General features: G+C 45.5%; 4 protein-coding genes and 1 pseudogene across 4 annotated transcripts; 1 reads left to right on the forward strand and 4 right to left on the reverse strand.

Annotated features, from left to right (window-relative positions):
- Positions 1-6,673: 6,673 nt before the first annotated feature.
- Positions 6,674-18,969, reverse strand: LOC125516962 (uncharacterized). Its single transcript, XM_087530817.1, has 5 exons — positions 18,892-18,969; positions 18,643-18,801; positions 16,918-17,068; positions 7,500-7,786; positions 6,674-7,147 (listed from the first exon to the last, which is right to left on the reverse strand). Exons 1-5 carry the CDS (start codon positions 18,967-18,969, stop codon positions 6,674-6,676), a joined length of 1,149 nt encoding a protein of 382 aa, XP_087386943.1.
- Positions 18,970-24,535: 5,566 nt separating this feature from the next.
- Positions 24,536-27,123, reverse strand: LOC147966394 (uncharacterized). Its single transcript, XM_087530818.1, has 7 exons — positions 27,071-27,123; positions 26,657-26,996; positions 26,148-26,561; positions 25,766-26,061; positions 25,412-25,676; positions 25,096-25,212; positions 24,536-24,697 (listed from the first exon to the last, which is right to left on the reverse strand). The coding sequence occupies exons 3-7, from the start codon at positions 26,337-26,339 to the stop codon at positions 24,536-24,538; spliced, it is 1,032 nt and encodes a 343-aa protein (XP_087386944.1). The 5' UTR covers positions 26,340-26,561; positions 26,657-26,996; positions 27,071-27,123.
- Positions 26,391-32,013, reverse strand: LOC125516964 (uncharacterized; annotated as a pseudogene).
- A 1,823-nt stretch (positions 32,014-33,836) lies between these two features.
- LOC125515117 (bHLH transcription factor RHL1-like) lies at positions 33,837-37,723 on the forward strand. The gene is made up of 6 exons (XM_048680544.2): positions 33,837-34,433; positions 34,533-34,643; positions 34,948-35,013; positions 35,992-36,057; positions 36,187-36,255; positions 37,101-37,723. The coding sequence occupies exons 1-6, from the start codon at positions 34,017-34,019 to the stop codon at positions 37,443-37,445; spliced, it is 1,074 nt and encodes a 357-aa protein (XP_048536501.2). The 5' UTR covers positions 33,837-34,016; the 3' UTR covers positions 37,446-37,723.
- A 673-nt stretch (positions 37,724-38,396) lies between these two features.
- On the reverse strand, positions 38,397-42,542 carry RH1 (RNA helicase 1). Its single transcript, XM_048680538.2, has 9 exons — positions 42,036-42,542; positions 41,475-41,709; positions 41,010-41,264; positions 40,352-40,503; positions 40,074-40,251; positions 39,769-39,956; positions 39,296-39,500; positions 38,820-38,925; positions 38,397-38,695 (listed from the first exon to the last, which is right to left on the reverse strand). Exons 1-9 carry the CDS (start codon positions 42,173-42,175, stop codon positions 38,574-38,576), a joined length of 1,581 nt encoding a protein of 526 aa, XP_048536495.2. The 5' UTR covers positions 42,176-42,542; the 3' UTR covers positions 38,397-38,573.
- Positions 42,543-71,315: the final 28,773 nt, after the last annotated feature.

A 71,315-nucleotide genomic window follows, 5' to 3' on the forward strand; every position in this document is an offset into this window, starting at 1 on the left:
CTGCCACAGATACCATGCTCTGCTTGTCCTTGGGAAGGATATATCCTTGAATTATGTGTTTAAAACACATTTTCCTTTCCATTGTTCTGTTTAATCTGATGATCACCTTTTCCTTTCCATTGTTTTGTTTAGCCTTACTGGTGATCAATATGATCTAAGCAGTAATATTCTCATGCCTTTGTAAACACCTTGGTGTACAACCGTGTCGGTAAGACCCTGTTGCTTTTGTTGACGGCATTCCGGTAACCATCGATGGATGAGAACTTTGCCTATTGGTCCGCCTCATTTCAACGAGCAGGAAAATCGTTCTCTTCATCCCTCACCCTTGGTACCGATGTTGTTGCCGACATAACTGACATGTTATTCTCTGACGTGCCTTGCTATCATAACCGTGCAAGATGTCACTGCTCTTTCTACTTTTAACCCACATGGTGGGCCCATAACCCACAGCTCCACAGGATCGAAACCTGACTCTCCTGTACACCCCCTGTTCCCAAAGATACTCCTCGCGCGTGTCCTCGTAGGTAATTCACGAGCCACCTTCCGAGAAATCGTCAATTCTGGTATCAGACACAAAACTAATTCTCGTTGCTCTGAACCCCTTTCACGCGTTGTTTCAGGCAACGACGATTGTCTATCCGCTTGAAACTTTTTATGGTACCTTCTTACTTTGCTCTCGATGTGTTTCATTTGTTCAACTCGAGAGATACTCCTGTGTTCATTCTTGGGATACCCCCCAGATGATTTTCCCTTATAACATTCTATCGTTGTACGATGGAGTTCCCGAAGAAAGGATGCCGGCGTCATCATGATGACCTCAAGCTGAAGTATGAAGACATCAGCATTATGGATCTACCTCTTCGAGAAGAGCAACTAAGACCGGGAAGACTCGTTAGAATTTCGTAACCTAGTCTTCCCCCTTGCTCCCCTCTTAAATCTCGGGACGAGATTTCTTGTAGTGGAGGAGAATTGTGACGCCCGGATAATTAAGCTACAGTAAAAGTTTGCTAATGATGACACGTCACCTCGGTTACTGTTGATAATCTCGCGATAGTTCAAAATCGGTTAAAAATTTAAATTTAAAATAAAGTTAAAATTTAAAGTTTTCAAATATCAAAAACTAAATTGTTCAAAATGTGCCAAATAATCAGTTTTTTATATTGGTGGTGGACCAACATTTTTATAAAGTGTTTTAAATGTCCTAGAATAATTAAAACAGTGGCCTAAGCAACTAATTAAATACCTTTAAAAAATACTAACTAACTTATTTAAGTGCCAAACTTAAATGTGACAGAAGCCTAACTTGTGACACTAATTTAGATGCAAGGATTGTATTTTATAAAACTAAAACTATCTGAAAAGAAATTAGAAAAGATAAAAATTTAGAAAGAAAAACAAAATCCCAAAAACAAAAGAAAAAGGGCCACACCCCCCTGCCCACCTCGGCCTCAGCCTTCGGCCCAGCTCGCAGGCCGGCCAGCCCACCCCTGCTTCCCTTATTCCCCCGTAACCCTAGCCCACCTCCCGCAACAACTCCCACTCCCCCCACTTCTTCCCCCACCACGATCCACCTCCCTCTCCTCTGCCTCCCCCGATTGGATCGGGGGGATCAACCCCTATGCCGCCGTCTGGCAACACGCCGCTGGACCAGGTCGCCGTCGCCCGGAACGCCGCCTCGACCCCTCCGCCTCGACCATGCCTCCCTCGCCGGACTGCCTCCCCTGCATGCGTCGTCCCTGTCCTCCCACCTCGAGCACCACTGCCTTGTCCCGTACGACCCGCCATGAGGACCCCCTCCTCTCCCCATTTTCCTCTGTCGCCGGCGCCATTCGCAACGCCCCGGCCTCCTCTACCGCCCGCACGCACGCGCCACGCCCGTCGCGGCCCTCTGCTCGTCGCTTCGCTCGGAGCCGCGCCTCGCGCCTCGCCCTTCCCCCATCTCCGTCGCGCTCCAGTGCCCGCTCGTGGCCGCCGCCGCCCTTCGTCGTCCCGCACCCGAGCGCCACGCGCGCGCTCGGCCGCGCTCACCACTGCATCCGCTACGCCCCCGCGCACTCCCCGCCGCGTCGAGCCCGCGCATGCCCCGCTCGCTCCCTTTGCCTACTGCTGCTGGTCACGCCAATCCCGCCACCGCGCGCTCACCGCAGCACCCTGCAGCTCCTCCGCCGCCTGGCACCCGCTGTTGCGGCCTCGCTGGCCCGCACGCTCGCAGCCGCCTCCGCTCGTGCTCGCCGCTTGCCATTGTCGCTCGCCCCATTCCTGCCCAGGTTGCGCCTGTCGTTCCCGCACACGGCTGCAGCCCTTCGCACGCACGCGCCCTCGACGCTGCTCGCGCGCGCTCCCGCTGGCCGTTGCTCACGCCGGCCAAACGCCACCGCGCCTTGGTGACCTCGCGCTCGGCTTCACGCCCTCCCCCGCTTGCCTCCCGTCGTCGCTTGCTGCTGCGCGTCGGCCCGCGCCCTCCGCTGTTCTCCCGCTGGCGTCCCGCTCCGGCGAACGCCCGCGCCGTGCCGCCGACCACGCGCCCGGCTCCGGTGCCTAGTTGCGCCGCTCGGCCCTCTCCTGTGTCGGGCGCCCGCAGCGCCCAGCGCCAAACCCACTATGGCCCAGGGGCCTATGACATGGGGGCCCCACACCCCTAGAACGTTTTTTTAAAGAATTAAAATAATAAATAATAAAAATAATCAATCAATTAATTAAACTAGATAATTAATTAAACTAATTAATCATAATTAGATTAGTCTAATAACTAATTAAACTAACTACTGTTAGTTAATTAATCAATCAATGAGAGTGGGGCCCACCCCTAATAAATCCTGGTTAGATTAATTAAAACTGGTTAATTAAAATGTGTCACTGACCAGTGGGACCCACTGGTCAGGTTGACCAGTCAACACCTCTGTTGACTGCTGATGTCAGCATGCACTATTCTGGATAATGTTAAATTAAAATAATTAAATAAATGCTAACAATGATTTAAATCTTTTAAAATCAATATAAAATAAATCGTAGCTCGGATGGAAAAACGTTGTACATGAAAGTTGCTCAGAACGACGAGACGAATCCGGATATGCAGCCCATTCGTCCGCCACATATCCCTAGCATAGCGACCATGCAACTTTCCCCCTCCAGTTCATCTGTCCGAAAACGCGAAACACCGGGGATATTTTCCTGAATGTTTCCCCCCTTCACCGGTATCACCTCATACCGCGTTAGGGCACCCCTAGCACCGATACTTGTCATGTCATGCATCGCTATGCATCTGTTTGCATTATATTCATTGTTTCTTCCCCCTCTTATCTCCGATAGATTACGAGACTAACGCCGCTGCTGGTGCCCCGATCGACTACACTGTTGACGACCCCTCTTTCTTGCCAGAGCAACCAGGCAAGCCCCCCCCCTTGATCACCAGATATCGCCTATTCTTCTCTCTACTGCTTGCATTAGAGTAGTGTAGCATGTTACTGCTTTCCGTTAATCCTATCCTGATGCATAGCCTGTCATTGTTGTTACAGTTATTGATACCTTACTTGCAATCCTAAATGCTTAGTATAGGTTGCTAGTTTATCATCAGTGGCCCTACATTCTTGTCCGTCTGCCATGCTATACTATCGGGCCGTGATCACGTCGGGTGTTGATCGCGGGTATATACTATACATATTATATGATACCTGTGATGACTAAAGTCGGGTCGGCTCGTAGAGTACCCGCGAGTGATTCACGGATTGGGTCCGAAAGGACGTTTGTCCCGACGGCCCTCTGAGTGGATCTTTGTGGCAGAGCGACAGGGTAGGTTGAGACCACCTAGGAGAGAGGTGGGCCTGGCCCTAGTCGGCGTCCACGGTTATTTCAAAATAACACGCTTAACGAGATCTGCGTATTTGATCTGAGTCCAGCTACTGGCCTATACGCACTAACCAACTACACGGGAATAGTTATGGGCACTCGACGTCGTGGTATCAGCCGAAGCCTTCGTGACGTCAGCGACTGAGCGGCGCGCGCCGGGTTGTACTGGAACGCCTGCTCTTGTATAAGGGAGGCTAGGTCTACTCGCCGGCTGCATACGCAACGTGCAGGTGTGCAATGGGCGATGGGCCCAGACCCCTGCGCCATAGGATTTAGACCGGCGTGCTGACCTCTCTGTTGTGCCTAGGTAGCTGTGACATGTTGATCTTCCGAGGTCGGGCATGACCCAGATAAGTGTGTCCGGACAAAGGGGATCGAGCGTGTTGGGAAATGTGGTGCACCCCTGCAGGGAAGTTGATCTATTCGAATAGCCGTGTCCCTCGGTAAAAGGACCACCCAGAGTTGTAACTTGACCTTATGACAACTAGAACCGGATACTTAATAAAGCACACCCTTCCAAGTGCTAGATACAACCGGTGATCGCTCTCTCACAGGGCAACGAGGGGAGGATCACCGGGATTATGCTATGCGATGATACTTGGTTAACTTACCATCTACTCTCTCCTTCTGCTGCAAGATGGAGGTTACGAGAAGCATAGTCTTCGATAGGACTAGCTATCCCCCTCTTATTCTGGCATTCTGCAGTTCAGTCCACATATGCTATCCCTTTTCCATTTGATACCAATGCATGCATATGTAGTGTAGCTCCTTGCTTGCGAGTACTTTGGATGAGTACTCACGGTTGCTTTGCTCCCCCTTTTCCCCCCTTCTATACCCAATTGCTGCGACCAGACGATGGAGTCCAGGAGCCAGACGCCACCGTCGATGATGACTGCTACTACTCGGGAGGTGTCTGCTACTACGTGCAGGCCGCTGACGACGACCAGGAATAGTTTAGGAGAATCCCAGGCAGGAGGCATGCGCCTCTTTCGATCTGTATCCCAGTTTGTGCTAGCCATCTTATAGCAACTTGTTTAACTTATGTCTATACTCAGATATTGTTGCTTCCGCTGACTCGTCTATGATCGAGCTCTTGTATTCGAGCCCTCGAGGCCCCTGGCTTGTAATATGATGCTTGTATGACTTATTTTATTTGTAGAGTTGTGTTGGGATATCTTCCCGTGAGTCCCTGATATTGATCGTAAATGTTTGCGTGTATGATTAGTGTACGTTCAAACCGGGGGCGTCACACTCTCATCGTCAATGATCATGTTGTGCAAGATGATGCAACATGTCATGATTTTTCATAGTACATGTGGCTTCCACTACTCGGTAGGGCCACGAATAATGCCAAAACACTTTTGAGGCACACTGAAAGCTCTCTCTTCATGCCAACTCTTTATGTTGTAAGGTGGGCCCATTTTTTTAGGATAAAGGTGGGCCCATTTGTTGACTTGAGGATGCTTGTCTTCCATGTTGAATTTGATTGCAACAAAGTAAAATACAATGAAAAGGGCAAAATATACATACCTAGGCAATTTCAACAACCTAAAGTCTGATGCCAAGCAAAACCGACCGAAATAAAATACACAACTGTTCAGATGATTCCAAAGCACGATATGGTTGCATCTGAGCAATTTTTAAAATAGCAGGCAACACAAGTAAGGGAATTATCTAGCCATACAAGCATAAACAATTTGGATGACAGTGCGGAGAACTAATGTCCTCCAACAAGGGCACATTACAACAATTCAGAATTCTATGGGGCACACTTGAAGGCATCACAGTAGTAAACCCAGGGGGCATAGATGGCATTACGATTTTACGTTCATGTAGAGTAGTAGTAGTAGGTTTGAGGCAATGATGGTACTGAACCAAGTATTCCAATCAAGATTCATCGTGTACTACCATCAAAGTTGCAAAGAGATCGGGTGAAGGATCGAAGAGGAGGGAGGCAATCTGGCAATTACCTTCAAAGTACATGAAGACACCATCCTTTTAGTGGCACAGCTTGCGCTGGCGGATGATGATGGCGGGCACAATCTTCTTACGCAGATCGTACTTCCCCTTCTTGACGGTGGCCATGACCATGTCGGCAATGCAGATGGAAGGGAAACAGTTGAGGTGACCCTTGATGCCCCTCACGGAGATGATGTAGAGGTTATTCACGCCAGTGTTGTCGGCGCAATTCACCATTGCCGCCACCAGCAGACCCAGCGACATCCATGACTTGTTCCCTGCGAAACCCCACTCCCTGGACCACATCAAACATCACAAAGAACAACTTAGCGTGATGTATGCAATGGTTGTGTTTGTAGAAGCGTACTATCTGCAGAATTGTGTCATTGTCACCATAGAAGCCTTATTGTATTGGAAGTTGGAGAAATTTCTCTTAAATTGCAATGCCATAACAAAAAAAACTGATGTATAATCACAAATATCTAATCAAATTTTGGTTTTGTCCTCAGAAAGGTGCCACAGGGCACAAACGATTGCAATGCATCTATCATTTTTTACTGCATCAAGATGAGGTGAGTACATCAACTTATTCCAATGTATCAAGCATTTCGTTTTAACCTCAAAAAGGTGCCACAGATATACTTTTCTACTTAATAAATATTTCCTCAATAGTACAAGCTTTGATTCATGGGAAACCAAGAGTACACACTTGGTAACTATAGAATCATAGAGTTCAGGAACTCCTTCCGACTACATGAGAGGACAGGTGATTTTTCCAACTACATACAAGAATATCATGCAAATCATTTTTCAATTAGGACCGGAAGTGAAGCACAGCACGCAAAGCCAAACCCAGCCCCTCGGTTATCTACTTCCTCTCCTCGGCTGTTTGTGGATATCTTGATGGACAAATCCTGTTCTTGATCTCAGGATCCAAGTCACCACAGCGCCCACACACCTTCCTGTCATACAAAGATATCTCTGTTATATTAATCCCATGTTCCACGACACACCTGATGTATCGCATAAAATCATCGCCGGGCTGGAAGCCGTAAATGGTGAGCTTGGCCAGATTCTTGTGCTTGAAATCAGGGGCATATGGCTTCCACTTGACGTCTGCCTTTTCGCAGAAACAATATTTCTTCCGCAACTCTTTGTTTCTTATCATTACGCACCAATGATCCCATACTGTGATGTAGAGCTCTTTTAGAGAAGGTGCAGCTTCAAGAATAAACATTGTCCAAGCTAAATCACATCCTTGAGGAAGATGCTCCAGATTCACATCCTGTAGATTGTTGAGCACTCGCGTGAGTAGTTTTGGGCATTCTGCCAGGATCCAAATCTAGGATAGAAAAAAATTAATAGTATTACTATTGTCACATATAACCATCATAGAGTGAGAATGGACACATATGATTCAAATGACTAATAAGTACTCCTTCCGTTTCTTTTTACTCCGCATATAAGATTTGGTCAAAGTCAAACTGCACAAAGTTTAACCAAATTTATATAAAAAATATGAACATCTACAATACTAAAACTATATAGTATGAACATATGTTTCATGGTGCATCGGATAATATTGATTTCATATTGTGAATGTTTATATTTTTTAATATAAAGTTAGTCAAACTCTATAAATCTTGACTTTGACCAAACCTTATATGCGGACTAAAAAGAAACGGAGGGAGTACCCTTTCACTTCCAAAATCCAGACGCAGATCGCCTATGGAAGGAACATTAGCAAGCAGTTGAGTTAACTTGAGAGTCTTGTCCGAATGGGTGGCAGTTTTAATAAGGCTCAGCTTTGAAAGTTGTGGTACAAAACCAAAATACATCGTATCCTCAGAAGGGAACCAATTATTATAGGTCAACCGTTGGAGTTTTGGTAGACATATCAGCTCAACTCTCTGAAATTTCCCCTGGTCAATCTCGAGCTCAACAAGTTGAGTGTGTTCTACTTGCAGCACAGAATGGATCCCTGAGTAGCATACAAGGAAGCATTGCCGGAAAAAAAGAAGATCGTGCGGATCTATCCCCTCGGCCACAGGCGACACCCCTTCGGCAACCCCCTCCCCTGGCCACGGAATCAACTGGGCGGCCGTTTGGGAGTCCACGGCCACGGAATTTGTTGGGGATATTACTACCAGTATGACCCGCCCGGGAGGGGCCGGGTCAGCCCTAATGGCGGGTTACATAAGAAGCCCGATAAACATTCAAGATGATAGTTTACTAAACGTATAGAAGGCCCAAAGGCCTGGGGCCGGCTTAAGGCCTGATACTGTAAACCGCCGTATGTAAGGAAAGACTTGTAAAGAAAGGCATGTAAAGGAAGTCACCGAGTTGGACACGATTATGAGCCGGCCGGGACTCTGTAGGCCACCAGGCGTCAACCCGTGTATATAAGGGGACGACCCGGTGGCAGTTTAGCAACAAGAAACAACCAAGTCGATAACCAAGCCAGCGAGTTGAGCCTCTTGGAGATCGAAACCTCAGCAATACCAATCCCAACTAGAAGTAGGATTTTACCTTCATTGTAAGGGGCCGAACTAGTATAAAAACTCCCCCGTGTGTCCTTTGTCTCGATTAACCCCTTTAAGCTTCCTAGTGCGATGGCTCTACGACTAAGTCCTTGCTCTAGGACATCTGCCGTGTCAATTCCACGACAGTTGGCGCCCACCATGGGGCCAGCGCACGGTGGCTTTGAGTTCTTGAAGGGCAACTTCGAAGGACTCAAGGGATACGCTGTGGGCCGGATGACCAAGAGTCGTCACGGAAAACTCTACATCAACGACGAAGGCTGGGGCCCCAAGGCCAGCTCGATCGAGTACGGGTACCGAGTCCCCTTCGGCAGAATTCACGTCTTCATCGGCCGGATCGACGAGTCAGGCCCTGAGCCGGATGTCCACATCAACCTCATCGAAACGGCTCAGTGCGCCAGGTCCGCCCATGTTCAATCTGTCGTGAATCATGCCTTTGTAGGCTGCATCCATGGCGGTGAATACTCCGAAGGATCGATGGAAGGCCGGGAGATGGCCATCTGCTCTGATACTGCATCATCAACAGGTGAGACGGACTCATTGTATCAACTGCAAGACGACATGCTCGGGGGTTGTTCCGATGGCAGCAGTATTCCGGACCCCCTTGAGCCGCCGAATTGGGTCGGAGTCTTCATGGCAGGGACGCAGCCCGGGCAGAACTCCACAGCAGCGGCAGCCGCAGCTACCGGGTCGGCAGCAGCCGGGTCAGGAGACCCCGAGCGCCCCCCGGCTCAGGTTCTAATGGACCTCATGGATAAGCTGACGACTCTGTTAACCGCTATGGTAGAACCAGCGGATAAAGCCCAGCACGACGTAGAAGTGGCACACGTGCGGGAGGAGATGGTGCAAGCTAAAGAAAATCTAGCCGCGGAGGAAACCCGGATGGCAGCAGAACGAGCAACTCTGGATGCTCGTGCGCAGCAGCTTCAAGCAGAAACTTTCCGGCTCTCGGTGGATCTTAATGCGTCAAACGAGGTCATGAGGAGGAGGCATCAAAAAACTCAGTCACGTCTGCCTCTAACGCTGGATCCAAGGAACATGTTCCATACACCCGGGGATGGGGGGAGCAACCCGCCAGAGGCAAACCGGGTCACGACACCCGGTGCACCAGTTCAGCCACGCACCATGGAGCCGCCTCGCATGAATACATCTCCTCCTCGTTATGTATCAACACCTCCGGGTCACTTCTCCAACCCTATGGAAAATCTCATCGCAGCGTTGGCTCGTTTGGCAGCTCTCCCAATGGAAGGCGACTCGCCAGCAGCAATTGAAACCCGGAGGGTAAGAGAACTGCTTCAGACAGCTTTGGCCCAGCAGAATGCATACTCCTATAGTCGAGACAGGATTCATTCAACTCCTCGCCCAAGCCGGAGCCCGAGTTACAGTAGGCACATGGAGTCCGCAGAGATGTCAACTAGTGCTCAACGCCACAACCGGCCATATAGGCATGAGCCGGTGCGGGCTGGAGCCCTTAACTTGGCGGATCAGGAGAGGATTCGTCAAGAAGCGGAACGGGCAGCTCAGATAGCGGCAGAGCAGGCGGCTCACCAAGCCTTTCCGGCTTATCCAGCAACCTCGGTTGAGGCAGGAGTGGCCACAAGAACCAGAGGCGTACCTTGCCTGGTCCCAGCCATACGCAATGAGCGGTTGACTAAGGATTTCAAGGGGCCTCGTAAGGTGCCTAATTACACGACTGATCTACAGCCGGGGGCTTGGATTGAGAGTTATGAGATGGCTATGGAGCTTTTGGAGGTTAGCGATGCTGCAATGCCCAAGTATTTTACCATGATGTTGGATGGAACGGCTCGGACCTGGTTGAAGGGATTGCCACCCAATTCTATCGGATCATGGACGGAGTTGAAAGCACGGTTCATCCAGAACTTCAAGGACATGTGTAAGCAGCCAATGTCGATTGTGGACCTGACCAATTGCAAGCAAGAGTATGGTGAATCTACAACCCATTGGGTGCGCCGGGTCAAGGAGATAATACATTCATCTGATAAGATGGATGCCGGCTCAGCAGTTTTGATGTTGGAGAAAAATTGCCGCTTTGAACCTCTGAAGCAGAAGTTGGGGCGGATTAAACGTGACTGTAATGACATGGGAACATTGATGGAAGCTCTTGCCAAGTATGCCGACTCTGATACCACCAAGGACCCGGTGTCTGACGAAGAAAAGGCAACAAAGGAAAAGAAGAATGGCAATGGCAAGGGTCACCAGCATAACCCGACGAATCAGGGAGGTAATAAACGTAAGGCTGATGAGTTTGTTGCTAATACTAATGCGCAGGGTGGTAATCAGCGGTGCAAGGGCAGAAAACTCCCTCGATCGGGCGGGTCAGGCCCCACCCTTGAGCAGTTGTTCAATGAACCTTGTCCAAAACACAGCACCTGGGAGAAACCAGCCACCCTCTTATGGAAGGATTGCACGATCATGAAGGCATTTAAAAATTCAAATGCATTTGATGGGGGTCACGGCCCAGGTGGCGGCTTAGGTGGAGGCGGCTTTCAGGGCCCGAGCGCCGGTTCAAGCGGAGGAGGTTTTCACGGTCAGGGTTATCCTGGTCACCAAGGAGGATATAATCAGCAACACGGCCAAGGGAATCAGCAGCAGCAGCAATCCGGCTATCAGAGCAACTCGAAGCAGTTGAGTAGCGGATAGTGTCATGTATTTACTACCAGTTTATGTAAGAGGGACCAAAAACTCCACAAGAGGGTCGTCAATACTGTTGAGCCGGCAATTCCACGTTATCTACATTGGTCGGAGCAGCCTATTGTGTGGAGCAGAGAGGATCACCTGCCCCGGGTTGATAATCCAGGTCACTTGGCTTTGGTAGTGGCACCTCAGGTTGGTGGGTACAAGTTTACTAAGGTACTCATGGACGGAGGCAGCAGCATCAACATCCTCTACTATGAGACGTTTCGCCGGATGGGATTAACGGATAAAAATCTTAAACAATCCAACACTGTTTTTCACGGTGTGGTACCTGGTAAATCGGCATACCCAGTTGGGAAGATTGAGCTGGAGGTAGCCTTTGGGGATGAGTATGACTCCAGAGTAGAAAAATTAACCTTTGAAGTGGTTAAGATCAAAAGCCCGTATCATGCTCTATTTGGGCGGCCGGCTTATGCCAAGTTCCTGGCTCAGCCGTGTTACGTATATTTGCAGCTCAAGATGCCGGGTCATAAAGGCACCATTACGGTACATGGGAGCCGGAAGATAGCCTTGGAATGTGAAGAAGGTGATGCCACCTATGCTGAATCTGTTTGTGCAACAGAGGAGTTAAAATTCTACAAGGATCATGTTGACCCGGCAGACATGATGTCATTAAAGAAACCAACAACAGAGCATGAGCCGGAGTTGAAATTCAAATCAGCTGATGACACTAAGATGGTTGACTTTGTACCTGGTGACTCATCCAAACAGTTCATCATCAGCACAAACTTGGATCCGAAATAGGAAAGCGCGCTCATCGAGTTCATCCGTGAGGACCGGGACATCTTTGCATGGAAACCTTCAGACATGCCGGGTGTCCCGAGGGAAGTCGCTGAGCACACTCTTAATATCGATCCAAAGTTCAAACCTGTCAGACAGTTTCTCCGACGGTTCAATGAAGAAAGGTGCAAGGCCATCGGAGAAGAGGTGTCCCAGATCTTGGCAGCCGGGTTCATTGTGGAGGTCTTTCACCCCGAATGGCTAGCTAACCCGGTGCTTGTACTCAAAAAGAATGACACATGGCGCATGTGTGTGGATTACACAGATTTGAACAAGGCTTGTCCAGCTGATCCTTTTGCTCTCCCCCGTATTGATCAGATCATTGATGCTACGGCGGGTTGCGCACAGTTGAGTTCCTTAGATGCTTATTCCGGTTATCATCAGATTAAGATGGCAGTCAAGGATCAAGAGAAGATAGCTTTTATAACTCCTTTTGGAGCTTTCTGCTATGTGTCTATGCCTTTTGGGCTTAAGAGTGCCCAGGCGACTTACCAGCAGTGCGTGCAAAATTGTCTTCACGATCAAATTGGGCGCAATGTTCATGCTTATGTGGATGGTATAGTGGTGAAATCCAAGGAAGAGGAAACCTTGGTCACAGACCTGAAAGAGACTTTTGATAATCTTCGGGTTTACAAGATGATGCTTAACCCGACCAAGTGTGTTTTTGGAGTGCCGGCCGGCAAGCTCTTGGTTTTTTTGGTGTCTAACCAAGGTATTGAAGCTAACCCAGAGAAAATCAAGGCAATCACATCTCTAGCCAAACCAACCTGCGTTAATGATGTTCAGCGACTGGCGGGTCGTGTGGCTGCCTTGAGCTGGTTCATAAGCCGGTTAGGGGAAAAGGCTATGCCTCTGTATCAGTTGATGAAGAAAACAGATGTTTTTGTTTGGAGCGATGCTGCGAACGCTGCTTTTGAGGATCTGAAGGCACAACTGGCTGAGCCGCCGGTCCTGGCTGCTCCAATTGAGAAAGAGCCGCTGTTGTTATACGTAGCTGCCAACTCACGGCTGTTGGTGTGGCTATTGTGGTAGAGTGCCAGGAGGCTGGCAAAGAGCATCCGGTTCAGCGGCCGGTTTATTATGTCAGTGAAGTGCTAATTGAGTCTAAACAACGATATCCACATTGGCAGAAGCTTGTTGATGGGGTGTTCATGGCGAGCCGGAAGCTTAAACATTACTTTCATGGACATCCAATCACTGTGGTTAGCTCTGCTCCTTTGGGAGACATTATTCAAAACAAAGAAGCCACGGGGCGAGTCGCCAAGTGGGCAATTGATCTTGGGTCTCATGGGTTGAAGTATGTTCCACGTACTGCCATTAAGTCTCAAGCCCTGGTTGACTTCATCAATGACTGGACAGAGATGCAGATGCCGGAAGAGAAGCCGGACAACACATATTGGACTATTCATTTTGATGGATCCAGGAAATTGGAAGGCTCGGGGGCTAGAGTCGTGTTAACTTCGCCACGAGGTGATAAATTTTGTTATCTGTTGCGGTTGATGTTTCCATGCACTAACAACGCAGCAGAGTATGAAGCCTTGCTCCATGGTCTTCGAGTGGCAAAGGAGATGAGCTTGAGCCGGGTCAGATGTCTTGGTGACTCAGATCTAGTGGCTCAACAGGTATCTGGCAAGTGGGATTCCAAAGACCCTCTCATGGCGGCTTATCGCCGAGAGGTCGATGCTATTGCAGGATATTTTAAAGGTTATCAGGTGGAACATATTGACCATCGAAAGAACGAAGCGGCTGATGCTTTAAGCCGACTAGGGTCTCAGCGTAAGCCGGTGCCACCCAACACCTTTTTGGATGTTTTGCATAACCCCTCTGTCAAGTTGCCCACAGAAGAAGATTTAGTTATTCCTGACCCGGAGGCGCAGTTGGTAGCGGCTCTTCATGTCATCCCAGATTGGACAGTGCCGTTCTTGGCTTACATGATCCGGGGAGAGTTGCCAGCAGATGAGACCCTGGCTCGGCAGATAACCCGGCGATCTAAGTCCATGATGATTTCGGATGGAGAGTTATTTCATCGTAGTGTTTCCGGAGTGTTTCAAAGGTGTGTTTCCCCTGAAGAAGGTCAAGAAATCCTTCGTGAGATCCATGAAGGCAATTGCGGTCATCACGCCGGGTCAAAATCTTTAGTGGCCAAGGCGTTTCGTCACGGTTTTTACTGGTTGACGGCTCACGCTGATGTAGAAGATCTGGTTAGTAGATGTGATGGATGTCAAAAATTTGCACGACAAGCGCATGTGCCGGCTCAAGAGCTCCGGATGATTCCAATCACTTGGCCGTTTGCGGTCTGGGGGCTTGACATGGTGGGACCTTTCAAAAGGTCTAAGGATAAAAAGACACATCTCTTGGTGGCAGTTGATAAGTTTAATAAGTGGGTTGAGGCAGAGCCTGTGAGTAAGTGTGATGCAGCCATGGCGGTTCAGTTCATGAAAAAAAGTAATCTTCCGTTTCGGTTTTCCACACAGTATTATCACAGACAATGGCACTAATCTGTCTCAAGGGGCTATGGAAGAGTTTTGTCAGCGAGAGCACATCCGGCTTGATGTTTCTTCTGTAGCTCATCCTCAATCCAACGGTCAAGCTGAGAGAGCCAATCAGGAAATTCTGAAAGGGCTAAAACCCCGGCTTATGGTTCCTTTACAGCAAACGTCGAGTTGTTGGGTAGAGGAGTTACCCTCAGTGTTATGGAGCATCAATACTACGCCCAACAGGTCTACGGGTTACACACCCTTCTTCATGGTTTATGGAGCAGAGGCAGTGTTGCCTAGTGACATCCGTCATGACTCGCCCCATGTGGCGGCTTATGTTGAAGCTAACAATGAAAAAGCCAGATAGGATGCGCTTGACTTGTTGGATGAAGAAAGAGACTTAGCAGCGGCGCGGTCAGCAATTTATCAACAGGACCTGCGTCGTTATCATAGCCGCCGGGTTAAGTCCAGGACTTTTCAGGAAGGCGACTTGGTGCTCCGGCTCATCCAGGATCTTTCAGATGCACACAAGTTATCCCCGCCTTGGGAAGGACCCTTTGTGGTCAGTAAAAATTTACACAATGGGTCATACTACCTTATTGACGTTCAAGAGCATGCAGACTCACGTAAGTCGGAAGAGGAGACCCGCCAGCCATGGAATATTTCTCAACTTCAGCCGTATTACACCTGAGCCACCGGCTCTCAACATGTACATACATTCACGTTGTATATACTATGATAAGCAATAAAGTAAGACCATCGGTCTCTTTTCTTTTCACAGACTATACATCTTTATTATTTATTACTTACAAATGACTATTAAGGAGCTGATCATATTTGAATCAAGTTTAACCTTTTTGGTCCAGCTTATGATCGTATCCGAATCTAGCTGCAAATCTCATGGTCATTTGGGGGCTTCCTGTTCAAACATAGGTCGTATGCGAACCAAAGAGAACATAGCTGTCGTAACCCTCTTGATCGACTCAAGGCCAAACTCACTTGGGGGCTTCTTGATCATATCTGAATCATAGCTTAACCCCTTTTGAGTTTGACTTGGATCGTATTTGAATCAGGGTCGTTAAAAACCTCTCAAGGTCATTTGGGGGCTTCCTGTTCAAACATAGGTCGTATTCGAACCAAAGAGAACCTAGTTGTCGGTACCCTCTTGATCGGCGCAACGCCAAAGCCGCTGGGGGCTATATGGTCGTATTCGAACCTTAGCTTAACCCCTTTGGTCCGGTTTACTGATCGTATTCGAATCAGAAACCCTCAGCCTCTTGAATACAGATTTAAAATTATGTTTATTATCTGTTGTTTGCCTTTTAGCTTTTATTGTTTCAATATTACAAATAAGCTAGCTTGGTTTTCTTCACCGGCTCAATTATTGGACAACATAACCGCCCGGGTTATTCAAGCCGGTGGCTCAAGTATCCAAAGGTACGAGCTACTAAGATATGATGATCATTGAGTATTCAAGAAGTATTAACTTTTCATACATATTGAATTATCAAGTTCACCACCCGGATTATTAAACCGGTGATCTAAGGATCAACAAGGACAAGGTATGATTCTTACTTATACGCGCTTACCCACTGCGTTAACTCAAGAATTTGTATTAACCCTTATCCTTTCTTTATATTTGTCTTTTTTATTGAGATAAATATATTGGCTATAAATTAGGGTGTTTAAGCCCGTTTGGTTCTAAACCGCCTTGCCAGTCTTTCTCTTGTATTCACAGGAACAGAGTTCAAATATCGCAGAGACAAACATTAAACGATGCATACATTGACATCTGGAAGCAGATTCACATAGAAGTATTTTATGCACGACGGCATAAGCAAACATGCGGTGTTTTAGCAACTAAGTTATTACAAGGCTTTATAAGCCTATGAAGATGATCATCGTCCCTCCCTCGCCGGTTCACCACCTTCTGTTTGCTGGAAGTTGGATTTTGACCAATCAAAGCCATTCATGGCGACAAATTCGGCTTCGTCATCAATCAGGCCGGCCGGGTCAATTTCTGAGGCAAAGGTATCTTATCTCACTAGTGGGATCAGATCTGCTACTTTGTATGAAGGAGTGGCCATCTTCTTATTTTCACTATCAAAACCCGGCTGGTACTTGTCAACATTGGTGTCATCTCCAAGACTAGTCGCCTGAGGCCGGACTTCACGTACACACGCTATGAAATCATCCTGATCAAATGGAGACCCGTCCTCCTTCACAGTAGGGTAACCTCTTGCTATGTCCGCCGGGTCTAGGTCTGGCACCCAAGCCTTGGAGCGGCTTAGGGCAGTCAAAGCTCCGGCTCGTGCGCAGGAGCGTTTTACTTCTTGGAATCTAGCAGGAAGGATGGACAGCTTCTTCAGGAAATCGCTAAGTCGGTTGGGTCCTTGATTTGCAGGAGAGATAGCGGCCAGAGCCCGTTGTGCACCAATATACAATTGTTCAACCAAGGTGTATACTGCCTTCAGTTTAATCAACGGGTCTTGGCTTAGATTTTTACTTCGCGGACCTGCATATATTTTTAACAGAGTAAGTTGGCGGATCATATTCCGGTTTGGCAAAAATTATACGAAAGGTCAAATCAGGCAGCTTACCAAAGATAGCAGCGACCATCTGAGACACCCGGCCCTTCAAACTATTCAGCTTTGTTGAAATTTCTTTCAGAGCTCTTTCGGCTGTCTCAGCTCGTCGGGTCAGGAGTGTTTTCTCATTTTCCCAAGCCTTCTCCTTGGTAGCAAAGCTGGTCTTCAAATTTTCCGTTGCAGAAAGGCTCATTTGCAGTTTGGAAGTGGAAGATTTGATTTCGGACTCTTGACTTGCTAGCCGGGTCTTTGCGTCCGACAATTGAGAGTTCAATTCCGACAAGGCATTCTGTGAAACGTCCGGATAAGTCAAGACTTGGTTTCAAATTCAAATATCCAAATTCAAGATTCAAGTCTCAAAGTACTTTACGAGTAAACCACTTGACACTTGGGGGCTAATGTATGCCAAATCAAATTTTTACGACTCTACAAACATATTTAAAGTCCCAAGTCCCTTACAAAGTAATAGCACTTGGCACTTGGGGGCTAATGTACGCAGTTCAGCAAATTTATCAAGGTTAAACCGGAGGATTAAGTATTTTGAAGACGATTTTAAATTCTAAAGTACTGATTCATTGATGGTCAAAATAAACCGGTCCTTGGGGACTATAGGTGAAGTTTTTGTTTCTATCAATATCAGGCAAAGATTCAGAGGTAAAAGTCTCGGACTATACTTTAAGCCTACATGTTATTCTGTTTCTCTCATAATCTGAAGACTTGGGGGCTGAAGGAATATTAGTAAACCGGAAACAACATACCTCATACTTCAACTAAAGCTGCTTGACCATCTCGATCTCAGACTCATGACTGGAGTGTACATGACTGAGATAGCCGGATAAGATATCACTGGCATTGAGACGGTCATAATTGGCAACATCAAATTGAACCTTCTGCCTCTCCAATGCTTCTTGCTTTGCTGTGCACCGAGCCAACACCGTTGGGTTCCCCGGCTCAACAAAGCGGCTCCCAGTAATTTGAACATCTTGAACAGGTGGAGACGGCGGGTCGGTTGAGCTTGACGGTCCAGCTGTAGAAGGATTCATAGTGGCTTTGTCAAGGGACAGCTCCGGAGGATTTGCTTCATTGACAATAGGTGGGTCTTCTGGGGCGTCAGTTAATGGAGAAGGTGGCTTAGCCGGGTCAGATGCTAGTATTGGCGGGTCTTCCGCCGGTTTTGCTGCCTTCGCCTTCTTGGATTTAGCCTGGCCGCTAAGGAAAAAATATTGCAGGATAATCAGCATCAAGATACAATTGATCAACCCGGAAGAAAAGAGGATTTCTGATTACCCAGGAGCAGTCTTGAAAGCTGGAAATTGTGTTTGTGATGAGTCGCCTAAGGAACGAGACACCTCCTGAAAAGGTAAAAGAAAGGAGTTAAAAGAAATACAAGGAGCAGGATTCATTAAAACAAGTTAAGGACAGTAATAAGTAAACCTCGGTCGGGCATTTTCGAGGGGTCTGTTGAAGGACGACAGCCGGTTCATCTTCAATCTCAACTTCACGGCGGCTTTCATGTTGCTGCTTTTTCAAATGAAAGTTGGGATCCAAGTGAGCTAAGGGTTTAGAAAACCTTACTTTATGGATCACTCGTCGAACTTTGTGTCTTGGTAAGGGCTCTGAGTCGGAGGAAATGATAGTTACCTCTGCTTCCCCGGCCTGACTGGCCCCAGTGTCATCCTGGTAAGGATCGGTGTCAATAAGATTGTTAAAAATTTGGCCAAGGGAATCAAGGCCTACCTCCGGGTCAGACGTGTCATCAAGTTTCATTAAATCTTCAACAGTGGGTTTCTTCTTCTTCTTTGTTCTCCGGGTCGATTTCTTGGTGTTCATGGCGGCAAGTTTCGCCTTCCTGGCAGCTTCGTGATCATATTTCACTTTCCAAAAGTCAGAGTTGGCCTACAAAGACAAGAGGAAGGATCAGTGATAAACAATACGGCTGGACAAAATACAAAGGAAAAAAGATCAGAATATCCTTACTTCTGGTACCGGGTTAAATTTACAGAAGGGATTTAACCCAACAACACTGCAATCTTCATACTTCACATTCACCAGAACATTTGACATTGCGACAACGTCCTCCTCAGTTAGTTGAACCGGGGTATGACGGAGAGAGTCGTCCGGGTCTCCACCATATTCATACATCAACTTTGAACGACGGCTTAATGGAATAATCCGCCATGAGATCCAGCAGCAGGTTAGATCGACTCCGGTTAAGCCATTCCCCAACAAACCATTGATTCTTCTGATAGATGGAAGCAGCTTCTTGCGTTCAGCAACGGTAAGTTTATCTGGCAGGGCGAACTTGGTGTCAAGACGATCGGGGCGGTAACCCGGCAGTGGCTTCTCGTTGGCGGGTGAGATGTCCTGACAATAAAACCAAGTTTGGTTCCAGTCCTTTGGGTGACTTGGTAAAACTATGAGAGGGAAAACCACACCCTATCGGTGCTGAATTGAGATGCCTCCAAGTTCTAAGCTAAGGCCATTGGTGCACTCATTCTGCTAGTTCAGATAGAAGTACTCTCTAAATAGTTCCATAGTCGGCTCTTGCTGAAGATATACCTCACAGAGCACTTGGAAGTTACAAATATTGGATATCGAATTGGGCCCAATATCCTAAGGATGGAGTTTGAAAAAGTCAAGAACTTCTCTGAAAATTTTTGAGCCGGGCGGTGAGAAGCCCCGGTTCATGTGATCAGTAAAGACGATCACTTCGCCGTCTTTTGGATTGGGTCGTTCTTCTTCCGGGTCAGGAGCACGATAAGACATGATGTTTCTTGAGGGCAGAAATCCAATGAGGAAGAACTCTTTTAGATGCTCACCAGTTATGGTTGAGGGGACCCAATTGCAGATGGTGGGTGTCTTTGACGGCATGATGTGCAAGGGACTGGAAAAGGAACAACAACATGCCGTTTCAATTTACGGCAAAAGGTTGAAGTTGTAAAACAAGTAACGGCGGCTTAAACTAAGGGCTAATGACATATAAGGAAAAGAAAGCCGAAGTGGTAAGCCGCCACGACTACAGATTTTCTCAGAAAGTAGATTCAGCTAAGTGTTGGCATAAACAAGTTTCACCAAGCTATCATTACTATTTTGGATCAAATGGCTGTCCCAAAAAGAAAATATTCTAGACCTAAAAATCCAGTACAAATGAGTTTATCAGCTAACAAAGCATCTATACAGGAGAAAGAGATCTACTGCTATCAAAAATGAATGCCAAACAGCTACCGCAACAGTTCTACACTATCAGATGATCAGGAAAGGGCATCGGAGGTGAAATCTACCAAGATTCTGTGATGAACACCGATGAACACCGACGAACTTGAGAAGCCGAAATACAGATCTAAGGCAGAGAAGGAAAGGGACTTATAGATGCAGGGCTACTACGGAGGTTCGTCGCGTTTTCTCTGGTCAAATCAGGTTGATGCAGCGGCCTGAGGTGAAGAAGACGAGGGGATCTGCGGCGGCGGCGGTGGCAGAGCTCGAGCGGCAGCGAAACAGCGAGAGGAGGAAGACAACCGAAGGGGGAGAATGAAAAGGACCTAGGTCGTGCCTATTTATAAGGGAGTACGCGAACAGGCGGGCGCGAAAATCAAGGAGACCCGAATAATGATTATCCAACTAAACGGACGCCTCGATTCTCGGAAGGCATTAAAAAATAAAAGATCCGTTGGAAGATGACATCATGAAAGTTTTTTGTGTTTTCAGAAGATGACGTCACGGCGGGTTACAGAAGTTTTTAGACAGAGGATGAATTCCATCTAAGTATTGAAGATTGACAAAGAACAAAGTTCAAAGTCAACCTAGGGCCTAATGTTGGGGATATTACTACCAGTATGACCCACCCAGGAGGGGCCGGGTCAGCCCTAATGGCGGGTTACATAAGAAGCCCGATAAACATTCAAGATGATAGTTTACTAAACGTATAGAAGGCCCAAAGGCCTGGGGCCGGCTTAAGGCCTGATACTGTAAACCGCCGTATGTAAGGAAAGACTTGTAAAGAAAGGCATGTAAAGGAAGTCACCGAGCCGGACACGATTATGAGTCGGCCGGGACTCTGTAGGCCACCAGGCGTCAACCCGTGTATATAAGGGGATGACCCGGTGGCGGTTTAGCAACAAGAAACAACCAAGTCGATAACCAAGCCGGCGAGTTGAGCCTCTTGGAGATCGAAACCTCAGCAACACCAATCCCAACTAGACGTAGGCTTTTACCTTCATCGTAAGGGGCCGAACTAGTATAAAAACTCTCCCGTGTGTCCTTTGTCCCGATTAACCCCTTTAAGCTTCCTAGTGCGATGGCCCTACGGCTAAGTCCTTGCTCTAGGACATCTGCCGTGTCAATTCCACGACAGAATTACATCTCAACTGGACGGCCGTTTGGGAGTCCACGGCCACGGAATCATGTACAGGCTTGTAGTGATGGACCGACTTAGCAGGCTAAACGGCTGCGGAAGTGAACATTTGCGGGACCGGCTTGGCAGGCTAAACGGCTGCAGAAGTGAACGTTGGCGGGATGTCAGTATTTAATTGGGGTGAGGTGGGGCACAGTGGACATGCTCGTTGCTATTTCATACTCCCTCCGTTTCTTTTTAGTTTGCATATAAAGTTTGGTCAAAGTCAAATTTTATTAACTTTGACTAAGTTTATAGAAAATAATATCGAGATTCATAGTAAGATGAGGCAGGGGAGGTATGCCTAACAAATAGAGGAGTGAAACCTCCAACCGAGAAGAACCAGCAAAACCTCCAACATCGAAAACATCATAGAAGATGCATGTGAACTCCGTTTTCGATGAACTCGAGCTTGTCATCAAGATGACCAAAAGATCTAAGACTCACAAAGAGAACCAAACAAGAACCAAGAAAGATGATGCAAGGATGCAATGGTTTGAGCTCTCTACGAACGATACGATCAAGCTACTCATCGAGAGCCCCCCTTGATAGTACGGCAATCGATCCTATAACTCGGTCTCCCAAATACCATCATGAGACCGGTAAAATAGAAAACCTATTGAGGGCAAACCTTTGCCTTGCACATGGTCCACTTGAGCTAGATGATGACGATCTTGACTCCCTCAAGTTGGACCACCTTTCTTGATTGTGTTTGACTCGATGAAGACTAGTTGATTGCTCCCCCATACTCCACTATGGGTGAGCCACTCTTCCGCACATCTTCACAAGTCCATTGTCACCACAAAGGACGGCAAGCTTCAAGCATTTGATCTCTTCGTGATGCTCCACTTGAACTTGCACACCGCAACCTAACCCCACCAAGAACTCTCACAAAGACCATGGGTTAGTACACAAAGCGTAATTGGCAATGCTTACCATACCATGGGATCACTTGACCCCTCTAGGTACATCTTCTACGCTTTGTGGGTTGATCAACTTGATTCACTCTTTGACTTAGTCTTGATCAACCTCTCACAAGACCAATCTTTAGGTAATTCCTTGAATAGCACCTTGGTCGACACAAACTCTCCTTGAAACCAACACATGTACTCCAAGAAAAGCCTATGGACAAAACCTTCAAATATAACTCAAGGCAACCATTAGTCCATAGAGATTGTCATCAATTACCAAAACCAAACATGGGGGCACCGGCTCCATTTATTCAAAGGAATTTCGTAGGAATTTTGGAGGATTTGGATCCTTATGAGTTTTTCCTATGCTGGTTGTTTGACTCACATCATTAGAATCCTTAGGAAGTTCTACTTGGGATTCAATTGTACTATGTTTTGGAGGAAATATTTCATTCACCCAAACCTCTGGGTAGAGTAGCTTTGTTTTTCCTATGTATCAAACACTTTTTCATCTAAAAACTTGTAGTTGTCTAATCCTATAGGATTCAAGAGGACATGACATTACAATCATATTTTCCTATTACTGTGTTTTGAGAATCATGCGAATCAAAGAATCCCATATAAGTAGGAAAGAATAGCGGAGGGTTAGAATTCTTAAGATTTTCTTACTTTGGTTGACTCATACGATTGAATCATATAAGATCTTTTTCCTACAATTTTGCTAAAGCACATCCAGATGTGCCTTAAGTATTGCACATCTAAGTCATATGCTATTGCTTTTATGTTAAGATTCTTGCGGGTATTTTCTTTTTCTTTTTCTTTTTCTCTTTTACGTTTGATTGAATCACTCAGTTGTGAAATAAGTAGGGCACATCTAGGTGCGCCCTAGATATAACTTTTTTCCTAAGGAAACTATTGTACTACTTTCAAAGGAAAATGCATCCACTCCAACCTCATGTGAATAAATTCGGTTTTCCTATGATGCAATCAAACACACTTTCGAGCCTCTTTGATTCGCTAATTTTTTTAAATAATACATTTTTTTATTAATTTGCATGAATATTACGCCCAAAAAATAATTTTCAAAAATAATACACTGTCGGCCCGCAGCAGGTCGAGTGGACCTAGTCAGCCCACATTAGGCCGACTGAGGTCCTATCGGTTTGCTGCTGGCCGATTGGCCTGTCGGCCACCAGTTCAGGTCCAGTCGGCCAGCAGTGGGCCGACAAGGACTAATTGGTCTATAGTTGGCCGACAGGGACTAATTGGCCTGCTGTGGGCCGACTAGTGCATGCCACCATTTTTGTCCCGAAGGATCCCCAGATTTTTTATAAACTATGACGTATTTCGCGCAACCCTTTCCCCGCAATATTTTCCGGCCACCCGTTTCCCACCATATGTTCCTGCCAGCTCTTTCCCGCCATATGTTCGCGCTAACTCTTTCCCGCCACCCGTTTCCCGCCAACCCTTTCCCGCCATACCGCAGTCGTTCTTTCCCGCCATTTTCTCATCCCTACCTATAAAACCACCTTCAGACAGAGGAGGATAAGCATTCCAGTGTAGTGTAGTTGAGATGTCCCATTATCCTTTCGATCGTAGTTTTCACCCTGAGATGAGCAGGACTCTGCTGAGGCTAGCTACCGATTTCAGGATGGACAATAGGATAGTTCCATGGGACGAACTCACCGGTAGTGACACCATAATGAATGAGTTGGCTCATGAATTACGTATGTCTGGGTGGCCTGAAAGGACCTATGAGGAGGTACATATAGAACTTCTTAGGTTGCATGCAAGGTGGAAGAAGGTAGTCGAGCCGAAGAGTGAAACTTTCAGAAGGACTGCAGAAAAGCATCCATTTTTATGGAGTGAGGAGAGCGAGGACGGAGATGATATCTTCATGCCGCCGCTTCCGGTTCTGCATCGTCAAAGAGCAAGAGTTTTGCATCGTCCAAGGGCAAGAGTACTGCATCCTCGAAGGGCAAGAGTTCTGCATCGTCCAAGGGTAAGAGTTTTGCATCCTCGAAGGGCAAGAGTTCTGCATCGACGGATGATGATGATGATGACTTCATGTAGTTTTTATGATGTATGTTGTAAGTTTAGTCGCACGTACCGTTAATTTAGATGTAGTTATATCTAGTTGTTTATACTGTCTTGTTGTACGAGCATTATGTTCTATCTAAATACGATGTTGTAGTTCGGATAACAGAGTACTAAAATAGAGTAGGCATATGTCTCATACATAAGTACATAGTCATTTGTTTCATACATAGAATAGACATAAGTCTCATACAGAAGTAGATGGTCATGTCTCTACTGATAGATGGAAGCGTCAGTGACGATGTCTGGCCTGGCGGGGAGGCGGATCTGGAAGCGGCGTCCATCCCAACATGTTTGGTGGCCTAATGTTACGAGGAGGAATTTCATACTCTCCCTGGTCATGATGTGTATCCTGTGTGGGGCCTGGTGGAGGAGTTGAATACATGTTCATCCACTGTGTGTTGCGACATCTGAGTCTGTATGTTCTCCTCGGGATGTTGATCACTCCCCCACGTATCATGTGATGCCGACATAGATGCATGATATCCGTAGGCTCCTGCACGATGGAACGTTTAGTCATGAAGAATGAGGTCGCCTCAATTAATATTGAAAACAATAAATATGAAGACACTTACCTGCTGGTTGTGACGGCTGCTCTGGCTCAAACACGAAGCTCGACGAGGGACCGTGCTGCTGTGGCTGTGAAGAAAACATGAAGCTCGACGAGGGACCGTGCCGTTGTGGCTGTGGAGAAAACACGAAGCTCGACGTGGGACCATAGTGATGTGGTTGCTGCCACGTTGAACTGCCAGGTTGGTGAGGACGGGGTGGCCTGGTTGTCGTGTGATGTGCTAGACGTGGACATGGTTGATGTCGGTGCATGGAGTGACGCGGCTGCTGCTGGCGGTGCTGAACAACGTCGGCTCTCCGAGTGCACGTGATAGCCTCGTACACAGTCCGTGTCTTGTTCTGAATTCATTCCAAGAAGGGCTGTAGCACTGGACGGTGTTGAAGAAGAGGTCCAGACGACAGTGAGCGTCCAAAGGTGGTCACGTCCTCGTAGAGTTCGTGTGTCAAGGTAGCTTGTAAATTTCCATGACGATTAATAATGTCTATCTCTTGCATGTCAAAGTATGTGACAACGTTACTTAAAGAAAATATATCTTACCGCGTACTGCCTAGAGCCCGAAGTGTCATAGCTCGGGTACATATCCGATGGAGTAGGATCTGGTATCTCCTCTGGGTGGGAGTGCTCAACGATGCGTAACCGTGTTCCGGTCATGTAGCGTCGCAAATAGAGATTGAATTCATTGAGACCAAAATTGTGATTCTCATGCCATAGATGTGTGTTTGCTGTCTCCCATTCTATAACATACGGCTCTAGTCTAACTAGCCAGTCAGCAGTTGTCCTGGTCATGCCCTTCCTTGTCGTCCTAAAATTGTGGTGTGTGTTCAACAATTACCTAAAGCTTCGAATGGAGTACTATGAAAGATAATGCAACATTGAAAAACTGGTTAATACCTGTGGATGTGTGCTGGCACTGGGTTCTCTATAGGGGGAGGCAGCTCCAACTGCAGAAGACCAAAATGCCTCATAACCCTCTGTTGTGCCATCTCCTCGACGAAGACATCGAAGATGATCTTTGATTTTGTCATCCAGTAATCTCGGTCCCTTGTGCATAGCACAGACATGCCACCAGGGTATCTCGCTTGTATGGCTGCTTCTGTGTAGGGCTGCCAGATGACCCCAGTGTACGCATCGAACTGCTCGTTCAATGTTGTGTATGCCTTCCTGGTCTGATCACTAGCAAAGTGTCTCTGCAGAAAACAAAAGTTAGTAGCCGCTAGCATCGAACTATCTCTTGTGCGGAAAAAAGTTGCATTAAACTTAACACGGTGCATACCTCGCGACGTATCCAACACAGACCGAAAGTAGGCATGTCGATGCCGTCAACATCAAACATGGCGTCTATAGGCTCAGGAACACATACATCTGGTCGCCCTATAGAGAATCTCTCCCACGACCATAGCTGTAGGAATAGAGGGCATCCAAGAAGGGCTGGCTTTCTCGATGTAAGCTGGCAACCGTTGCACATACCTTGGTATGTAGCCGCTAAGACCGCCGAACCCCAACTCCTCTGTATGATCTAATCCGCCGTCTGAGCGCTCGCTATCTCGAGTGCCATAGGGATGTAGAGCACGCTAATAGTGGTGACATGGTTCTCTGTGAACATCACCTTGCCGAAAAGCCACATTGAGTAGGCCTCCAGGCTCCGAGTGATCTGCTCTGTAGTCAACGGCGCCCGGAAGTTCTGGATCTGCATTAAGCAAAGAGAAAGTTTTAGTAAGCCGCAGCTATTTTCTGTAAAATCGTATGCACGATAACTTGAAGATAAGAGGTAGGGGAAATTACCCGGAAATTGAGCAACCACTCATACTTAGGTCTGTGATGCTCCCATACCGAATCCGGAGCATCCGAAAAAACACCATGAAAACGTTGTGTAAGAGCTCGCTCCCAACCAGCCGGTGCATCCAATGGTCCTATGGCATGACCTGCCAACGGTAGTCTGAGCAAAAATGACACATCCTCCAGTGTAGGAGCCATCTCTCCCCATCGGAAGTGAAACATGTGGGTCTCTGGCATCCAACGGTCCACTAAGCAGCTCAGCAAGGACCCGTCGATGGCGATGCGTTTCTCACCCGGGATAGACTCAACCAGACGTGCGAAAGGTAAAAGGCCATCCCATTTCAACCTTCATCAGAGAACATTTTAGTTAGTGTCTCCCATTAACATGCATATCGGTGTGCAAATTAATAAAGCACGTGCCGCTGAAGCCATCCTGGGTGTATCATCCAGTTTTCCTTAGGAGTGCGAGTGACCAGAGGCTCAAACTTGCGCTCATACCATATCGCACCATGATGACCCCTATCAATGTCCCCATTCAGCAACCACATTCCCGACATTCCTGCACATAAAAAATTCAGAACATAGCGCCACACTAAATACAAATTCATAACATAGTGTCACACTTAATAAAAATTCAGAACATAGTGCCACACTTAATAAAAATTCATAGCATAGTGTCACACTTAATAAAAATTCAGAACATAGTGCCACACTTAATACAAATTCATAACATAGTGTCACACTTAATACAAATTCAGAACATAGTGTCACACTTAATACAAATTCAGAACATAGTGGCACACTTAATAAAAATTCAGAACATAGTGCCACACTTAATACAAATTCAGAACATACTACTGCTAGCTTAGCTTCTTCCTCTCGCCCTTACTCCTCTACTGCCTCTACCTCCTCTTCTTCCCCGGTTACCTCGTCCACGCCCAATGACGAAAGTGGGACAATTAGTGTCCCTATGGCCAAATTCACTGCATAGAATGCATTGCCTAGTCGAACCTCCTGCTTCAGATTCATCCATATCATTCCGGATGCGCTGACACTACCGTCTGCCTCTACTTGTACGCATATGCTCTGGGTTTGGAATGTAACGCCTTTCAGCGGGGTTGACGCTGTTGAAATTACCCATTGATCGAAAACCCATCAGCTCACTTGTCCAGGTATCACTACTAGGGAAAAGCCTAGCAGCAGCGCTGGTTTTGGGCCTATTAGCAGCGCGGGGGCCGGCGCTACTAATAAGGCGCTACAGCTAACGTATAGCAGCAGCGCGGGTGCCACCCGCGCTACTACTACGTCCGTTAGTAGTAGCGTGGGTAAAAACCCGCGCTACTACTAACCCGCGGAATTTTTTTTCGAATTCTTTGCGTGAATTTTCAAATTTCTGAATTATTTTAATCTCTAATCTCTAATCACCCTCATCGCTGCTCAATTTAATCTCTAATCACTCCTCATCATTCCAAATCATCTAACTTCCCGGACGGTCACCCATCCTCTCACTACTCCAGCCTGAGCACGCTTAACTTCCGGGTTCTATTCTCCCTCGATTCCAAGTCTGCACTTGTTGTTTTCCTGACAATAGTAAGATGTCAATCCTATTAACCCTCGGGAGTTTAGCTTGAGCATGAAGTCACACATTTCACTGTTTGAGTTTAAAACTATTGTTCTAAAAAACAATAATTATTTAGTAACACTAATATTTCTTGAATAAGGAGTTTGACCACATTTTGACCAAAGTTTGACCACAGTTTAACCAGATTTGACCAAAATTCCAAAAAACTGAAATAATTATTTAGTAACACTAATATTCTTGAATAATTATTTAGTAACACTAATGCTTCTTGAATAAGTAGTTTGACCACAGTTTGACCAGATTTGACCAAAATTAAAAAAAACTGAAATTTGAGCATAACTTTTTTTCCTTTTAGAATTTGAGGATTCTAAAAATTTGCAAACAGGTCATAGGCAATCTACATTGTATGCGGATTTTCGTGCTGAACATTTTGATATATTATACGTTTTTTTCTGACATCGTATGCAAAAGTTATAGCCATTTTACATTTTCCCTACACTTTTTACAAAACATGTCCAAATTTAAGTTTTTAAATTTTCCTAACTAGTAGATGTAGTAACATAACTACATCTCGAAGGATTTTAATTTTTGAAACGTTTTGATATATTATACGTTTTTTTCTAACATCGTATGCAAAAGTTATAGCTGTTTTACATTTTCCCTACACCTTTTGCAAAACATGTCCAAATTTAAGTTTTTAAATTTTCCTAACTAGTAGATGTAGTAACATAACTACATCTCGAAGGATTTTAATTTTTGAAGTTTTTATCATTTTCTTTTGCTTTTTACAAAACTGAAAAGGCGATCCACGAGGGGGGGTAGAGTTTCAAAATGGGACCTTTAGTAGTAGCGAGGGATTTTACCCCTCGCTACTACTATGGCATGTCCTGGAGGGGCATGGTTGAGACCTCTTAGTAGTAGCGAGGGGTAAAAACTTAGTAGTAGCGCGGGTTTATAACCCTCGCTACTACTATGGCATGGCCCAGGGGCACGGTAGAGACCGCTTAGTAGTAGCGAGGGGTAAAAACCAGCGCTACTGCTATCAACTTAGTAGTAGCGAGGGTTAAAAACCCGCGCTACTACTATGGCATGTCCCGGGGGGCACGGTAGAGACCGCTTAGTAGTAGCGAGGGTAAAAAACCAGCGCTACTGCTATCAACTTAGTAGTAGCGAGGGTTAAAAACCCGCGCTACTGCTACTTAGTAGCAGCGCCTGATTTTAAAGCGCGCTGCTGGTAAGATCCTGTGTATAGGCTTTTCCCTAGTAGTGTATCGAGGACAGACTCTTTTAGAAAAAATGGAGACACAAACGATATTGCGTCCATTTCAAGCTGCCCGCAAGCAGCAAGTACATGTGAGCAAGGTAGGTGAAGCAATTTCGGTTTGTTGCATGTGCACTCACACGTTGGCCAGGCTTCATTACCAATTTTCACCTCATGCGTCCTCAACTCATTTGCACATCCGAATTTGTTGTTGGCTAAGCCGACCTCAAACCTTCTTTCTTGATTACCGATGGCGACTACAGTGTGTGACCTAGCTTTTTGCATCTTGTTGTCCATGTACTTCGTGACTCTTTCACAGTACCATGTATTCGGGTTTTTGAAGATATGCTGCTCTGCTTTTTGACGTCTATCTCTGAAATACTTCACGGTGCCATAGAAAATACCCTCAACGATGGTTGTAAGTGGCAATGCCCGGTTTCCTCTGAGGACAAAGTTGTATGTTTCCGCGAGGTTCGTTGTCATGACACCGTACCTTGCTCCATGTGTGTCATGTAGCAAAGACCACCTCCCCAGAGGCTCATGCTCTATCCACTGCTCAAAGGTTTTAATCGACCTCCCAAGCCTTCTCCTAGTACCAGGTGGGTCAAAGCCTGGCAGGTCACATAGCCCAACAGGCTCCTCCTCCACGGCTGTTGTTCCTGTTGCCAACTGTGCAGCTACTGCTTCAACATGTGCCCTCACTGCTGCATCTCTTGCAGCTTTCCTGTCCCTCACGTGTCTCTGCGTGCACACATTAAGTCTGTCGCGTATCAAATTGTACTTCCATAACTGGTTCTGCTTGCAGAGTTTTTTGAACAGATTCATCGGGTTCTTATTTCTAAACTACGAGAAAAAATTAGCCCCCAGATGGCGCATGCACCAACGGCTCTGCAAGTCCTGCCATGGAACTTGTTCCTCAGGGCCTGGGTTTGTCAGTGTCCTTATCGCACTGAGTATACCTGCATGCCTGTCATGAAGGATGCACACATTGGGCTTCTCCTTCACAACTGATATTTTCAACTGCCTGAAGAACCATGTCCAACTTTCAATGTTCCCACTCTCCACAAAAGCAAATGCGAGTGGGACGACTTGATTTTGGCCGTATTGACCTATGGCTGTCAGGATCTGACCCTTGTACTTGCCTGTGAGAAAAGTACCGTCAAAACATATCACCGGTCGGCAATGCCTGAAAGCTTCGATGCATACACCGGAAGAGAAGAAGAGACGATGCAGCACCCTCACAGTTGGGAACTCTGGCATGAACATGTCTTGGATATCGATATAGGTGCCTAAATTCCGCTACTGCAGGGTGTGGAGGAGCTGGACAACAGAGTCATATGCATCAAAATAAGAACCAAATATCCTCTCAAGCGTCGCATGCTTAGCCCTCCAAGCCTTGCCATAAGAAATTATGTACTTGAACCTGGCGAAGACTTTTGTCTGGACTACCTTCACTTCCATAGCTTTGCCCTTCACTATCTCATCGTAAAACAACCGAGCAATAAGCGTCGATGAAAGGTTGGCATGATCCTGAGGGATGCAGGGAATAAGACAACTGTGATTAACTAAGTCACTTATCACCCAACTTGTGCCATACTTAGGGAGAAAGCCATGCACCCTGGCGGGACAATCTACGTTCTTGCATACCATTGTCAGGAATTTCTGACTGGATACCTGAGCTGTGAAAACCCTTTGCGTGGACATTGCCCAATTAATTATTGCATCCTTCAGGGCTTGCTTGTTCGGATACATAGCACCCGTCGAAATATTGTTCTGGTGATATTGCCAGGTTGAATCATGTCCATCATTCACGGTCATTGCAGATGAGAAGTCATGATTCCACGATGCAGGATTCGGGACCTCCTCTGCATTTTCTTCTTCATCTGACTCTTCAGAATCATCGGCATGACCCCTTTCAACATCGGTGTCTTCTTATTCCATCTGGTCCTGCATGTGCCCATCTACCTCGTCAGCATCCACCTCGCCATTGTAATCACCATCGGCATTTCCTCCTTCAGCCTGACTACTCTGCCCTGTTTGATAACCATAAGCATTTCCTCCTTCTACCTGACTGCTCTGTCCTTGTTCGTAACCATCATCTCCAGCATTTGACATAGATAACTGCCTCCCTACACTGCTATGACCAGGATCGTAGCCACCCCTGCCTTCATGTGCAGTGACCTCCTTCACGACGGGAAGCACTAAAGCAATAGGATTGCATCCCCTTCGTTCACAACCTTGTAACCACCGTACCCAATCGGAGTCTCGGTCTATTGGCCTCAAATACAAGTAAATTATTGAACTTGACCATGTCCACAATGCATGAACACCGACGGTGTGTGTTTCAGTATCAAGACCTAAACTTGCCGCAGTCCATTCTTTCAACTGACTGACAGACCATGTTTGAGGTGCGCTCATTGGCACATCTATGTGAGTAAATTCACTCAGATCTGCTCCCATCTCAGTTGTTTGGACAGTACCAGGACCATAGCAAAATCTGAACTTCACTACATCGGACATCTCGGCTCACCTATTTTTTTTCCAACAACGAAATACAAGTATTAAGCAACAACTTAAAATACCCCCACTAACAAATATTAGACATGTCTATATATTAGCTAGCTATATATTACAGAATATTAACGGAGCAACTAATACAATTCACACACCTACAAGTATATTACGAATATTTGCCGGAGCAACTACAAATATTGACAGATTAATATATTTGACTAGACTGCCTATATTACGGACCTTTTTTTTGGAGCTACTACAAATACTGACACTCCTAAATACTTGACATCCACATATAGTACGGAATATTACCGGAGCAACTACACATTTTTACTCAACTAATTAGTTGACATCTAAATATATTTACGTATACTACCGGAGCAAATAACAATAATTGCACACATAATTTATTCCATATCGAAACATATTAACAAATACCTACGGAAAATAAAATGTTTGTTGAAATATACCCTTGAAACGTGCGTGTGAAGAATGACGAACGACGAACGGTAGCCACCAAACTGCCGGAGCTTCACCTCCACCACACTGCCTCAACTTCACCACCGCCACCTTCACCAAAATGCTCACCAAGACCACCACGAGCTACCCCATCAGTAGATCGAGACCTCTTTTGGCTGCCCTAACTAAGTTGAATCCATTCACGGTGCCAAAACCGGAAAAAACTGACTCATTTAGGTGTAGAAATTGGAGGCATTTTCGTATAGAGAGAGGAGAAAGCAAGAACAGAAGAAGAACGGAGGAGCGTGGAGGAAAGGGAGGATAAGGCCGCAGGGGAGCCGGGCCAGCCGTGGGGCCGCACCCTGTCGGCCAGCAGCAGGCCGATCGGCCCGCGGTAGGCTGACAGGGGCGCGTCCGCGCCGACAGCTCCCTCCCTCCCCCTCGCGACGTGGCCAGCCCAATCCGAGGCCGACACGTGTCAGGCGGGCCAGCTGTCGGCCGGCTACTGGCCCACTGCGCCCACTCGGCTTGCTGCGGGCTGACTAGGCCCAGTCGGCCTGCTGCGGGTCGACGGTGTATTATTTTTGAAAATTATTTTTTAGCGTAATATTTGTGCAAATTAATAAAAAAAATGTATTATTTTAAAAAAATTAGCCTTTGATTCGCACCGCACGATCCTTAAACTGCGAGAATAGGAAAACTACAAGATTAGAATGGCATCCTCATCTCAATCCTACATGATGTTTGATTTGTTTGATTGCATTATAGGAAAAACAAAGAATTCTTCCAAAAAGGTTTGAGTGGAAGCTAAAATTCCAATGGAATGTGATACAAAGGGATCCTTAGAAGAAAAAAAAGACCTATAGAATTCAATCCTATAAATCAAACAATCAACATGTAAAAAATTCCTAAGTATTCTAATCCTCCAAAGTTCCTATGAAAATCTTTAGAATCAAAGGAATCCTGGGTGGAAACAAAATCTTGAGTGAACTTGTCACTGCAATCACGTGTTTTTCCTATCCTGCGAATCAAAGAAGCAGGGAACCGTGGATAATGCCATGAGCCCATAGCTAGTAGAACTGGTGCATTCCGAATTATATCTGATAAAATCGTGGAAATTCATACATTTGGAAGCATACCGTTGAACCTCTCATACATACATACATACATACATACATACCTACATACATACATACATACATACCTACATACATACATACATACATACATAGACTCCTTCGGAAACCGACTGGAATCTGACTGAAGTACTCGCGTTACAGCCTTACAGAGTTTACAACAAAAAGCATTACGTGGTTTCACAGTAAAAAGAAATATCATGTAGCCATAACCGTGACGACACTCGTCGGAGCCGTCCCTCTCTCTGCGAGCTTATAAACTTTGTCGCCTCGCTCTCTGCAATCGTCAACCCAGCCCAGCCCAGGCCACCACCACCACCACCTTTCCTCGCCGGCTTTACCGTCGCGCCCTCCTCCTCCTCCTCCTCCCCTCTCCCCTCCCTCCGCGCAAGCCGAGAACCAAGCAGCCAGCACATGCAGCCCGCCGGCCGCGAAATGCACGGCGGCGGGCAGGGGCAGGGGCAGGACGACTTCTTCGAGCAGATGCTGTCCGCGCTGCCGACGGCCTGGGCCGAGCTCGGCTCCGTCAGGCCCCCCTGGGAGCTCCAGGCGGCCGGCGCGCCCCCGCCCGACGGCGACCCCGCGTTCGACGAGTCCGCCCTCCTCGCCTCCCGCCTCCGCCACAACCAGATCAGCGGCAGCGGAGGGGACGACAAGCCGCCGCCGGCCATGCTCCCCCGCCACGGCCTCGATGGCGGGGGGTTCCTGCCGCTGCCGCTGTTCACTGACCGGTCGCGGGAGGACCTGCAGGGGGCCAACCAGGCGCTGTTCGACGGGTTCGGGGCCGCCGGAATGCACGCCGCCGCCGCCGCTCAGCCACCGTTCGGGCAGGTGAGCCAAGAACCGCCGCCGCGTCCAGCTTTGGCTTTGTTCCGTGTTTCATCAGTCGCACTAACAAAACTCTGCCTTCTTTCCCCCCGTACATCCAAGGCCGGCTCAATGCCGCCGCCAGCAGCGCAGGGCGGGGCGGCGGCACCGCCGCGGCAGCGGCAGCGGGCGAGGAGGGGGCAGGCCACCGACCCCCACAGCATCGCCGAGCGTGTACGCGACCCTCGCCACCACCTTCCCCTTCTCCCCCAATCATTATGTCTTACACCTTCTACTGTTCTTGACTTCCTGCTGCTCGAGCTCCACATTCACTGGACCATTTACTTCACTCCGACCTGTCACATTCTCGCAATCCCACTGCACAAATTTTGCATTTCTCACTGTTCCAGCAACAATCTTCACAATTTTCACATCAATTACTGGCATTTTTGCTCAAAATGTTGGCACCAGCAGCAAGAAGAACCTGAAATGAAACCGTGTGGTTTTCCTCATTTTCTTTCCATGTGTTGCTCTGCAGCTCAGAAGGGAGAGGATAGCGGAGAGGATGAAGGCGTTGCAGGAGCTGGTCCCGAACGCCAACAAGGTGAGCGGAACGTCCCACCTTTCCTCCTCCGCTTTTGCCTTTTCCTTACGCTCTCTGCTTTGAGCAAAGCAAAGCAGCAAGGAAGCTTTCCTTCCCTGAATTCTGGTGAAAAATGCATCCATGTTTCCTGCATTATTGGTTGCTGCAGACAGAGTAAAGCTGGTGTATCATACTAGTATAACGTGTGATGCCATGCTATCTTTGCAGTAGTATAAGTGATTGTAAAATGGCAAGTGCGTGATGGAATTGGAAAGCATGGTAGTTGGAGTTGTATGGTTATTTACACTTAAGTAATCCAGAGGATAGGGTTGACATGTCGGTCCTTGGTTGGAGGATCTGGCTTAGTAATTTAGTGACTTCTGATTGGTGGTAGTAGGCTAGTAAGGCAGGCAGCAGCAGGGAAAAGAGAGATCAGACATGGTGCCAAGGGGATTGACAATTGTTATTGCCATCATCAGTCTGGGCCAAGGCCACAGCTAGTACCAATTAGTGCAATTGTAGATAAACAGCGACACCAAATTGAGGGGAAATGAAAACTAAATTAGGGGCTTCAGGATAAATTTCACTAAACACTAGGTTCCTAGAACTATAATATTGAGCATCATGAGGACAATGACAAGATGTATCATGTATGGGGGGTTCCATATAACATAAACATGTTTAGACTTTGAGACAACCCGCTTTCGTGGACTCTGTGATGGTTACAGAACAGGGGTGTTGTCTAGTGCTCCAGCTTCTTGCCACGGTTGCCACGGTTGATACTCCCGGAGCTTCCAATGGCACATGTGATATCTTTTTTTGCACAACTTTTATTCACTGTTCACGGTATCTAGAGCGATAACGAATGTCGATTGCTTGGCTTTTTCGAATAAAACCTTATATCAGTTGTCATGTCTTAGATGACGCAGCTGCCACAATGCGAACTAGACCGGACATAGGTCACTGTAACTGGAATAACAAGATGGAATTTTGTTGCAGACCGACAAGGCATCGATGCTCGACGAGATCATTGATTATGTCAAGTTCCTCCAGCTTCAAGTCAAGGTACATAATTCGGCTTTTCTGCACCTAGCCTGGGTTACTACTAGCTAGTCGCTAAGTTTCTGAATGTTGCTAGTCAGCTTGCTCCTTGATGGAACTCATGGTCCCTGATCAGATGCCCCATTTTTGCAGGTTCTCAGCATGAGCCGATTAGGCGGAGCTGCTGCAGTTGGCCCTCTGGTTGCTGGCTTGTCATCAGAGGTACCTATGTGACATGATCTTCCATTTTGACAAGCTTATATGTGATTGTTTTTTGGAGGAATCCTACATCACTGACAACGACTTGTACATAGTTAGTAAGTGTTAGCCTAGAGCCAAACACTAGCTTGCTTGCATGGGCCAACTTGTTCTGATCCCTAAAATCCGCTAATTACGTTTGTTAGATCACAAAGTGTATATATATGGAATGTTAGCCTTTTGACCATCGGTCCGGTACGAATAGATACTCATAATCCTGTCATTTTCAAATTGGTGTGCTGATTCTGACTCACTTAGCTTTTGGTTGTATATGAAAAAGATGATTATTTTTGTCTAGGGTGGATCCCTCTTCAAGTCCACGAGGTAGAATTTAGGTATATAAAATCCTATAAAAAATCTAAATTCAGCATTCGGAGGACTGAAAGTCACAGTAAAGAGCTACTGCAACTAAACTAATATAGTACGCCTATAAAAATTGCACCACATTATTCAAATCAAAAGGATTGTTGCTTAAGGAACAGATCAAGCATTAGTGGATGCCAGCACAACAAGAAAAGGTTCAGAAGAATCTTTCTGGTTTAAGAACTGGAGGGAAAAAGGAAAACACGCCTGAAAAGTGACCACCATGTACCAAACTACCAATCAAGCAGTTAGGCTGTAGGAGCTACTGTCCACTAAGGACAATTGGCAGCTCCTTAACATACCCCAGCTACTACAAGGTCAACCACCATCTCGAACTCGATGAACTACCCGATTAACTCTCCTTGTTTTTTGAAGAAAGCATTGGCTTTTCTATAAGAGTCATCCGCTCAATTGCCACTGTACTAAAACCTGAGTCCACCTTGCAGAGCAGCGGAAATGGAAACGGGACCAGCAGCAGCGGCGACGGCAATGGCGACGATGACAATGGTGGCAGCACCTTGCGGGCGACAGAGCAACAGGTGGCGAGGCTGATGGAGGAGGACATGGGCACTGCCATGCAGTACCTGCAGGGCAAGGGGCTCTGCCTGATGCCGATCTCCCTTGCCTCGGTCATCTCCTCCGCAACCTCATCGTCGCTCCGCTCCGCCACCCGCCCTGCTGGTAATGCCGGAGGACCCCTGCACGAAGGCGGTAGCCCTGCGTCGCCTCGGTTGGTGAACAGCATGGGCACCGATGGCTCCCGGACCATCGGGGACGGCAGTGGACAGTGAAGTGGTCGGCTGTTCTTTCAGCCAGGGACAGTTCTTCAGAAGGTTGAATTCTGGGGCTAGAATTGCCAGCCAGCTCTACACCCTTTTTCTCTTGGCCTTTATGTCTGTTCATAAGAAGAAGAAATGATGTGCAATCATGCAACCTTTAGCCCTACCTTTTTCCTGTTCTTATTATTTATATATGCAATAGCCTTTCTTCTAATATCTCTTTCTCCCTTTTGGGATATGATCGAGCTGCTCTAGTCTCTAGTCTTGTTTATATCAAAGATTATTGCTGAGCTGTCGTTCGTCTTGTTGCACAAAGCTGAAGAGGAATCAAATTTATCGCGAGTCCAAAATATCAAAGTTTCTTTTCTGAACCTAAAAATACCAAAGTTTTGAGTAGACAACAAACGGTACAAATGCAAAGTTGTTTTTCATAGAAGGTACAAATGCAAAGCTGGTCAACAAATTGGAAGATAACCTATCGTGTGGGAGCCAGGGGAGCATATGCTGTTTCAGGCGCTTTGTTCTTCCCGGACAGCCAGCCAGTCAGATAACCTTAAGTTATAGTGCGTTTACTGTCAAGCCATGCGCGAAATGCTTACGTGCCAATGGCTCGGATGCAGGTGGTAACAAGGTTAATTAGAACATCCTCAGAGCATCAAGAACTCAAGATATTAAGCCATGATGTTTGATGCGTGAATTACGTGATCCGGTGAAGATATTAGGGCATCTTCAACCGTGCTTGTTAACCAAAAAAAAAATGCCACTGACAACTCTGATGAACAAGGAGAAGCAACTTCGACCTGTAGCATTTGAACAAGGGGAACAAAAAAAAATTCTGCAGAAATGCAGGTGGGGGTCAGTTGGACAGACACGAAAAATTACTGTGACGTGCACCTAGAATTTTCAGGTTTACCAACAAATGTTCAGACTAAATCAGCCAAACCCACTAAACTACACGGTCCATCATCAAATCGCGCCGTGTTGATCAGTAGGGGTAACAGAGGTTCTACATATAGAAAAGCAAACAGGGGGGAAATGCACTGCGTCTTCGGATAGTATAGTTCCCCAAATATATGTACCAGCCGGGGATTTAAGACGTTTACAGAAAACAATTCAGAACACCGAGTGATCTATCACACTTCATGTTTGCTTGCCTCTCTTTCTTTTCAAAGCTCCCGGCACTTTATCTCCCGACTTGTTGGATTTCTTCGATGCTTCTGGTTCCGTGGACCCTTTCAATTTATCTTTCAGTTTCTCCAGAGCTTTTAACAGCCCAGCAAGGAAAAAAGAAAACAGAGACAATATTAGAATCAATGAAGAACATCAAAGGCGTGGGTGATGGCAAATCAACATAGTAATCTGATTAAAACAGGACTGCTATCTCACCGGTCTCAAAAACTGGGCGAAGGCTATCTATTGATTCCTCGGGTAGCGAGCGAAGGATGCAGCTAGAACCATCTGCCTTCTTCAGCATCTTGTCAAATCTTTTAACCTACATGACATTTGACTCAGCAACCTATGTAACTAGAGAAGAATATGCTGAGATTAATTTATACATCTCGTAGCAGACACCTCTGTTTTAATTCCAAAACAAATATCAAGGTGATTCATCATTAGTTCGTTCATAAGTCCTGATCCAAATCAGGAAGACCTGATAGTAACAGTTATCTACACCAAATTCTATATCATCAAAACACTCAATTTGTTTGTTCCCCAGCAATCAAATTAGCCAGCAATACAGGGATGAGATCAGCATATTATTTACACATATAGACATATCATGTACACTATCATGGAATCAATCAACCACAGCAAGCATTGTACCAAATACTAATTATCATTATTGTTAAACAGCGTATTACCTCATTTTTCCTTAAAAACGTGAAGCAAGAACCAGATTCACCTGCCCTGGCAGTTCGGCCTGCTCGGTGGATGTATGTTTTCACATACTGCGGCATCTCATAGTTGATAACATATCTCAAACCATCAATATGTATTCCTCGAGCCATTATATCCGAGCCAATGAGAACATCTATTTTCCCTTCCTTGAAGGCTGCCAACGTCTTCCTGCAGCAGAGTTTTATTAACATCACAAGGTGAGATTAAGTTCGACATGTCAGAATATAATTCCACCATCAACATAACCAAACTTAACGAGTAATGCCGCTTTCTTATGTTTGCACACACATGCTCTAACAAATATGATCCATGGAGCTTGTATAAGGCATATTCAGTCAGAGATGGTTATTTGTAGTTACTTATTTTTGTGGCTGTCTGCAACCAGCGCAAGAAAATGAACTCTGATTTACAACAGGAAACAAACATGAGTAATTACCTTCGAGTAGATTCACGCTGCAAACTTGAGAATTCACTAAACTTAAAGGGTAAGTCTTCGAAAAATCCCAGTAAAGTGCTTAGTCTGTGACTATCATCTACAGATTTAGTAAAAACCAAGCACTTCTCCCCACGCAGCTCTTGGAGAAGAACAATGAGACACAGCGGTTTTATGTTTGATGTACAGATCTGAAATAACAGCAAGGACAATAAGAACGCATGGGACAGTTCACAATAGCCTTTTACACCCCTTCGTGTTTCAGGCATAAGCATTGATAAAAGCAACAATCAGTAAAGCTGACAAACCAGCTTGTAGGACTCCAGCTTTGTAGGAATTCTGTAACGCTTCTTCCCACTATTCAACAGCAAAGGATGATGCAGCTCAAGTTGAGAAAGTTTGCTGGGATCTTGGGTCAGTGTAGCAGAGCAGACTATCTTTGCCAGTCTTGGATAGCATTTACCTTTAAACCCTCGCTCGACACCCCTAGATGCCATAGCGTAGAATTAAGTCCTCAATTGAAACATAAAGTGATAAAAGAGGACAAGAATAACATGAGGAATTGATATCGTAGAGCAAGGCTTACGATCTTCTAATGGTGGTCAATGGATGCAGTAGAGTTCGTCCAGGAGTGTCATGCCGGAAATGATTTTGATTTGTTGGGCGAGTAAACTGGATAACTGTTGGCAACCAGGACTGATATGCCTCTCTTAACATCCTATCTGTCTCATCAACAACCTGAAACCGCAAGTTTGAAATAAATCAAAAGCAAGTAAGCAACACTAATACTAATATGCACAAGTATAGTGCTATGACTAAGTTTTATATCATCATATGCTATAAAAATTGCACAAACAGGGGGGCCTGTTGACTGAATAATTCTTTAAAAAAAACACATGCAGGGCATGCCAAACTTGTTGCAACTAGAGGCAACACTCACATGGTTCTGAATGACATCCATAGCAAGTGTCTAAATGAAGTGGTGAATCTGGAAAATTGTTCTAGTCATCCCAAAATGGGCCAAAATATGCTGCTATCTGGATACAGGCCAGGTAAAGTAAATCATATGCACTTTGGTCCAAACCAATTGCCAGCATACTGTTCGACATTACATGGTACTGCGGCACACAAACAATACTGCCTCAACTATGTATAACAGGACATATCAGCACATCATATATGAACTCAGTCATCCATTGTAGAGAATAGTGTGAGGAGACAGAAATGGTTGCCGACAAACCTACCAGGTATTGAAGATGCTCCAGACTGAAACCTTTTGTCATGTTGATATGATCCATCAATCTTCCAGGAGTTGCCACCAATATATCAACTTTAGTCTGTGGTTCCATTTCGACATATTCATCATCAAGAGATGGGTAAAGTTCTTGTTTGGACTTCTTGATCAGATCTGAGATTTCATCCGCGATGGACGATTGACCAACTGCTGATGCTACTGTCAAGCCCACCACAGGAGCAATAGCATCAAAAACCTCTTTAACCTGAAGTGGAACAAACAAACAGAAGACACTTCCATTTTGTCATGATGAACTGAATAATATTAAATGGAATAAATTGCTGGAATAGCTATTGACGATGTAGAACAGCATGCATCAGTTTTTCTATGGATAAATTGCTGGAATAAGATATTGACAGTATAGACTAGTGTACACAAGTTTCTAGAAGTAGAAGGTAAAATAAATGTCACAAACCTGCAATGCTAAATCCCGTGTAGGCAGCACAACCAAAGCACGCAAGCACCTTACTTTCCGGGTAGAAAGCATTTGCACAATAGGCAAGGCATAAGCAAGGGTTTTGCCGGATCCAGTCGGGGAGTTAATACAGATATCCCTCTGAAAAGCACCAGGACCAATGGTTTCCAGCCATGTCGAAACCTGAACCGGGAAAAAAGATTCGATTCCCATCCGCTGCAACGCTTCCGCCAATCTGTGTAACAGTAAACATAGCCCTCTGTTACATGCTATTTTCGAAGACGTTTGTGCAGAGTTAAAGGACACAAAATTAATATGCGGCTAAACAAAGTAGACGAAATCGAACATGTAAAGTAAGTGAAACAACTAGTGCACATGACATTGAACAAAAGTAGTGCAGCCAATGCTAATAGAACTTCTAGTAGCAGCACAAGAAGCTATCCAGTGAAGCGCAACAGCGCCATCGTTGTCAAATTGAAGACTCAGGCACTACAAATTCAGCAGGCCATTGCTGAGCAGAAATACTGCACAGCACGGACATGGGGTGTGGCATGGTAGTACCTGGGGTCGAGGCGCGGGAGGCTCGTGACGGGGCAGCCGGAGAAGGAGTCGATGTCGACGGGGTGCCGCATCCACGGCAGGTGCGGCACGCGCTCCTCGGGCGCCTCGTCCTCTTGCTCCTTCGTCTTCATGGCCACCATCGGCCGCCGAACCAGGGAGACGGGGGAGGAGTCGCCGCCGGCGAGCAGGAGCGGCGATAGGGGAGGAGGGAAGGGAGAGGCGGCGAGTTAGGGCGCGGAGCAGAAGTGCAGAACAGAGTGCTGATGATGACGGGCTCTGCCTCTGACGGGCCGGGAGATGGGCCGTCCAGCCCAAAGCTGTACAGAAACTTCTGTCCTTTTCTTTCAGGTGGAGGTTGAAGATCCCTAAAAAAAGGTGGAGGTTGAAGAGCCGGTGAAAAGGGGAAAGACCAAGGGGAGAAGGCGATGGCAGGAGAGAGGCGACCGGCGACCGGCGTGGGAGGATGGAACCACGCCGCGAGGACGGGCCAGAGCGTCGGGGCCGCGAGTGATTGCGGATCTTGGCGACAGGCGACGGACCGAAGGAGGGCGACGGGGAGCAGCAGCGTGAAAAATAGAAATAGCTCAACGTGCACGTTGGTCTTCTTTTTTATGCGGATTTTGAACGTGCGCGTGCGCCTTTGAGAAAAACAGGAGCAAACAATTTGTTTGAAACAAATTAATGGAACATTTATGTAGTAGTCGGACAATTTTGTAACCAGCAGCCAGCAATTTTTACCAAAAATAGTCACCATGAAAAAAATCATAAACATTTATTTGAGCAAAGAGAAACAAATATTAGCACTAGGCGAGTCTGAGATTGGAAAGTGCCCGAGTTCAAGAAAAGGACTACGAGAAATCTTGCCAGAGGCAATTCAATGGTTTAGAAGAAGTCAACGGTATTTTTTTCGTTTCAGTCAATTCCTTGGGTATTCCCTTAACAGGATCGATTCTCATGACTTCATGGACCAAGCTCATAGCCAAGGTGCTCTTAGCTATTCACCTACTAAAGGACGAATGAATTCATGTCAATGTGGCAATGCCTATCACCCATGTCTTGTATAAGGAGCAAGACTTATCTAAGCAAATGATCAATAATTTATACGTCTATGTCTTTAAACTGTCCAATCCCATTGTGTTATGTCTCTGCAGTCCGCAATCTAGGGTTATGATTTTGATGGCATAGTTGCATAGGTATAGGAGACATCGGGAATTATGAATGGGTCGCGACAATTGCAACTTGCACGAACTAGTTGAAATCAGCTCCATGCATCTACCTCCTACGCCGCTGCATCAGCTAATTTCCCTCAGCATACTCTCTTCATGGAGCACAATGCCTTCATGCTCTGGCAGTCTCATGCACCACACTTCTCATGCCCTCTTGAGGATGCATGGTGTGCTAGTTACTTCCTTGACTAGGATGGAACGGGGATTCAAAGAGATATTCTCACGAGTATGATTCGTAAATAAGGGCGATAGAAAGCAAGCAGGTGATCACAATGTCGTTCTCAAGGAGCAACATAGACGCTGAGCTCCAAGACACCAAGATGCTAAATGGCAAGGCATAATATTTCAGGGAACCTTCGCTGGTGTGTTGCCTAGTTCAGGAGAGTCTGTGAGCCAATATCTTACTTCATATCTGAAGAAAGAGCCATCTTGGCTAGATGAGTACGGGCAGAGATGACATGCTTACTTTTACCCCAACTTGCATGATGAAGATATCTACACTTAACAATGGCTTGTATGCATCCACCCATGATTGACATTAGTAGATTTTTTTTAAGAAAATGGAAGCTCTATCGCACCCCAGTTCCCTGCGAATGCACCCAACCAAAAAGATAAAATAATGCAGGTCCTATGTGGATGCATCCAACCAAAAAGATAAAATAAAAATCGCTCCAAATACACCAAGAAAAGCCACAGGTTATATGTATCATGAACAAAATCCGTAAGCTGCAACTATCAAATCCTGTACAAGATGAGCCTATGTTGGAGAATTTCAAGCTGGCAAGTTGCGTTCAATGTCATCCCCAAAAACAACACCTACTACCAGTCTGCTAGCCATGTGACAAAACACTAGCAGGGTTGTGTAAAATAAATGACGTATGATGTCCCACCATCCAGACCGATGAATCAGACAATGGGTTTTAGCCTTCGTTCAAGGTGGGAAGAAGACATCAACGACATCTCCAAGGAGAATTAGGACATGCAAGCGTCACCATCGTCAGAGTCGGTCGCCGACCAACACTAGTACAAAAAACTATAGGTCAGCACTTACAGACCTAGGGTTGTCGGTCAGTGATGTAGTTCACCACCATCGGCGCTCCGTAGGGCACCTGTCAATAGTGATGGTTACAAAACGGTGAAGTCGTTGTTGCTGGGATAGAAGTGAGACCCATCAGTGGTGACCGGCCTGGTCAGCGATGATGGCTGTACCATGTTATTTTCTTTCGGGCTATAGGGAGGGGGCGGTACGAAACCTCCCCCGAGACGAATTAGAGAATTGATGCGATGAAAGAGAGGATGACAGGGACTTCCGAAGGCGACGAGCTAGATGGGAGGTTGCTCGAATACCAGAGGAGGCCAAGCATGTGAGGGCCGGGGGGGGGGGGAGGTAGTGCAGGGCCATGGCGGGGGTGGGGCAAAGGCGGAGAGTGGCCCAGAGAAGAGTTGTGTCATAACGGAATTAATCACTCAACGTGTGTATCAGGAGTCATTTGTCTTTGTTAATTTAGATGTATGTGTGCCTTTTTTAATTGACAAAAACAACAATTGGCAATTTATTTCCACAGAAAATAATTGTGTGAAGATTTTCTAGTTTTTTATAGTGAAAATTTTCTCGATAAAAGGTTAATATTTATTATCGAAATATGCAAATAAATAATGTGAACATTTATTTTGAGCAATGAAACATTGTTTCAGTAGTCGAACAATATTGTGGCCAGATGTGAACATTTTTCTCACAAATAAATAGTTATATAGAAAGAGAAATTGTTATTATTATGAACATTTCTTAGAGGTTAATTATGAAAACAATCTGTTCACATCTCTTATAGCTTTATTAGAACTCAAATAACGGACGTCTGCTGTATGTGATGTTTTTTAGAAAACTCCCTGAACTTTAATTAAATCCTGCAAAAAAAGACACTATGGTGGCTCACGCGTGATGACTTTTTGTTGAAAACCCCCAAGCTTATTAATTACGTAGAAAACCCCCATGAATTATTTAATTACATAGGAAAGCCCCTCTATTTAGAAACACGTGTCTCAATAGGATGTCCATGGCTAAAAAAAAGAACACAAGCTGTCCACCAGGACAAACTTACTTTTTTTACGGGAAGGCTTTCAGGCTAGCTTTATTAAAACTCAAATAATAGATACGTTGTCGGCTAAAAGTTTAACGATGAAGCTGGGGGCTCATCCTCCCATACAGAAGAGGATTAACACGCCCCTAATTTGCTAGCTCATGAGCAACTACATCAGACTCCCTACTGAAATACTCAATAGTAACTTTTCCGAACTCAGTAAAAAAAACAAGCATCAATAATAGGAGCAGCCACCATGGAATGACCTTCATTGTGCTTCAGGGCGTCACCCACCATGCTATTATCCAATCTCACCAAGATGTTATGACACCAATACTCAGTGCAAGTTTCAACCCTTCATAAAGAGCATCAGCCTCAGCCGAGACTACGTCCGCAACGTGTTCAATACTTGTTGTGGATGCTCTTATAAAACTTCCCCTATAATCTCGGATGATCACGCCACATGATCGCAAGTTATCACCATCCTAAAAAGAGGCGTCTACATTGAGCACTTGCTGATCTGCTAGGGCGACAACCCACTTGTTTAGTTTTGCCATGATTGGTGCCTTTCTCGTTGCCCTCACGGCCTTACATAGTTCATAGTTAACGGAAGGATTGCTTGTGTTGTTCGCTCCGGTACTTAGTAGTAAATCATGGCTAGAACTTTATATATCACGTCCTATGTACCTGCTCAAGCGATATTTTTATATATGGTGCTCCTATGGGACCACACAAGTTTTATTTTTTATTTTTTCCAACTTCATGTCCATGTTTATTTTTCTTTTTGATTTTTCCCATTTGAAAATGAAATGCAAGAAAAAATACAACTACCATAAAACTTAAATAAAGTGTCAGTGCAATTAAAAAACAGGTCAACATTTATTTTGGAAAAGGTTTCATGGGTATTACAAAAATTGTAAATGTGTTTTTGGAAAATGTTAGTCATGCACTAAAAAAATTGACAACATGTATTTCAAATAATGGTCAAAATGTTCAATGTGCATTACAAAGTTATTGTGTAAAATGTTTTAATACATTTGTAGATTTTTTTACCGGAATACAATTCTATTTTTATTATTGTCACACAATACTACAGTAATTAAATACAAGTTCAATAGTGTTCAAAATAAAATGGTATATATTTTTTCAGTAATTGTGAAGTTAGGAAATGCATTAAAGATACACAATAATTATGCGTGCTTTTGGTCTTGAATGAAGATAAATAAATTTAGAAAATAATTTTTAATATGCATTGAACTGTTTAAATTCACATAAAGTTAGAAAAACTTCATGTTTACCTCTTCAAAGTACACAATAATAAAAATAGAATAAAGATCTAAAATATACGATGATTGCATTTTGATAATTATTACATTTTTTATATCGGGAATTTTATGTATCATGAAAACTAAACAGGAACCTGAAAAAAAAGGTGAAATACGTAGTAGGGAGTTGCAAAGTGATACATGGAGTAGATCCATATAGATTTCTAGATAATAATTGGCCATAGGGCTTAATTCAGCCGAGTGGCCAACTCATGTGGTAGTGAACCAGGAGGTCCAAGGTTTGAAATCCCTCACATGCAATTTATTTTACGGTTATTTCTCTCTGCCGTACTGACATGTGGGACCATGTTTCTAATTAGAGGGGCTTTCCTATGTGATTAAATAAATCATAAGGATTTAAAAAATTCACGCACGGCTCACTCTCTACTCACAGCTGCTGACATGTGCGCCTATGACATGTTGGCGCGCCACATAGGCAGTGCATAAGGACGAAGGCACCGTATTTGATTGCTTGATTTTGTGTATCTTATAAGTCTAGGTACCAAAGTGACCACACCGAACAAGTTGAGACTCTCGTGGTGTGTTTAACTCTCTCACGTAGAAGAGTGGAGAACCCATGTGTCCGCCTTTGTCTCGTGATAGCTTGCGACATCTCGGCTTGGATCCCCTAGTGGATGGTTCTCGTGGTAGCATGCGGAGGCAGCCAACACGTGCAAGACAACACTATGAGGGGTGGACATCGGCACCGCTCCACGTGGGGCTACATGTTGGGGATTATATTGTTGGTTGCTTAGATTACGATACGAGGAAGAGGTGGAAGAAAAAGTTGTCAATTTTTTTACTTTGGTAGGTGTGCCTTGTACAAGTTTGTGCTTTCAGCATATGTTAAAGCCGGCACATAAAATGTGTAACTATAAATACTAGTAGCCCAGTCATATGATAAAAAACATTTCAGCTGACATGGCTAAAAAAATGCATGTTAGGCTTCCCATTTGATTCATTACTTAGTAGACAAGATTTTGAGTGAAGTGAAATATTGCCTTTTTTATGAGAAGTGGTTGTTTTCTCAGTAGAGATGATGGTTATGCGCATATATTCATGCAGATCTTTGGTGTTGCCAGCAAGGAGACGAGTTTGAGAAGTTCGGAGGGCTTCATACTTTTGGAAGATCTAGATGGGATGGTTCTTATAGCTTCATAGGGGTGCTCAGTGTATGTATTTATGTGTAATATATTTTCTCTCTTTGAAGTCAAAACGTAAGCTTGTTATTATGCTTCGGTATCTTTGACGTCAACAACTTGGCATTGTTGTTTCTAGTTAGTGCGCTTATTCTATCCGAGGATGAAATGACAACTATTGTACTTTGTTTCATAAACTATGTAATGATGAACAACGTTGGCTAGGTGCATCATGTTGATCTCGGTACAAAGTTCAGAGGGGCAATACAACTCCTTTTTAAAAGCCTAAGATATACATGGTTTATTTGAAGGATTGATAAATCTCTCTTAGCAGTTGACCCGCCCAAGGACCAACCTCATAGATACAGTGTTATTAGCTATTCACCTACCAAACAACCAATGGTTTCATGCCAGTGTCTACCACCAAAGTCTTATATAAGTGTCTACCACCAAAGTCTTATATAAGGTGCTGGGCTTCTCCACCCAAAGGATCAACAACTTATTTCCCATTCTACTTATATGCCTTGGAATTGTCTAATCCAACTCTTTGCATTATTTCTTATGTCTCTACATGGGGTAAGATTTTGATAGGCATAGGCATAGAAGACACCATGGATTATTGATTATTCACCAAAATTACTGATTAATCCAGTAATCAACACTTAGCAATGGCTTTTATGCATCCAACCCAATTTATGGTAGTAGATGGTTCTGGCAATTGTGGTATGCTGAAGTTTGTCGAATAGAAATTTATAATCAAATATTATATAAAACATAGTGAGTACTTATGCCCCACAAATATTAGTCACATAAATGTCATCCATAGCATCCACGCTCCACATCTTACAACTGCACAAGCATTACATAGTTGAAAACCTAGCTCATTGTTGCGATTGGCTTTGCAACTGTCAAAGAGTCCATGCATTCTTGGTCCTGTTGAACTAGTCAAACTATAGAGTTCATGAATGGTTGATTCACTTTGGTTTACATACTTTTCAAGTGAAATCATGCACACATCGACACACGAGTAGAACACCATGATTGCATTAGCTTCGAGAATGACGTGATAGACAACAAACAAAGGGTAAACCCAAAAAACTTAAACAAACTATGAATATAATAAGTTGAAGCAAATCAGGAAAGAGGGTCTAATCTTGGTATCTAAATCGTGAATGCAAAATGATCCGAGCTAAGCCCAGTCTTTGGCAGGACCATTCGGTAGAACGTGTAGATGAATCAGGTGGAAGGGCATAAACATAGGATCAAAAAGATAATATTCGTTTGGCCAAACACAAGCAACAACATGGGAAAATTGCCCCCCCCCTCAATAACCTTGTTAGTTATGCAAAAGCCATAAGTCGTAAATGGTCTGAGATTTACCCATAAAGATACATTCAAGCAACTATCTTTGTTCTAGCAACTATCTATAACCCAATGATAGGAGAATCGCACCAAAGCCTAGCCAGGATTTGACATGGGGGGGGGGGGGGGGGCAAAGGAGACATGATATATAGATTATTTTTAAAATAGCAGGCACATCGTGCTGAGTACAACGTCTTTTAATAAAGAAGTAGAATAAAAACGAAGATAACATGAATAGTGTCAAAGTCTCATGATCTCTTTGTCATTGCAACTAAAATCAATGATAAAAAGGGATAATTAGTTAATAATCTTACGCCATTTCATAAACATATGATTTTTGTCTTCTACGTAAGTAATTTGTATAGCTTATCAGTAAATATGTAAATGAGTAATCAATCTTAATTCTTAAGATCTTGTATATGAAGGAAATATGCCCTAGAAGCAATAATAAAGTTATTATTTATTTCCTTAATTCATGATAAATGTTTATTATTCATGCTAGAATTGTATTAACCGGAAACATAATGCTTGTGTGAATACATAGACAAATAGAGTGTCACTAGTATGTCTCTACTTGACTAGCTCGTTGATCAAAGATGGTTATGTTTCCTAGCCATTGACATGAGTTGTCATTTGATTAACGGGATCACATCATTAGGAGAATGATGTGATTGACTTGACCCATTCCGTTAGCTTAGCACTCGATCGTTTAGTATTCTGCTACTGCTTTCTTCATGACTTATACATGTTCCTATGACTATGAGATTATGCAACTCCCGTTTACCGAAGAAACACTTTGTGTGCTATCAAACATCACAACGTAATTGGGTGATTATAAAGGTGCTCTACAGGTGTCTCCAAAGGTACTTGTTGGGTTGGCGTATTTCGAGATTAGGATTTGTCACTCCGATTGTTGGAGAGGTATCTCTGGGCCCACGCGGGATGATGTATTACAGAACGAGTAAAGAGACTTGCCAGTAACGAGATTGAACTAGGTATTGAGATACCGATGATCGAATCTCGGGCAAGTAACATACTGATGACAAAGGGAACAACGTATGTTGTTATGCGGTCTGACCGATAAAGATCTTCGTAGAATATGTAGGAGTCAATATGGGCATCCAGGTCCCGCTATTGGTTATTGACCAGAGAGGTGTCTCGGTCATGTCTACATAGTTCTCGAACCCGTAGGGTTCGCACGCTTAACGTTCATTGACGATATAGTACTATGAGTTATGTATGTTGGTGACCGAATGTTGTTAGGAGTTCCGGATAAGATCACGGACATGACGAGGAACTCCGGAATGGTCCGAAGATAAAGATTGATATATGGGATAATAGTGTTTGGACTCCGGAAGGGTTCCGGAATTCGCCGGAAGGGGTTCCGGATGTTTCCCGAAATGTTTGGGTACGAGAACACTTTATTTGGGCCAAAGGTGAAAGTCCACGAGGTTTTTGGAAAGCGCAAAAGGAAGTTTTGCGGAGTCCAGGGGCCAGACGCCAAGGTCCCTATCGTCTGGGTCCAGACGCCGGGAACCCTGGCGTCTGGCCCTGGAGTCCGAGAAGGACTCTTGCCTTTCAGGTGAAACCGACTTTGTGGAGGCTTTTACTCCAAGTTTCGACCCCAAGGCTCAACATATAAATAGAGGGGTAGGGCTAGCACCCAAGACACATCAAGAAACACCAAGCCGTGTGCCGGCTACCCCGTCCCCTCTAGTTTATCCTCCGTCATAGTTTTTGTAGTGCTTAGGCGAAGCCCTGCGGAGATTGTTCTTCACCAACACCGTCACCACACCGTCGTGCTGCCGGAACTCATCTACTACTTCGCCCCTCTTGCTGGATCGAGAAGGCGACGACGTCACTGAGCTGAACGTGTGCAGAACTCGGATGTGCCGTGCTTTCGGTACTTGGATCGGTCGGATCGTGAAGACGTACAACTACATCAACCGCGTTGATATAACGCTTCCGCGAACGGTCTACGAGGGTACGTAGACAACAATATCCCCTCTTGTTGCTATGCATCACCATGATTCTGCGTGTGCGTAGGAATTTTTTTGAAATTACTACGTTCCCCAATAGTGGTATCAGAGCATGGTTTTATGCGTAGATGTTATATGCACGAGTAGAACACAAGTGAGTTGTGGGCGATACAAGTCATACTGCTTACCAGCATGTCATACTTTGGTTCGGCGGTATTGTTGGATGAAGCGGCCCGGACCGACATTACGCGTACGCTTACACGAGACTGGTTCTACCGACGTGCTTTGCGCATAGGTGGCTGGCGGGTGTCAGTTTCTCCAACTTTAGTTGAACCGAGTGTGGCTACGCCCGGTCCTTGAGAAGGTTAAACATCACTAACTTGACGAACTATCGTTGTGGTTTTGATGCGTAGGTAAGAACGGTTCTTGTCTCAGCCTGTAGCAGCCACGTAAAACTTGCAACAACAAAGTAGAGGACGTCTAACTTGTTTTTGCAGGGCATGTTGTGATGTGATATGGTCAAGACATGATGATATATTGTATTGTATGAGATGATCATGTTTTGTAACCGAGTTATCGGCAACTGGCAGGAGCCATATGGTTGTCGCTTTATTGTATGCAATGCAATCGCCCTGTAAATGCTTTACTTTATCACTAAGCGGTAGTGATAGTCGTAGAAGCATAAGTTGGCGAGACGACAACGATGCTACGATGGAGATCAAGGTGTCGCGCCGGTGACGATGGTGATCATGACGGTGCTTCGGAGATGGAGATCACAAGCACAAGATGATGATGGCCATATCATATCACTTATTTTGATTGCATGTGATGTTTATCTTTTATACATCTTATTTTGCTTAGTTCAAGGTAGCATTATAAGATGATCAAGGTACAAGTGTTCTCCCTGAGTATGCACCGTTGCGAAAGTTCTTCATGCTGATACACCACGTGATGATAGGGTGTGATAGGCTCTACGTTCAAATACAACGGGTGCAAAACAGTTGCACACGCGGAATACTCAGGTTAAACTTGACGAGCCTAGCATATAACAGATATGGCCTCGGAACACTGAGACTGAAAGGTCGAGCGTGAATCATATAGTAGATATGATCAACACAGTGATGTTCATCATTGAAACTACCATCTCACGTGATGATCAGACATGGTTTAGTTGATATGGATCACGTGATCACTTAGAAGATTAGAGGGATGTCTATCTAAGTGGGAGTTCTTAAGTAATATGATTAAATGAACTTTAATTTATCATGAACTTAGTCCTGGTAGTATTAGCATATCTATGTTGTAGATCAATAGCTCGCGTTTAGCTCTCCTGTTTTATTTTTGATATGTTCCTAGAGAAAACTAAGTTGAAAGATGTTAGTAGCAATGATGCGGATTGGATCCGTGATCTGAGGATTATCCTCATTGCCGCATAGAAGAATTATGTCCTTGATGCACCGTTAGGTGACAGACCTATTGCAGGAGCAGATGCAGACGTTATGAACGTTTGGCTAGCTCAATATGATGACTACTTGATAGTTTAGTGCACCATGCTTAACAGCTTAGAATCGGGACTTCAAAGACGTTTTGAACGTCATGGATCATATGAGATGTTCCAGGAGTTGAAGTTAATATTTCAAGCAAATACCCGAGTTGAGAGATATGAAGTCTCCAACAAGTTCTATAGCTAAAAGATGGAGGAGAATAGCTCAAGTAGTGAGCATGTGTTCAGATTGTCTGGGTACTACAATTGCTTGAATCAAGTGGGGGTTAATCTTCCAGATAAAATAGTGATTGACAGAATTCTCTAGTCACCATCACCAAGTTAGTAGAACTTCGTGATGAACTATAATATGCAAGGGATAACGGAAATGATTCCCAAGCTCTTCGTGATGCTAAAATCGACGAAGGTAGAAATCAAGAAAAGCATCAAGTGTTGATGGTAAACAAAACCACTAGTTTCAAGTAAAGGGACAAAGGGAAGAAAGGGGAACTTCAAGAAGGACGGCAAGCAAGTTGCTGCTCAGGTGAAAAAAAAACAAGTCTGGACCTAAGCCTGAAACTGAGTGCTTCTACTGCAAAGGGACTGGTCACTAGAAGCGGAACTACCCCAAGTAATTGGCGGATAAGAAGGATGGCAAAGTGAACATAGGTATATTTGATATACATGTTATTGATGTGTACTTTACTAGTGTTTATAGCAACCCCTCAGTATTTGATACTAGTTCAGTTACTAAGAATAGTAACTCGAAACAGGAGTTGCAGAATGAACAAAGACTAGTTAAGGGTGAAGTGATGATGTGTATTGGAAATGGTTCCAAGATTGATACGATCATTATCGCACACTCCCTATACTTTCGGGATTAGTGTTAAACCTAAAATAAATATTATTTAGTGTTTGCGTTGAGCATGAATATGATTGGATCATGTTTATTGCAATACGGTTATTCATGTAAGTTAGAGAATAATTGTTGTTCTGTCTACATGAATAAAACCTTCTATGGTCATACACCCAATGAAAATGGTTTGTTGGATCTCGATCGTGGTGATACACATTTTCATAATATTGAAGCCAAAAGATGCAAAGTTAATAATGTTAGTGCAACTTATTTGTGGCACTGCCGTTTAGGTCATATTGGTGTAAAGCGCATGAAGAAAATTCATGCTGATGGGCTTTTGGAATCACTTGATTATGAATCAGTTGATGCTTGCGAACCATGCCTCATGGGCAAGATGACTAAGACTCCGTTCTCTGGAACAATGGAGCGAGCAACTGATTTGTTGGAAATCATACATACTGATGTATGTGGTCCGATGAATATTGAGGCTCGCGGCAGGTATCATTATTTTCTGATCTTCACAGATGATTTGAGTAGATATGAGTATATCTACTTGATGAAACACAAATCTGAAACATTTGAAAAGTTCAAAGAATTTCAGAGTGAAGTGGAGAATCATCGTAACAAAAATAAAAGTTTCTACGATATGATTGCAGAAGTAAAATATTTGAGTTACGAGTTTGGCCTTCAGTTAAAACAATGTGAAATAGTTTCACTACTCACGCCACCTGGAACACCACAGTGTAATGGTGTGTCCGAACGTCGTAATCATACTTTATTAGATATGGTGCGATCTATGATGTCTCTTACCGATTTTCCACTATCGTTTTGGGGTTATGCATTAGAGACAGCTACATTCACGTTAAATAGGGCACCATCTAAATCCGTTGAGACGACATCGTATGAACTATGGTTTGGCAAGAAACCTAAGCTGTCATTTCTTAAAGTTTGAGGTTGCAATGCTTATGTGAAAAAATTTCAACCTGATAAGCTCAGACCCAAATCGGAGAAGTGCGTCTTCATAGTATACCCAAAAGAAAATGTTGGGTACACCTTCTATCACAGACCCGAAGGCAAGATATTCAAGTTACTACCGAACCTCGTAGGTAAACCAGAGTGAGATCCGCACCAGAGTGGTACGGTAATCCTGTTCTGGAGGTCATGTTACTTGACCATGACGAACCTACGAACTATGAGGAAGCGATGATGAGCCCAGATTCCACAAAATGGCTTGAGGCCATGAAATCTGAGATGAGATCCATGTATGAGAAAAAAGTATGGACTTTGATTGACTTGCCCAATGATCGGCGAGCCATTGAGATTAAATGGATCTTCAAGAGGAAGACGGACGCTGATAGTAGTGTTACTATCTACAAAGCTAGAATTGTCGCAAAAAGGTTTTTTGACAAGTTCAAGGTGTTGACTACGATGAGAGTTTCTCACTCGTATCTATGCTTAAGTCTGTCTGAATCATGTTACAATTTCCGCATTTTATGAAATCTGGCAAATGGATAAACAAAACTGCATTCCTTAATGGATTTATTAAAGAAGAGTTGTATATGATGCAACCAGAAGGTTTTGTCAATCCTAAAGGTGCTAACAAAATATGCAAGCTCCAGCGATCCATCTATGGACTGGTGCAAGCATCTCGGAGTTGGAATATATGCTTTGATAAGTTGATCAAAGCATATAGTTTTATACAGACTTGCGGTGAAGCCTGTATTTACAAGAAAGTGAGTGGGAGCACTACAACATTTCTGATAAGTATATGTGAATGACATATTGTTGATCGGAGATAATGTAGAATTATTCTGCAAAGCATAAAGGAATGTTTGAAAGGATTTTTTCAAAGAAAGACCTCTGTGAAGCTGCTTACATATTGAGCATCAAGATCTATAGAGATAGATCAAGACGCTTGATAAGTTTTTCAATGAGTACATACCTTGACAAGATTTTGAAGTAGTTCAAAATGGAACAATCAAAGAAAGAGTTCTTACCTATGTTACAAGGTGTGAAATTGAGTAAGACTCAAAGCCCGACCATGGCAGAAGATAGAAAGAGAATGAAAGTCATTCCCTATGCCTTGGCCTTAGGTTCTATAAAATATGCCATGCTATGTACCAGCTCTATTGTATACCCTACACTGTTTTTGGCAAGGGAGTACAATAGTGATCTAGGAGTAGATCACTGGACATCGGTCAAAATTATCCTTAGTGGAATAAGGATATGTTTATCGATAATGGAGGTGACAAAAGGTTCATCGTAAAAGGTTACGTCGATGCAAGTTTTGACACTGATCCACATGACTCTAAGTATCAATCAGGATACATATTGAAAGTGGCAGCAATTAGCTAGAGTAGCTCCGTGCAGAGCATTGTTGACATAGAAATTTGCAAAGTACATACGGATCTGAATGTGGCAGACCAGTTGACTAAACTTCTCTCACAAGCAAAACATGATCACACCTTAGTACTCTTTGGGTGTTAATCACATGATGATGTGAACTAGATTATTGACTCTAGTAAACCCTTTGAGTGTTGGTCACATGGGGATGTGAACAATGGGTGTTAATCACATGGTAATGTGAACTATTAGTGTTAAATCACATGTCGATGTGAACTAGATTATTGACTCTAGTGCAAGTGGGAGACTGAAGGAAATATGCCCTAGAGGCAATAATAAAGTTATTATTTATTTCCTTAATTCATGATAAATGTTTATTATTCATGCTAGAATTGTATTAACCGGAAACATAATACTTGTGTGAATACATAGACAAACAGAGTGTCACTAGTATGCCTCTACTTGACTAGCTCGTTGATCAAAGATGGTTATGTTTCCTAGCCATTGACATGAGTTGTCATTTGATTAACGGGATCACATCATTAGGAGAATGATGTGATTGACTTGACCCATTCTGTTAGCTTAGCACTCGATCATTTAGTATTCTGCTATTGCTTTCTTCATGACTTATACATGTTCCTATGACTATGAGATTATTGAAGTCCCGTTTACCGGAGGAACACTTTGTGTGCTACCAAACGTCACAACGTAAATGGGTGATTATAAAGGTGCTGTACAGGTGTCTCCAAAGCTACTTGTTGGGTTGGCGTATTTCGAGATTAGGATTTGTCACTCCGATTGTCACAGAGGTATCTCTGGGTCCACTTGGTAATGCACATCACTATAAGCCTTGCAAGCACTGCAACTAATGAGTTAGTTGCGGGACGATGTATTACAGAACGAGTAAAGAGACTTGCCAGTAACGAGATTGAACTACGTATTGAGATACCGACGATCGAATCTCGGGCAAGTAACATACCGATGACAAAGGGAGCAACGTATGTTGTTATGCGGTCTGACCGATAAAGATCTTCGTAGAATATGTAGGAGCCAATATGGGCATCCAGGTCCCGCTATTGGTTATTAACCAGAGAGGTGTCTCAGTCATGTCTACATAGTTCTCGAGCCCATAGGGTCCGCACGCTTAACGTTCGTTGACGATATAGTACTATGAGTTATGTATGTTAGTGACCGAATGTTGTTCGGAGTTCTGGATAAGATCACGGACATGACGAGGAACTCCCGAATGGTCCGGAGATAAAGATTGATATATGGGATAATAGTGTTTGGACTCCGGAAGGGTTCCGGAATTCACCGGAAGGGGTTCCGGATGTTTCCCGAAATGTTTGGGTACGAGAACACTTTATTTGGGCCAAAGGGGAAAGCCCACAAGGTTTTTGGAAAGCGCAAAAGGAAGTTTTGCGGAGTCCAGGGGCCAGACGCCAGGGTCCTTGGCGTCTGGGTCTAGACGCCGGGAACCCTGGCGTCTGGCCCTGGAGTCCGAGAAGGATTCTTGCCTTTTGGGTGAAACCGACTTTGTGGAGGCTTTTACTCCAAGTTTCGACCCCAAGGCTCAACATATAAATAGAGGGGTAGGGCTAGCACTCAAGACACATCAAGAAACACCAAGCCGTGTGCCGGCTACCCCGTCCCCTCTAGTTTATCCTCCATCATAGTTTTCCTAGTGCTTAGGCGAAGCCCTGCGGAGATTGTTCTTCACCAACACCGTAACCACGCCATCGTGCTGTTGGAACTCATCTACTACTTTGCCCCTCTTGCTGGATCGAGAAGGCGAGGACGTCACTGAGCCGAATGTGTGTAGAACTCGGAGGTGCCGTGCTTTCGGTACTTGGATCGGTCGGATCGTGAAGATGTACGACTACATCAACCGCGTTGATATAACGCTTCCGTGAACGGTCTACGAGGGTACGTAGACAACACTCTCCCCTCTCGTTGCTATGCACACTACAAAAAAAGACACATCCGTGACATTTTGGGCCGAACGAATTTTTTTTGTCATACATATGACACTTCTATGACGATAATTGTGACAAAACACGGTATCATCATAGATGTGGTGGGCTCCTACTTCTATGACAAAAAATCATCAGAAAATGGGCTTTTCGTCCTGGGCGGGCCGGAGACGCAGCTGCATGACTTTCTTTGGGCCGTCCATGACGGAAAAAACCGTGGTAGAAGCGAGGGCGAGGAAAATTTCGGGGAGTTCCCGGTTACGGTGGGAGGTCGGGGGCCGAGCGATGCACGTTTCTCTCGTACACGTATGCGCATGTGTGCGAGGCGTTGGCTCTAACTGAACCCGAGCGAGGCGTTGGGCTCTAACTGAACCCGAGCGATTGCACTACAGGCTACGCGTTACTAAACCCGAGCGATCGATCGATGGCTGTTAACTGAACCCGATCGAGCGATTCCTTCGCTACTGCTGCTAACTGAAGCCGATCGATGCTGCCTCTGGGATGAACAGTGAGCGTTGCGCGGGGGGGGGGGGGGGTGGGGGGGTTGGATGAACAGTGAGCGGTGGCGTTGCCTCTGGATGAACAAGACCCCGTGGTGTGGTGGAGGGTTGATGAACAGTAGACGGTGGAGGGGTGCCCGTGGAGGGGTGGTTGAACAGGACCCCGTGGTGTGGAGGGCTAGATGAACAGTAGACGGTGGAGGGGTGGTTGAACAGTAGCTGGTGGAGTAGCGCGCGGTGGAGGCTGGATGAACAGGAGCCCGTGGAGGCTGGAGGAGGTCGATGGTAGCCCGTGGAGGCTGGAGGAGGTCGACGGTGGAGATGAACAGTATCCCGTGGAGTCCCGTTTTGCGGTACGCCACACCCCTCCCGATGAACAGGACCCCCGTTTCGACCGTAGGAGGTCCGTTTCGTCCGTTTTGCGGTACGCCACACCCCCCCGATCAACAAGACCCCCGTTTCGACCATAGGAGGTCTGTTTCCTCCGTTTTGCAGTACACCACACCCCTCCCGATCAACAGGACCCCCGTTTCAACCGTAGGAGGTCCGTTTCCTCCGTTTTGCGGTACGCCAGACCCCTCCCGATAAACATGACCCCGTTCCGAACGTAGGAGGTCCGTTTCCTCCGTTGTGCGGTACGCCAGGCCTTGTTTTCATCGCCTGTTCCGTCCAAGCCCTCCCGATGAACACGACCACGCATTCCGTTCCGACCCAGCCGGTTGGCTCCCACGCGTTCCGTTGCCTCCCGATCAACACAACGCATTCCGTTGCCTCCCCATGAACACGACGCATTCCGTTTCCTCCCCATGAACACGATGATGACGCTATTTCTCCGTTCCGACCCAGCCATGTACACGAGCCCTGGCCGTACATATGCGCGAGTAGGCGTTCGAGACCCCGCCCGTATGTACACATATGTGGTCGTATTTTCTTTCTTGCACATTGGCCGCTGTACGTACATGTACATGCTACGTGCGTGCCTCTACTACGACACGTACGCGCCTCTACTACGACACGTGCGCGCCTCTACATCCACCAGTATATATGTACGTACAGGTTCGCGACCAGAATGACAGCGCTACGTACGCTTCGACCAGATGGGTCCGACTGTCAGGCACTTCCTTGTGTGCGAAGATGTAGCTGGTGGGTCCCAGCAGTCAGGGGGGCGAATTGTTTTTTTGCACGGATGCACTTCCTTGCGTGCGAAGATGTAGCTGGTGGGTCCCAGCAGTCAGGGGGGCGAATCATTTTTTTGCCCGGACGCACTTCCTTGCGTGCGAAGATGTAGCTGGTGGGTCCCAGCAGTCATGGGAAACATTTTTTTTGCGAAATACGGTGGCCCATCTGGTGGGTCCCCGCTGTCAGGTGGAGGAATCATTATTTTGCGTGTAATAAGGAGGCACTTCCTTGCTGCGGCCGTGGACCCAGCTGTCAGCCTCTCCACGTACAGTCCACGTCCGATGAAAGTCGTTCCTTGACCACGTTGACCACGCCGCGCCAAGAGCACGACAGCGGTGGACGACGGCGAGGACTAGGAAGGGGACGACTCGGAGCCGGGGAAGACACAGCAGTGGATGCCCACGCGAAGAGGAGTACGAGGGTTCACTGGTTCGGCTGCTGTCGCCGCAGAATAACAGGGGGTGTGGGTGAGTAGAGGGATGGCCTAGCCAGCGGTGGTAGTAGTAGGGGGCGGTGAGGCCTCCGCGGCATCACAGCCGGCCACGGGAGGTAGGAGCACGCGGCACGATCGACGCTGGTTTGAGCGGCTGGAGCAAGAAGACCAGAGGTTGAAGAAGCACTACGGCCTTTGGATGAACATCGTACGGTAACAGGAGCTAGAATCGTTCATATTGACTAAGTTAACAAAGCCCTCCGTCCCCGTCAACTTGGTAGGCCCACAAGTCAGCCTCCCACTATGCTGGGTTCCAGCTGGCAGGGGGAATATTCATTTTTTGTGCGTAATAAGGAGGCACTTCCTTGCGTGCGAAGATAGCTGGTGGGTTCGACATGTCAGCGGGGGGCATGTTATTTTCGCGAAATACAGAGGCCCTTCCGGTGGGTCCCAGATGTCAGGTGGAGGAATCATTATTTTGCGCGTAATAAGGAGGCATTTCCTTATGTGTGGCCGTGGACCCAGCTGTCAGCCTCTGCACGCACAGTCTACTTCCGATGGTGTCGTTCATTGACCACGTTGACCATGCCGTGCCGAGCGCATCCAAGGTGGTGGACGACGGCGAGGCCCCGGACAGCAACGAGCCGGAGATGGGAAGACGCGGGAGTAGAGTCACAGACGGAGAGGTGTACGAGGGTTAACTGGTTCTAGTGCGGTGTGGTTCGGCAGTCGGTGGAGAAGAACAGGGGGTGTGGAGGGGTGGAGGGATGGCCTGGCCAACGGTGGAGTAGCGCTTCATAGCGAAGCGTGCTAAGCAGAGCTGCTAGCAGCAGGAGGCGGGAGGTGGTCCCGGCGGCGCTGGAGGAAGAAGACGAGAGATTGAAGATACAACCATTAGCTGGGCTGGGTGAACAAATAATGTAGCGTCCATGCGACCCATTTATTTTATTTCCTAAAAAATTACATGCTATTTGCACTTTCTCGAAATACACGATTTTGTTGAGCTGATTCTAATTATAATGTTGGGTTGGGCCAGTAATGTTATCAAAAAATAAAAAGGGGCTGAGCATTTTGTTATAAATATATTTAAATAATAAGTGATATTATTACATTCGTCCTTAAATCTTACCAAGCTTCTGTACACAATCACTAGGATTTTCGTGCCAAAATAATCCAGGATTTTATTTGTTAAGAAATTATTTTTATAAGTTAATAAGATGTGGGATATTGTTTTCTTACATATGTAAGTATCTGTTAAATATATGATGACAATAAAATAATATATAATAACATATAAAATAATGTTTTTAGAAAAACAGGGAGCATCTCCCCGGTTCCATTGCTGAGAACGAAACCACAACATATTCTGATATAGCAGCTCAAAGAGCAGTTCGAAAGCAAAGGTAGAAAAGCTACAAACTAGGGGGGTGGATGAACAAGTTCTCTGAATAACACAAATCACCCGAGCGGTGCCAAAGGCAGAGCGGATAGAGCACTCAAATGACACAAGGAGGGTCCAGCGAAGCCTTCATGGTCTTCAGCCGAGGGGCCGTGTCAGCCTGCGGCGACCAGTAAGCAAGCGGAGACACCGGGCTGGAAGGCGTAGCATGGTGGATGTCCCTCTTTTTCGGCGCCAGGTGCCCATCATCTTCATCAGAGATCTTGAGACGAGCCCACGGGTCCAGCCCCAGAGCAGGTCGAGTCTTGTTCAGCCACAAGTGATCGCCAACGGTTTCTGGAGGGATCTTGTTAGGGTTTCCACGAAGCTCATCAACTTGTCCTTGTCCGATCCGGAGGAGAGAATCGCCCAGTTCCTCACCATGTTCCTGATCAACCTCAAGACCTGCGGAATGGAAATCCAGGAGGTGTTACTAAAAATCATAGCATTTCTATATTTCCAGAGGCACCAAAGGACAACTGAGCTAACACTATTTAAAACTGAGCACTTTTTGGTAGAAATCCAGAATCTGGCGACAGATTCGAAGGATGAGCCAATCTGACTAGAGAAATATTCCTCAATGTGGGTCCAGAGATGTTTAGCAACTATACATTCAAAAAATAGGTGAGAACAAGACTCTTGTTTCAAGCAGTAAACACAATTAAGGGGTTTGATGATGTGTCTCTTCCTAAGGTTATCCCTAGTCATCAATTTGTTTTTGGAGAGAAGCCAGAGAAATACATGAATTTTAGGGGGAACTCTAAATTTCCAGATAGCAGGGATAAACACGGGTTGAACCCCTCTAAAGTTGATAACATGATAGAGGGAGCTGGAGGAATACTTCCCCTTATTGTCCAGCTGCCAAATCAGGGCATCCGGCTCGGCAATAAAGGTAATGCTTTTGGCAATTTTCTCCAACTGGAACCATTGTTCCATGAGACTATCACTAAAGTTCCTTCTAAAACAGAGTTTTAGGCATTGACCGTCCCAAACTTCATTGACACTTTTGTTAAGCTCATTGCAGATAGAGTAAATAGGCCAAAATTGGACTGCTAGGGGGGATGTGCCAAACCAAGTATCTTCCCAGAACCTGGTTCTGCTGCCATCCCATATGTTTCATCTGTAGCCAAATTTCACAGCATGCATAATAGATTTTAATCCTTTCGATAATCTAGAGGTCTTAGGGTTGGAGGAAGGGACAAAAATATTAGGTTTATTTCCTAGGTATTTATGGGAATAAGAAGCTTCCAGGGTTTCAGGTCTTCCTCATAGAATCGTTTAATCCAAGACCCTAGAAGACAGATGTTAATTTCTTGGAGGTTAGGTATGCCTAGGCCTCCAAAATATTTTTCATAAAGACTAGGGCCCAGTTAGCAAGGTGTAGCTTCCTATTTCCCTCAAAATCCTTCCACAAGGAATGAGACATCTGAGAATTGATGAGGTTCACTGCCCATTTAGGGAACTTGAAGAAGGAGAGGAGATACACTGGAATGCTAGCCAAACAAGCTTGTATGAGGATCAATCTACCTCAGTAAGAGAGAAGTTTGCCCCTCCACCCAGCAATCCTTTTAATGATTTTATCCAGAAGGGGTTGGATATCCTCTCTCCTCAGTTTATCATAGTGGAGAGGGATACCTAGGTACTTAATGGGGAAGTTACCTTTATTACAGACTAGAATAGAGATGAAGTCAGCTAACTCTTGATCATCCATGTTGATAGGGATGAGTTCACTTTTAGAGTAGTTGATTCTCATGCCTGAGACTTGTTCAAAACAGGTTAGAACAGTTTTCAGATTGCTAGCATGTGTGGAGTCATTGTCTAAGAAAATGATGATATCATCTGCATATTGAAGGCAGATGATGCCACCAGGGTAGACCTTAGGACAGAGCCCTGCAATCAGACTATGATCAGCAGCTTTGCTCAGCATTTTAGTAAGAACGTCCACTACTAAATTAAACAAAAGAGGGGAGATGGGGTCACCTTGCCTAAGGCCTTTACCAGCAAGGAAAAAAAATCACTTTCACAGTTATTTAACTTGACCCCAACAGACCCCCCATGAGTAAGTTGCTGGATCCAACTAGTCCATTTACCCCCAAAACCTCTAAGCTCCAGGAGTTTCATAAGGAATTCAAGGTCAACTTTATCGAAGGCTTTCTCATAATCCAATTTAAGGACAAGTTCTTTATCACCTCCTGAGTGGACTAAATGAAGAACTTCATGAGTAGTAACAACACTCTCTAAAATGTATCTCCCTTTCAGAAATGCAGATTGATTGCTAGCAATCAACCTCTGCAGGACTTTAGAGAGCCTAGTGGTGAGGACTTTAGAGAAAATCTTAAAACTACTGTTAATCAGGATGATAGGCCTGAATTTCTTCATAGAGGTGGCCTCAGGCTCTTTAGGAATAAGAGAGAGCATAGCAAAGTTGAGCCTGTATATGTCCAACTCTCCTCTATGAAAGGCTTGGAAAAGATCTAAGAGATCATTTTTCACCAAGTCCCAAAAATGCTGGTAAAACAAGAAGGGAATCCCATCAGGACTAGGAGCCCCATCAGGATAAGAGCTAAAAATGGCTTCCTTCACCTCTATCTCTGAAAAAGGGGCTTCTAGCAGCTCATTTTCAGCAGGAGAGACTTTTTCAGAACCCAGAAGGGTTTTCTTTCTTAAACAGGTCTTTGTAGAAGTCACTAGCCACTTTCAGCATCTCATCTACCTCAGTAACAGGGCCATTAGGGCCATCAAGGGAGTGAATGAGGGTTTTCCTCCTCCTCTGGTTAGCTACTGCATGGAAGTAAGTAGTATTTCTATCACCCTCCTTAATGTTCCTATCTCTAGACCTTTGTTTGGCTTTGATTTCTTCTTGAAGCCAAATTTTCTTGAGCTCTCCATGGACAAAGTTTAATCTATTAGTCTCAGCCTCAGAGAGGTCAGTGGTTTCTGCCTTAATATCTAGAGAATCAAACTCAAGGAGGGGAAGCCTTTTGTATCTTCTAAGATTAGCTTCCTCATTGGAGTTCCATCCTTTGGTAGTTCTTCTAAATCTCCTGATTTTGATCTGCCAATTTTCTAGGGGGCAGCTGCTCCCAGTAGGCTCATTCCAGATTTTCCTGACTAGCTTAGTAAAATCTTCTTTAAGCAACCACCACTTTTCAAATTTAAAACTATTGCTCTTTGGGGTTTGGTTAAGACCAGAGTCCCAGAGCAAAGGAGTGTGGTCACTACCACATCTGGGCAGAGCTCTACAATTAGAAAGGGGAAAGAAACTATCTAATTCTGTGTCACAGAAAATTCTGTCAATGGTGGACATAATCAAGTCTACTTGATTATTGGCCCAGGTAAATTTCCTAGAAGAAAGTTTAATTTCAAGCAAGCTCCAGATCTCAATCCAGGCATTGAAGCAGTCACTCCATTTATGATTAATGGAACCATTGCTTTTATTTGCAGCATTCCTAACTAAATTAAAATCCCCTCCAATCAGGGTGGGAATGTGAGTATCTAGAAATAAGGTATGAAGTTCAGAAATAAAAGCTTATTTGCCTTCCTCATAAGGAGAGCCATAAATAGTGATAATCCTAAAGGTTTGACCAGTAGTTTTCAAATTAACTAAACAACTAACAGAAAAGTCTTGGTGTGACCAAGTAACATCCTCAAAAATGCTTAAATCTATTCCCATCAGGATGCCTCCAGCAGATCCTTTGGATGGAAGAACATGCCAGTCAAAATCTCTGTTGCTAATGAGAGATTTAAGAAAAGAATAGGAAAAATCCTCTTTCTTAGTTTCCTGGAACCCAAGGATGGTAGCATGGGTTTTGTTAATGGTGTTAATAATAAGGGATTTCCTACCAGGAGCAACAATACCTCTAATATTCTAGAACAGACCATTCATGGAGAAATGTTGTTCCTAGGGTGCTTGCCCTGTTTATGTCTACAAATAAGAGAACAGAGACCCTCACTTGGCTCAGTAGGGGGGTCAACGCAGTCTAAACTAGAACTACCATCTAGAGAAAAATTCTCACAAACAGAGCCTTCAGATCTGTTTTGGTGAGGGTAAATAAAGGAAGAGCATTCAATGCCATCATTAAGAGAAGTAACATCTACACCAATCTTAGCAGCAATGGCATTGAAGGAAGGATCATTAAAGTTGGAGAAGGAAGTGTGTTTCATACCCTGGGGTTTTAGCACTTCCAGGTTCTGAACCTCTTTGAGCTGTTGAGCCTTTTCAATAATGGTTCCCTTGTCATCAGCTACCCTGGCACTCGTTCTGGTGGCTTGAACAGGACCCCATTTGGGAAGGTGCTTCTCCTTAGGAAGGGCAGGGAAGTCAGAGTTGTATTTTGAGTCCAAATTGTTTGGGAGTTCAGTTGTTTCAACAAGTGCCTCTTGATCCTCTTGTAGATCTACAGAACCTTCTAATTCCATCAGATCATCATCTTCCAGAGCTCCATTTCCCTGAGGAGGTTGAATCCATCAGTCTCATCAAGCACAGAATTCAAGATCTTTTCCTGGATGCTGAGCTGAGGAGTGTATGGAGAATCAGGGAGGTGTGTCTTGAGGACTGAAGTGGGTGTAGTTTCTCCAAGCATCTGATTGTGGCCAAAAGACTGTCCTCTGATGTTAGGGGCCCCAGAATTGGCAGCAGACCCTTTATCTGATTCAGATCTAGAGCTCCTGTTGGATTCAGCATCTTCAGTAAGATTGGTACCAGTTTCAGCTGCAGAGACATATGTACCAACAGAGAGGTTGGTGGAGGTGCCAATTTCAGTGAGGGTTAAGGACTCCACCTTAATGAGTAGCCTGTAGATTTTGTTCCCAACTCCAAAAAGCCTTTCAGCAGGGATTTTGGAGGGATCTTTACATAAGATTTTGACCCTAACAGTTTCATATAATGACTTGAAATTATGCTGCCAATCCACATCCAGTAAGACCCCCAGAGTGGAAGTGATTTGATCCAGCATAGTCCAGTCACACCACTTGGGGGTTCAATTTCCTGATCTTGATCCAAGTTTCCTGGAGGTCCTCTCCAGCCTCAATCCTGCCTTTCCACACTTCAACATTGTCTTTTTTAGACCAAAACAGGGGTATCCAGCAACTTGAACTACATCTATTTCAGGAGGGAATTTCACCAAAAATGTCCACTCATCTAGGGCATTGATTGGCCAGGGCCAGTTGGTTTTGTAAATGTCTGCAAACCCAGTGGCAAGTTCCTGCTTGGTTACTTCACTAGCTTCTACCAGAATAATCCCCACATTCTTCAGGGAGCCATGATATTGAGCATTTTCATCAGGTGGGTCTATGTGGTAGAACCCTAATCCTGGAGCAGCACTTCCAACATATCTAGCAGAACTGTGGGTTTTCCTCCTGACAGGGCACTTCTCAACTTTATGGGTAACCATTTTGCATATAAAACAATTCTTGGGCTTGACACATTTATCCAAATGATGCCCTGGTTCCCCACAATTGTAGCAGATCACCTCAGAGTATGCCATAAGGCCCAAAGCAGGGGCAGGAGCAGTTTTCTGGATGTCCTGTCTCTTCTTTTGCTGATTCTTGCCTTGAGATTTCCCACTGATCTGAGAGTCAGAACCACCAACAGATTGATCTTGGGCAATTACAAGAGCCTGCCCAGATTGTGCCCCCATTTGGGGTGGAGGTGGGCCGTACCACTGCCCAACCGGCGCTCCCCCCATTGTGATAGGGGAAATTCATCGAAGTTCCTGGTTCCTTCTCATCCTCCAGCCAGATGTTATCTCTCAGGAAGCAGAAATAACCACCAGACAACTCAATTGAAGCAGATTGCAGGCCTAATTTCAATCTTCTGCAGGTTTGGGGGAGAGGTAAGGTAGGGGATCCGCCTGCTCCGGCTCCGGTGGCGTGCTGGTGGGCATGAGTCCAGTCAAGCATTCCCATCTTGCAGCACAGCGTGGATCTCCTGAATTCACTTCTCCTTTCGCCATCGAACGAACGCAATCGGCGGCTCCCTGGGGTGGGGCATCCTGTGCTTCTCCGAGAAATCTCCTTCAAAATAGATCCGCATGGCTAGATTCAGTAGCTCCCAATCCACATGATCCTTGCACATCTGAGCATACCTGCGTGAGTGAGAGAACGGATTCGGTCCCTCCTCGGCTTCCTCCCTCGCAGCTTCCTCCTCTGCTTCCCTCCATTCGCGCGTGCACTGGGTCCAGGATAGAGCGTCGTCATGGATCCGCATCGCCCGCTCCCTCCATCTCCTCCCTCGAGTCTCCCGCAGCACCGCCGGCGCGACGGAGTTGAGCGGCTGGAGCATCCGCGGGAAGGATTTGTAGACATGTGGGAGATGCATCTTGTACATCTGCCTGTCTTCCAGCCATTCCCCCATGGATCTGGCCGGCGACTCCATGGGGCGCGCGAGCGGACTTGCTGAGGGGGGCAGGCACGCCCGGAGTCAGGAGGCGGGGGGGGGGGGGCGAGATCTATGGCGGCGGCGAGGGTGGAGGTAGTGGCGGGGGTGGCGGCGAGGGTGGAGGTAGTGGCGGGGGCGAAGGGGATCGCGAGAGCGGTCATCTATTTGCCAATTATGTGAACTAAACAGTCAACATATAAAATAATTTAAATATATATAATATAGTTAGAAGGGAAACATAAGTTGGACCTGGCGTTCCTATTCTTATATAGAAAAATAGAATAGGCCTCTGCGTTTTCTTCAAAAGAATACATAAATTGGGCTGCCAAAAATAAAACCTCGGATGGGAGGTCCATAGGCCGGTCGATACATGATGGCCCTAAGAAAATACAAACAGGCCTATGGACCTCCCATCCGAGGTCGTGGGCTGCGCATGTTAAAAATGAAAGCCTAGACGCGGCAGCGCAAAACCACATCCAACACTTGCCAAAACTTCGTCCCTCGTTTTCTCTGTGTTTCGCACACTCAACATTGTGTGGGCATTTTGACTGTGCATCATATGAAGATGTGCTATGCATGAATGTTGATCAGCATGATGTTAACTGGCTGGTAGTTTCATTTTCGACCATGAATAAAACTTCCAACATGATGTTAACCCTGTTTGAAAAGGCCGTGTTAATATAAATGCTCTGCCTCTAAAAGTTCCAGTTTCTTATCTGAAACTGAACTTGCAGTTTCTTATCTGAAACTAAAACTTGCAGTTTCTTCTCTGAGAATCACATTGTCTGCACTTTTATACTCCTATGAAACTACATTTTTTAAGTGCTAAAAATAGATCTCTAGAATTCATAAAATACTTCATATGCTCAATACTGCAAATCTGAAATTCAAAAGACATTCATATCTGAATACTCTCAAAATACACAACACAAAACACAATTCACAACCTGCAAATACTGACAACCCTAAGCTCCTCCTGACAATTCACAACCTGCCCGACTATTGGGCTGGGGGGGCAGCCCCCTCCTATTCCTTGGCGGCAGACAGCCGCCCCGTGAGACGATGCGAACGACGAGGGAGACGATGGCGGGGAAGCGTTGTCGGGCCAACTGCTTTTCTCCTCTTGCAGTTGGGTTCGGTCGACGAAGACTCCACCGGCTCGCTCTAGCAGGACACCCTCACAAACGGCACCCTGTAGATGCTCGATCCTTCAATCTCTGGTGGATGCTCCATCTGCAAACGATACTCCCACCACCGCTCCCTCACGATCGGATTCGGTGAATCTGTTTGCTCCATGGCCCAGAGGAGCAGCTCTATGTACTCCGGCACGACTCCCTCCGGGAGTATCGCCGCCTTTTCGCTCTGTTGCAGATATTTGTCCATGGATGTCGCCGTCGCCGCTAGTTGGTCCTTGTTGTCAAACCAAGACTGTATCTCCAACATCCTAGCTAGCTTCACAGGGTCGCCGTCTGCGATCCTCATGTATCGGTTGTACTCCTCCATCGATCTACTTCTCCACAACACCTTCACTCGCCGGCGGTAGTTTTTGAATGGAAGAGGAGAGGAGCAGCGCTGGTTTTGGATTAGAACGGGAGAGGAGCGACGCTGGTTTTGGACTGGAACAGGAGAGGAGGGGCGGTGGTTTTGAAATGGAAGAGGAGAGGAGAGGAGCGGCGCTGCATTTAGATTGGAACAGGAGAGGAGCGAGGGTGGTTTAAGAGGAGAAGAGCGGCGCTGGTCTTGGAAGTATTTTTTTTGTTGTTTTGCGTATTTTGGGTCAAAGTTTGACCACGTACTGTATTTGACAAGCAAAATGTGAATGCATGTCACCAAAAATTGTATCATTTGGTTCGTATCTGAATGTACTTTCAAATTATATTATTTTTGCAACGTATAACATATATTTTATGTGCGAAAAACATGGTCAATTATGACCCAGAATAAAAGGGAGACTAGTTAATGTGGGGTCGCTTTCTTAATTGAAGGGTAAATTGATTTTGATTTTGATCCAGTCACAGCGCGCCGGCCCTCTCGTCCAGTCCTAAATCACTGCCGCACGCTCCTCTCCCTCTTCTCCATTGCAAAACCACCTCCTCTCCTCTCCATTATCTCCATTCCAAAACCACCGTCTCGCCTCTCCCTCTTCCGATCTTCTCCATTGCAAAATCACCTCATCTCCTCTCCATCATCTCCATTCCAAAACCACCGTCTCGCCTCTCCCTCTTCTCTATTGCAAGACCACCGTCTCTCCTCCATTTTCTAGACGCTTTGCTCCATGGCGCGGGTGCAATCCATGGATACAAAATTAGTATACTGTATACTATTTAAAAGTCAAGGGCGGGTGTCGGTGTCAAAACAGGCGGATCTCGGGTAGGGGGTCCCGAACTGTGTGTCTAGGCCGGATGGTAATAGGAGGCAGGGGACACGATGTTTTACCCAGGTTCAGGCCCTCTTGATGGAGGTAAAACCCTACGTCCTGCTTGATTAATATTGATGATATGGGTAGTACAAGAGTAGATCTACCACGAGATCAGAGAGGTTAAACCCTAGAAGCTAGCCTATGGTATGATTGTATGTTGTGGTTTTTGTCCTACGGACTAAAACCTCTTCGGTTTATATAGACACCGGAGAGGGTTAGGGTTACACAAGGTCGGTTACAAAGGAGGAGATATCCATATCCGTATTGCCTAGCTTGCCTTCCACGCCAAGTAGAGTCCCATCCGGACACGAGACGAAGTCTTCAATCTTGTATCTTCACAGTCTAACAGTCCGGCCAATAGAGATAGTCCGGCTGTCTGGAGACCCCCTAATCCAGGACTCCCTCAGTAGCCCCTGAACCAGGCTTCAATGACAATGTGTCCGGCGCGCAGTATTGTCTTCAGCATTGCAAGGCGGGTTCCTTCTCCGAATACATCACAGAAGAACTTGAAAACAAGGATAGTGTCCGACCCTACAAAATAAGTTCCACAAACCGCTGTAGAGAGAATAATATTTTCGCAAATCCAATTTGTTGACTTGTTTTGGCAGCATGACATTATGTCATGGCCCGGTGATTATTCGAACCGTTCCCTTTAACCAGCCCCGCACATAACGCGAGGTAGTTTTTCGACACGTCTTGTCAAAGCAGAGATTGTGTCCCCTTATTACGGGATTCTCATCAATACGGGCGTGGGTAACCCAAACGCGCCATCAATTACGGCGCTTGGGGGATAAGCGAGTTTTACCAGGCAAGTGGGAACACTCAGTTTTGTCCGCCCATATAGAAGGATAAGGATTCACCTTCCTATCCACGCCTTCTTCCTCCTTTGCTCATCCGTTTTCGCACACTCGAGCTCTAGCGCCCAAGTCCACACTTCCCACCTCAACCTTCTCCAACCATGTCCGGAGCGGGAGGAAAGTGGATGGTCTCCTCCATTACGGAGGGAGACATCAAGAAACTGAGGAGAGCCGGATACCTGCCCGACGACATCGCGCACCGGCTCCCAGATGAGGGGCAGCTCATCCCCACCCCCAGGCCTCATGAGAGGGTAGTATTCCTCACCCATTTCCTCCGCGGACTGGGATTCCCTCTCCATCCATTCGTCCGG

The sequence above is a fragment of the Triticum urartu genome, chromosome 6A (genome assembly GCF_056163025.1).
Source record: "Triticum urartu cultivar PI428250 chromosome 6A, HENAU_Tu73, whole genome shotgun sequence".
Classification (NCBI taxonomy): domain Eukaryota; kingdom Viridiplantae; phylum Streptophyta; class Magnoliopsida; order Poales; family Poaceae; genus Triticum; species Triticum urartu.

Excerpts from the sequence above, each read along its gene's own strand:
- RH1 (XM_048680538.2), bottom strand. The coding sequence starts at position 42,175 with ATGGTGGCCATGAAGACGAAGGAGCAAGAGGACGAGGCGCCCGAGGAG. Across the intron at positions 41,710-42,035 it reads CTCCCGCGCCTCGACCCCAG|ATTGGCGGAAGCGTTGCAGC; the intron begins GTACTACCATGC and ends ACTGTTACACAG. Across the intron at positions 38,696-38,819 it reads TCGCCCAGTTTTTGAGACCG|CTCTGGAGAAACTGAAAGAT; the intron begins GTGAGATAGCAG and ends GGCTGTTAAAAG.
- LOC125515117 (XM_048680544.2), top strand. The coding sequence starts at position 34,017 with ATGCAGCCCGCCGGCCGCGAAATGCACGGCGGCGGGCAGGGGCAGGGG. Across the intron at positions 35,014-35,991 it reads TGGTCCCGAACGCCAACAAG|ACCGACAAGGCATCGATGCT; the intron begins GTGAGCGGAACG and ends ATTTTGTTGCAG. Across the intron at positions 36,256-37,100 it reads TTGCTGGCTTGTCATCAGAG|AGCAGCGGAAATGGAAACGG; the intron begins GTACCTATGTGA and ends TCCACCTTGCAG.
- LOC147966394 (XM_087530818.1), bottom strand. The coding sequence starts at position 26,339 with ATGTGCAACGGTTGCCAGCTTACATCGAGAAAGCCAGCCCTTCTTGGA. Across the intron at positions 26,062-26,147 it reads TGTGTTGGATACGTCGCGAG|AGACACTTTGCTAGTGATCA; the intron begins GTATGCACCGTG and ends TGTTTTCTGCAG. Across the intron at positions 24,698-25,095 it reads ATCAACCATGTCCACGTCTA|TGGATGAACATGTATTCAAC; the intron begins GCACATCACACG and ends CGCAACACACAG.
- LOC125516962 (XM_087530817.1), bottom strand. The coding sequence starts at position 18,969 with ATGTCAAATGTTCTGGTGAATGTGAAGTATGAAGATTGCAGTGTTGTT. Across the intron at positions 17,069-18,642 it reads ATGACACGTCTGACCCGGAG|ACCAGCTTTGCTACCAAGGA; the intron begins GTAGGCCTTGAT and ends GAAAATTTGAAG. Across the intron at positions 7,148-7,499 it reads TGGATTTTGGAAGTGAAAGG|ATTTGGATCCTGGCAGAATG; the intron begins GTACTCCCTCCG and ends TTTCTATCCTAG.